Source organism: Talpa occidentalis, unplaced genomic scaffold (genome assembly GCF_014898055.3).
Source record: "Talpa occidentalis isolate TD23 unplaced genomic scaffold, MPIMG_talOcc4v2.1 talOcc4.2, whole genome shotgun sequence".
Lineage (NCBI taxonomy): Eukaryota > Metazoa > Chordata > Mammalia > Eulipotyphla > Talpidae > Talpa > Talpa occidentalis.
Window position 1 is genome coordinate 64,733,538 of NW_023602073.1, and position 65,082 is coordinate 64,798,619.

Below are 65,082 nucleotides of genomic sequence, written 5' to 3' on the forward strand. Positions count from 1 at the left end.
GCTTCATAGGTTGTGTCTTAGCTCATTGTGCCACCAGGGAGGCCCCAATAAATAAATCCTTTAAAAAATTAAATAAATTTTTTTCCTTGTAGTTTTAACTATCTTTACTTTGTCTTCTGTGATTGTTTATAGGTGAGTACATGCTTAGGATTGTTATAAGCTCTCTGGCACACTTTTTATGTTTATCATGTGACCCCTCCCCCTCTTTTTCCATAATAAATTTTTTGGGACTTACACATTTATACGTCTTTAGTTTCAACCTTTCTCTAGTCTAAATATATCTCTAGTAAGTAGCTTATGTCTATGTTTTAAAAAAGCCTATGCTCTGTTAGTTCTATGAATTTTATCAATTTATATTTATTGTGGTTACTGACATATTTGGATATTTTCCTACTATCATCTTTTGTGCTCTATATTTATCATAAACTTTCTTCATTTCAATTTTTATTTTTTATGCTTTGTTTCATGGATTTAAAAAATTGAGGTACAATTACATATTAACATTGTAAACATTTTAGGTACACACAGTGATTTATGTATATATTACAAAATTACTACCACAATGTTTAGTTACTATCTATCAGTGAACATAGTTACAAAAACTTTTAAAGTTATAAGAACTTTTTTTTAAAGATTTATTTATTTATGTATACAAGAACTGGGGTGTAGGCCAGAGGTGCGGGGGGTGAGAGGATTCACCAGAGACAGAGTGGGGAACAGAACAGGCAGACTGACTGAAGTACACTGCTGAGGGGAGCAGCGGGCGAGACAGGAGACTGTGCCATGCAGGTCAGCTCCCCGGCTCGGGATCGGACTAGTGCTGCCATGGCTGCGGATGGCCTCCTAGTGCTGCATCACAACCCCTTCTGCCACCAGGGAGGCCCCAAAGTTATAAGAACTTTTAAAATCCACTCTTTTAGCAACTTTGAACTGTACAATATAATAAGTATAATATTAGTGTACTATATTATAAACTATAGTCACGATACTGTACGTTACATCCCCAGAACTTCCTTATCTTATATCTGGTGGTTTGCACCTTTTGACCACTTTCTCCCATTTTGCCACTCCCTACCCCTTGCCTCTGGCAACCACCAACCTGTTCTTTGCATCTATGAGTTTGTGTTTCTTTATTTTATTTTACATTCCACATATAGGCAATATGCAGCATTTGTCTTTCTCTTTCTGACTTATTTCCCTTAGCATAATGCCCTCAAGGTCCATCCATGTTGTGACAAGTGGGAGGATCGCCTTTTTTTGGTGGCAAAATAATATTCATATTCACACAACACATATATCACATCTTCTTTATCCATTCATCTATCAATTGATACTTAGGTTATTACCATGTCTTGACTACTATAAATAATACTGCAACAAACATGGGAGTGAAGTTATCTTTTCAAGATTGTGCTTTCATTTCTTTCTGGTAAATACAGAAATAGAATTGCTGGATCATATGTTAATTCTGTTTTTAATTTTTTGATACAAAAAAATTAGTCTGACTAGCAGTTGCTCAGTTTCCACTTAACAAAACTTTAAAAAGTAAGGCTTGATTGTATCAAACTGTTTCTAAGTAAGTGAATTACATCCCAGAACAAAGCTCAAGAATATTTACTAAATACAGAAATAGCTCCTTCCTCCCCAGCTTCTCCCCTGGTGACTGCGCTGAAGGGAGGAAGAGATGGCAGATGAAATCTCCAAGGCGCAGGCCAATTGGCCTGGAGGAGACATGATCTTTGGGAAGATCATCTGCAAGGAAATCCCAGCCAAAATAATTTATGAGAATGACCATAAATTTCCACGATATTTCCCCTCAAGCACCAATACATTTTCTGATGCTACCCAAGAAACACATACCCCAGCTTTCTGTAGCAGAAGAAGATAATGAAGGTCTTCTTGGATATTTAATGACCATTGGCAAGAAATGTGCTGCTGGTCTGGGCCTGAAGAAGGGTTATCATTTGGTGGTGAATGAAGGTTCAGATGGGGACAGCCTGTCTGCCATATTCATCTCCATGTTCTTGAAGGTCAGCAGATGAACTGGCCTCCTGGTTAAGCATGTTTTAGGGAGGGTTTTCTCTTCTCTAGGCTATGATTAAGTTCAAAATTCCAAGTGTATTGTTGAACAATACACTTACTTTTATCTATATATGAATTGAGGAGATAATGTTAAGTGCCCATACATAATAAAAGATAATGTTGCATGGTTTACAAAAAAGTGAAAAATAAAATAAAATAAAATAAAATAAAAATAAAATAAAAGTGAAAAATAAAATAAAATAAAATAGGGCCTCCCTGGTGGCCTAAAGTTTATGTCTCAGCGTTATTACTGCTACGGCCTAACTTCGATCCCTGCCCAGGGAGATAACCCACATGGCACAGCAGGCCTCTCCTGTCTTGCCTGCTGCTCCCCTCAGAAGTGTGTTTCAGTCAGTCCACCTGTTCTGCTCCCCATTCTGTCTCTGGTGAATCCTCTCACCCCCCACCACCTGCACCGTTGGCCTATACCCCAGTTCATCTATGCAAAATTAATTAATTAATTAATTAAAAGTGGCCAGAGGAATAAGATACATGACATACAGATAAACAAAGATAAGGGTAATTGCAGATTTCTCATCAGAAAAAATGCAAGCCAGAAGACATAGAACATTTTTAAAGTACTCAGATCAGACTGTGTTTTATCTGTGCTAAACATTTTTCAGTGTTTTCGTGTCACACTCACCTGGATGCTGAGTGCAAGACAGAGAACATCATGCAGTGGGCTTATTGGGAAGTCCTCTAAGGATTAACATCTGTAGAGGAGTGAAGAAAGCAGGATTGGGCAGGGGAGGGGAGCTTTGATGCAATCTCGAAAGAAGTCTCAGCGGCAGTTTTGTCCCAGCACATTTATTGCTGTCCCAAGTTGGGGTGAGGGGGTCAAGCCTTTGTGCTTACAAGTTGGTCATCATTTGGATATGGGATGCCCCAGGAAGGGATCATGGTCTTGGGTGAGGAAGCACCTTAGGCCAAGGACAATTCACAGATAGGAAGTCAGCTGAGAGCAGTCAGCCTTCAGCACCCCCTTGCAAGCATCAGGGGGAATGAAGATCTAGAGTTTGTACGGGGGTTTGGGTGCCGCACCTCACTATCCATTACACTTCCAAAACCAAAATGCAGACAAACCAGTCTTCTTAGTATGCTGTGCAAGGTCCTTGGTGGTCTTGCAGATGCCCATCCCAGCTCACCTCATGCTGCTTTCTCAGCCTGGAAGCCTCTCCCACTCTCTGCCTTGGCCCCATTTGTCTGTTGGAACTCCTATGGATCCTTCAAATTACAGTTGAATGCATCTCTATTGAGAAGCCTCCTCTGACTACTCTTGCAGACTCAGTGATCCTTCCTCCCAGGATAGTGATCACAAGCATGGACTCTGCAGCCAGGGCTTGAATCCCAGCTCTGCCATTCGCAGGCTGTGTCACAAAGGCAAACTACTCAGCCTCTCTGTATCTTAGTTTCCTCATCTATAAAATGGTTCTGATGACAGTACCATTTTCCAGAGTTGTTATGAAGATTAAATGAGTTACTACATGAAATTAAAATAGTGTCTGACAGGAGTAAATATTTGCTGCTACCATTATTGCTGCTGTGATTGAAGATGCTCAGTCTTGAAAGCATGAAAGATGGGAGGAAGGGCCTGAGTGGGACAAGGCATCTTCAAAGAACGTTGAGTAATCATGTCAGGAAGATAATGGCTTTTATGGGCCCATGTTGTAAAGAACTTTTATTTTATTTTTTTAAAGTGATTTTTTTTTAAAAGATTTATTTATTTATTTATACAAGCACTGGGTACAGTCAGAAGTGCGGGAGGGTGAGAGAATTCACCAGAGACAGAGCTGAGAGCAGAACAGGCAAATTGAGAAATGCACTGCTGAGGGGCCCAGCGGGCGGCAGGAGAGGTCTGCGCCATGTGGCACCCTCGCCCGCAGCCGGGGATCGAACCGGCGCTGCAGAGGCTGCAGGCAGCTTCGCCACCCAGCGCTCAACTGCTGCGCCACCGGGGAGGCCCTAAAGAACTTTTAATGTCACAGTAAGAAGGGAAAGCAACCCATATGGTGCAGCAGACTGCTCCTCCCCTCAGCAGTATATTTCAATAGATCTGCCTGTTCTGCTCCCCACTCTCTCTGGTGAATTCTCTCACTCCCCCCGCACCTCTGGTCTACACCCCAGTTCTTGTATTCATAAATAAATTTTTTTTAAAGTATGCATCTTATTTGGTAGGCAGTAAGCAGGATGGAGTTTGTCAACAGGTGGGAAAAATGCCCAAAGAAAGAGACTGACAGGTTGGGCCAGGAGGTAAGTCATGTATACTTGGTGAGATGAGTTACAGGTGAGGATGGCGCAATGAACAATGGGGGGGGGGTGAGGGCACACGGGAGGATGGTACCCTGAGGGGAAATGAATTTAGAGGAAAGGTAATAGGAACATCTGGGGGACAGAGTGGGGAAATCAAGTGAGGCGGATGGGGACACACAGGGAATGATAGGGACATGCAGGCAGTGGGGACGATATCGGGTGGAGACAGGTACGGCGTTTGGGGACAGGTAAGAAGTGATGTGGCCCTGCTCAGCGGGAAGGGGCCTCAACTGAGTAGCGAGAGACCAGCAGGGAGCACCTAGGAGCTGGAGCAGGACCGTCTGAGAGAGTCCTTGGAGCGGAGAGAGGAGCGGAGTGGAATGTGATGTCAGAGAAAGGGCGGTGATGTAAGAGCCGGGCGGTGGGGCGGTGATGTCAGGGCTGGTGCTGATGCTGGCGGCGCAGTGCATTGTGGGCAGCTCCCCGCTCTGCCGCTGCTGCCGCCGCCGTCGCCCGAGGAGGATCGGGGCCGGGCCGGGCCGGGCCGGGATGGTCCGGGTCGGGAGGCCGCCGCCGCTGCCGGAGGGAGCGGGCCGCCCCGCGCCGCACTGAGCCGCCCCCGCCCCGCCCCGGCCCCGGGGGATGCGCCGCCCCGAGCCGCTGCCTCCGCCGCCCCAGCCGCAGCCGCAGCGGGCACAGAGCAGGTGAGGCGGGGCGGGGCCGGCCGGCGGGCCGGGCGGGGGTCGGGGTGGGGGCTCCTTCTGGGGGCTCGGCGCCTGGGCCTCCGGCCCCGCTCACCTCTCGGCGCAGCCTTCCCAGCTCCCCCTCCCTGCTGCCATCGCCGCCGGCGCTGGGACGCTGGCCTACACTGCCTGGGCCGCATCCCGAGGCCTGGAGCCGCTCCCGGCGCCCAGCAGATGCCCACCCTCTCCAGCCTGTCCTCCAGGGCGTTCGCTCCTCACTTCTCATCTCTGCCCACCGTCCCTTTGGATTCGCTCTCTTGTCACCCCTGACAAGTCCTTCCCCGCTGTCTCCATAACCTCACCCCTGTCCTCAGTTCCTCTACTCCTCCGACTGTCTTCCCTACCTGCTTCCTCATCCCCTTAACTGTGCCCAGAAACCCTTCTTGTGCTTCTTCACCGCCTCTTCATTTCCTCTCACCTGTCTCTCTATCTTACCCAACCCCCTCCTCTGATCTGGTCACCCCTTGTCCCTTCCATTCCCTTCTGCTGCTTTCCACCTGTTCCCATTACTCCTCACTGGTTTCCTTCACCCCTCTTTACCTGGGCTCCTAGATTCTTTCACACACCTGGCTCACACCTTGCATAATACACATCAGAATCTACAGTCACATACCAGGAGTTCCCAACCAATTAGATCTCTCTCTCTCTCTCTCTCTCTCTCTCTCTCTCTCTCTCTCTCTCTCACACACACACACACACACACACACACACACACACGCACATACAGGCCCCACATTCTCATAATGCACACTCTGAAAGATAGTCATTAAAAACCTCCTTCACAAGCCCTCTCTCACTACACACCCATGCCCAAAAGGTCCTGAAGGGGCAGTAACGGGACAGCCAAGTTAAGTTCCTCGTGGTCCAGTGCTAGCTGAGCCCCGTATAGTCCTTTGAGGCAGAGTGGGAGGACGGTGGATGGGGAGAGGCAAGGAACCCTCATTTATCTTCCCACCTATACTATCCCTTTGCCCATCTCACCTGTTCCTTCTAGGCTTGCCCATGTATGACATGGGAGCAAGACACAAATTTTCCTCATCAACCCAGAGATTCCACCGTCACAGGACTGGATGGTTTGTGGATGTTACCCAGTTCAGCTCCTTAAGACTCCCTGTCTACTAGCTCAATTGCTTCTTTAGTCTTGTCCTCACCTGTCTCCTCCACCTTTATTCAGAACCCCCATTCTTAACTCTCACTTCAATCTGCCCTTGTCCTCCCTGCCCTCCAAATCCCTAATGCCTCATTATGCCATTCTGGTAGAAAGAGGGCAGAGACCTATCTGCTGTCCCCACAGTTCTGATCATCTGCAGCTGTGTAGATTGGCAGAAAAAGTCATTTGGAGAAGGAAAAAGAGTGACATCTCCCCCTCCCAGAAAGATCCCTGCTCCATATGTCCCTTGATGCACACCACGACCTGTCAAAACTGTTTTCACTCTTTCCTCGCCCCACCCTGGCTAGATAGACATAGGAACCTGGGGAATTGTCCTATCCCAAGGAAGCAGGTTTATGGTGGCCTCCCCTATCCTTAGACACCCTATGGACTCTTCAGGTCACTGTGAGGGCACAGCAGTGTGCCTATAAAAAGTGTAGGGGAGAGAGAAGAAAAGATCCTGGTTCGAATCTTGTACTAGGTTGATGTCAGAAAGTCACCTCTGCTGGCTCTCTGCCTATGTACATGCCTGCAGAAACAAACCAACAGACATGTAAACACACAAAGATATATATACACACACACAATCTCACACACACACGCAAAAAGACATGCTAAGACACATGCACCTATGTACACAGATACAAAGACAGACTCACACGTTCCCTCACAGGTGGGACACACGCTGATACCCAGCTGCCCTAACGCCAGAGCCGTATTCCTTCTTAGTTCTTGAGCAGACACAGAAAGGTGTGGTCAGAGGCTCTCTCACCCATGCTCATCCAGACCTGCTGCTCCCTGTCACTCCTGCCTTCTTGTAGGCTGCTCCCTGCTGTCCCCGACTCTCCACCATTTCAGCCTGTCTCCTTCAGAGTGGCCGCAGGGCTGTCATCTCTATAAAATTCATGTCTTGAGTGCATTGCCTTAATTCCACCCCATCCATCAGGTCCTCACTTCCCAACCCATGGCTATGGCGGTGCGTGTGGCTCTTGGAGCTGTAGTGGTTCAAGGGGCTGTAGTGTGTTTCCTCCTTTCACTGTTGATTAGCAGTTCCCTGACACTGGTGTGACTCTCCCATGGGTCACCCCTCACTTAGCAGGTCTCCTCTTTCAAATAAGCCTCAGGTACACAGCTCCAGGAGCATTTTGTGGCATAGTGAAGGAGTGGGGGCCATAGATGTGGTCCTTCATACTGGCCCTTCTTGGCCCAGATCTCCCCTACACAAGCATGGGTCCCCCCCTCTATCCCCACCTTAGTTAGCTAGCCCCCCCCATTAGTTAGCATATGTTTCTTTAGGAACTGCTTTCCCCACTGGCAGTTCACGCATCATTTTCTTCTTTTCCCATCAACGTGTGTGTCCCACTGCAGGTTTTCACATCTCTAGTTTGTAGTTTTGTATCTCCCCTTCCGTGGATCGTATTTTTGTCTTCTCTGACTTCCACCCAGTGTTTACACAATGCTTCCCCCAGTTGCCCCTGGTGCATCTGCCCAGTGGGTCCCGAGAAGGATGCCTGCCTGGAGAATGGAGCTCCCCTCCTCCATATCTGCAGGGTGGTCTAGGGTCCATAGCCAGAACCACTCACCGCCCTTCCCCACTCCCCCAGGTAGATGGCCCCCCAGGGCAGGCCCTGCGGACACCCCTCCCTCCGGCCGGCGGATGCAGTGCCTAGCGGCAGCTCTTAAGGACGAAACCAACATGAGTGGGGGAGGGGAGCAGGCCGACATCCTGCCGGCCAACTACGTGGTCAAGGATCGCTGGAAGGTGGTGAGTGAGACTCTCCGTGCGGCAGAGGGAAAGGTGGGGGTGGACGGGGGAGGAGAAGGGGCCGGCAACTTGGTAGAACAGGTGCCCTCCGCGCCCCCACCCTGAGAGGGAGGTGCCCCTGAGCTCATTTGCATACTGCTGGCTGGTCTTTTTTTTTTTTTTTTTTTTTTTGCCTACACTTGTGGACAGTCGCTTTCCCCAGTGCCCTCTCTGCAACCCTGCCCTCTCTCACCTCTTTCCCCCCACTAGGTCACGTTGGTCGGGCCCAGCCTGGAACAACTCCTGGTTGGATGTGGGAACCGGAGCTGCAGAGCTCGGTGGGGGAGGAGGGAGAGGGTGGGGGGAGGGGGCTCTTTCTCCGCCGGCCCTTGGAGAAGGGCAGTGAGTGCGCTTGTGTCCCTGCGCTTCCGAGAAGGACGGAAAAGCTTGGGCTCGGGGAAAATGCCCTGCAGGATACTCCCACCGCATCCGCACTCCATCTTCCCCATTCACCCGCCTCCCTCACTGGTTCCTGCGGCAGGTGCAACACGCAGAGACTCCATCTCCCGGCGTGCCTTGCCCCTCCAGCCCAGGACTGCAGGCTGCTCGGCCTGCTGGGAGTTGTAGTGCAAGCCTCCTCGGGGGCTTGGGCCCGGATGGGAGGGGGACACGTGGGTGGGTTGGGAGAAAGGCAGTGTCTGGGGAGCGAGAGCTACTGTAAATCAATCTCTGTTCCACCTTCCTTTCTTGCCGTTGCTTAAGAGCGCTCTGCAGTCCTCATTATTATGGGGGCAGGATGATATGGGGAAGATTGTGGGGTGATAAGTGTGCGAGCTTACGGATCTGTACCGGGGTGGGGAGCTAGGAGGAAGGGAGGGAGGAAGAACATGGTGGGGGAGGGGGCCTGGGGGGAATGCTCAGCTCTCCAGGTGTGAGGGGGTGAGAGGAGAGTGGGACCTGGGTGCAGGCCGGTCTCCATGGCAACAACCACCAGCCGGCAGGTCCCTTGGTGGCCCAGGGGAAGGGCTAATGTGCTGTAGTCATTCATCTGGCTGGGGCTGGAGCGGGGGTAGCTGGAGGGGGCAGAGAGCTGAGGGAAGGTGATGTCTATGTTCCAGAGGGGGACTTCCCAAGAGAGCGAGAGTACAGGAAGAGAAATTGGAGGAAGAGAACCTCGGACAATAATCAAAGGAATGAGGGTCTGGCAAAGTGACAAGTGTTTCTCCAGGAAACCCCTCTCCCCGCCCCCCCCCTTCCTGGGGCAAGAATTTAGTGTCTGACAGATTGGAGGCAGAAGGACATTGGAACCAAAGAGGAAAAAATGATGTTCACATACATCACATTTTCTTTTTACCAGAAAGTCCATTTTCCCTGCTGATTTTAAAAGAAATTAAGTTTGAGTCTGAGCTCGAATTTTCTTGTGTTTTTGAGGGAAGTGAGTGGGGAGAGAAGTGGTCAATGGAGAGTTGTGGGAAGCAGACAAGCATGCAATCTTTGCCAGGCTTGCTGCCCTCTAAGGTCAGGGCCTCTGGAGAACCAGAGAGGATGGGGTCCCAGATGCTTCCCCTCAGCTAGCTCCTTTGAGGGATAGGACAGAGACAGGAGGCAGAAGAAGCTGCCCAGAGATAGACTGTGGCCAAGAACAGGACAGCCAGTGGCACTAGGTGGAGTATTTAAAGATAATAATATTCTTCTTGAAGGATGCTTCTCAGGTGGAATAAGAAAACAATAAGAAAGAAAAAAAATCTAGCGTTTGTTTGAGACTCGTACTCTTGCCAGGTGCTATGCAAAATGCCTTCCATGCATTACATCAGCAACCCTTGGAGCAGGTACTCTTATTGTGTGGCGATTGAGGCACAGAGTTAGCTAACTTGCCAAGTTCTCGTGACTGGCAGGTGGAAACAAGCTGTCTGTGTCTGACAGCTGCGTCAACAGTCACCCAACAATGCTGCTTCCCAAGAAGTAGCCCCGCTAAGAATCGGAAGCATAGATCTGTAGGAATCTCTGTGACCCATACAGTCCACTAATTTTACAGGGGAAGAAAATTTGAAGCTTAGAATAATTAAGAAACGGGCCTCCCCTGAAGGCACAGGCGCTTGAACGCTGCGCTGTGAAACTGTCCGCAGCCTCTGCAGCACTGGTTCCATCCCGGCCGGCCTGCGAGGATCCCACATGATGCGCAGACCTCTCCTGCCTTGCCCGCTGCTCCCCACAGCAGTGTATTTCGTCAGTCTGCTTGTTCTGTTCCCTGCTCTGTCTTTGGTGAATTCTCTCACCCTCCCGCGCATCTGGCCTGTACCCTGGTTCTCGTACAAATAAATAAATAAATATTAAAAAAAAAAAGGATAATTAAGAAACCCATCTAGTTCACCCAAGAACTGGGCCAAGAAACCAGAATTCCGTTTTCCTAGCTGAGTGTTAGTCTTATTGTGTCATATTACTCTCCCAGTTTAGGGAAGGCTTGGAGAGGTGTGGGGGAAGGATCTTGAAACATTTTTAAGATGGAAGGAGCAGGGTATTTGGAAGGGCTGAGGGGATATTTACATTACTGGCCTGTGGCCAGGGCTGTGCTATGGCTTTTGTGGACCCCAGACTCTTGCCTTTATGGGTCCTTTCCTCCATCACAGAGTACTAAAAAGTATATTATATGACTTATGCAAGATGTAAATATCACATTGATAATCAATTTGAATTTTATAGTAAAATTTTATTTTTGACTTAAAATTTCATTTTTTCCTTCTGAGTTAAAAAAAATAAAACATTTTCGTGACCCCCTAAAAGTATATTATTATAGGCTTAGTCACTGTGTGCCCCATAGATAAGGTGGCCAGGGAGGAGGGATGTTGGGTAAGTGGGTAGGTGCAGAGTGGGGGATACCCCAACCCCCACCCAGGTTCTGTAATGGTGGGTCGGGGTAAGGAGGGGATAACAGAAGAAGTGGCTCTGTTTGGAACTGAAGGGGATAGAGAAATAACCTTGGACACCCTGGGAAATTGGGGAGTAGGGTCATAAATGTCTCAGCTTTCCAGAGCCCTCCTTACCATCTCTAGCAAGAATTTTGGAGCCTGGCAGATCTGGGCTTGAATCTCAGTACTCATACTTTTAATCCCGATGTGGGCAATAGTTCCTGTGCCATCTCAATTGAGAGTGTGGGTTCTGCATCAGACAGCCTGGCTTTATATATATATATATATATATATATATATTTTTTTTTTTTTAAAGATTTTATTTATTTATTTATTTATTTATACAAGCATTGGGTACAGTCAGAAGCACGGAGGGTGAGAGAATTCACCAGAGCCAGAGCGGGGAACAGAACAGGCAAAGTGACAAAGTACACTGCTGAGGGGAGCAGCAGGGCGGCAGGAGAGGTCTGCGCGCCATGTGGGACCCTCACTGGTGGCTCGGGATCGAACCAGTGCTGCAGAGGCAGCTTTGCAGCCCAGAACTCAACCACTGCACCACCAGGGGAGGCCCACTTTATATATATTTTTTAAGATTTATTTATTTATGCATACAAGAACTGGGGTACAGGCCAGAGGTGTGGGGGTGAGAGGATTCACCAGAGAAAGAGTGGGGAACAGATAAGGCAGAGTGACTGAAATACACTGCTGAGGGGAATAGCGGGTGAGTCAGAAGAGATCTGCTGAACCATGTGGGTAGCTCCCTGGCTTGCCATGGATTGAACTTGTGCTGCAGAGGCTGCGCATAGTTTCATAGTACTGTGCTTAACCGCTTGCACCACCAGGGAATCCCTGGACATCTTTTTCTTTTCTTTTTTTTTTAAAGATATATTGTATTTATGCATACAAGAACTGGGACACAGACCAGAGGTGTTGGGGGGTGAGAGGATTCACCAGAGACAGAGTGGGGAGCAGAACAGGTAGACTGACTGAAACACACTGCTGAGGGGAGCAGCGGGCAAGTCAGGAGAGGTCTGCTGCGCATGTGGGTTGCTCCCTGGCTGGGGATTGAACGTGTGCTGCAGTGGCTGTGGACAGCTTCATAGGTTGTGTCTTAACCCTTTGTGCCCCCAGGGAAGCCCCTGGACATCTTTCTTAAGCCAAAGAAGTCCCAAGTGAAAACTCTGCACCTTCTCTCTGCCCCACCCCCATCCTTGCCACAGCACCCTCTCTGTTAAAGACCCTTGGGCCTCTGACTTGAAGTGATTTATAACCACACCCCCCCCCCCCTCCAACTTGCCCATTTGATTCTTTCTCTGTCACAGTTGTCTCCGCTGCCTTTTCTCATTGTGCCAGAAGAGGAGGGCCTCAGGGTCACATCTTCATTGCACCCCTGCAGGGAGTAGCGGATTCTTCTCAGATTGCTATTCCCACCCTGCTCCCCCAGGCCCCCTGCCCTTAGGCGGAGGTGCACCTTAGTTTTGGGCATCTCACCAGGGATCTAGAGAGCGATTTGAGCTTTAGCAGGGTATGTGGACAGTGAACCCCCTCTGCTTAGTTCCCTCCCCACCAAAACTTCCTCAAAGGACAGCTTTCAGGATGCTGTCAACCCCAGGAAGGGCCTGCTTCTCTGAGGGATCCACCCTGAAGGTGGGAGTTTCTGGAGGGAAGTTGCTCAGTGTAGGTAAGAGGTAGGGAGATTGTGATATTTATTGTCCTTCCAGAAAAGAAGCTCCAAAGCACCCCATTATCTCTTCAGAATCCTACATAGACTTGTCTCCATGCCTTTGTGGCTCACAGATCTCATCCCTTTCCCCATTGCCTACTCTGACTTCTGGCTCTGTGTGTGTGTGTGTGTGTGTGTGAGTGTGTGTGTGTCTGTGTGTCTGTGTCTGTGTCTCCACCCATGGGCTGAACTGTCTCCTGCACTAGAATAAAAGGTGGGGAAGGTGGGTGGGCAAGGAAGGGGACCGTGGGTCCTGCCCCTCAAGGGCAGCCCGTCAATGGAAGATGCGACCCCGCAATGGTGAGAAATGGAGCTGCTCAGCCTAATTATTTTTTTTAAGACTTATTTATTTGTTTGTTTGTTTGTTTATACAAGCACTAGGTACAGTCAGAAGCACGGGAGGGTGAGAGAATTCACCAGAGCCAGAGCGGGGAGCAGAGCAGGCAGAAGGACTGAAGTACACTGCTGAGGGGAGCAGCGGGCGGCAGGAGAGGTCTGCGCGCCATGTGGGACCCTCCTCCAGTGGCCGGGGAGCAGCCCGGGATCAAACCGGTGTTGCAGAGGCTGCGGGCAGCTTCGCAACCCAGTGTTCAACAGCTGCGCCACTGGGGAGGCCCTGCTCAGCCTAATTTCTGTCCCCTCTTCCCTCCACCCAATCTCTGTAGCTGAAAAAGATCGGGGGCGGAGGCTTTGGAGAGATCTATGAGGCCATGGACCTGCTGACCAGAGAGAATGTGGCCCTCAAGGTGGAGTCAGCCCAGCAGCCCAAACAGGTCCTCAAGATGGAGGTGGCTGTGCTCAAAAAGCTGCAAGGTGTGCACCTAGGGCATGGGAAGGAGGGGTGGTGGAGCCAGGAGCTAGGAGGGCAGCTGGGAGCAGAGTCTAAGGGAACATGGGGCAGAGGGCAGAGGGAGGTGGTGGGAGAAATGTCTCGGAGGGGGGCACGAGAAGTGCGCGGGAGCCCACCTCAGGCTTGGAAGTGAGGAGGAAGGAGGGGGAGGTGGCAGTTCCCTGTCTCTGCCCCACAGGGAAGGACCACGTGTGCAGGTTCATCGGCTGTGGCCGGAATGAGAAGTTTAACTACGTAGTGATGCAGCTCCAGGTGAGTCCTGGTGGCTCATCCTCCCTTCACTCTCCGCCAAGAGCTTGGCCTTGTTCCTGGGGGGCGGGGTGGGGAAGGAAAGGGAGAGAGGGTGGACCCCTGAGGCATGGGCAGTGGGCGTGAGCCTTTGGGAGAGTCTGGGCAGGGTGTCACCGTGGTGGTGGGTGGGCTGGCAAGCTGAGGCAGCTCCCACCCCCATGCCCACCTTCCAGGGGCGGAACCTGGCCGACCTGCGCCGCAGTCAGCCACGAGGAACCTTCACGCTGAGCACCACGCTGCGGCTGGGCAAGCAGATCCTGGAGTCCATCGAGGCCATCCACTCTGTGGGCTTCCTGCACCGCGACATCAAGCCGGTGAGCGCTGCCCGCCTGCCGCTGCTCTGAAGCCCAAACCCCTTCTTCTCACTCTCTGGGTCCCCTGGCTTCTTCTTCAGATTAGTGGTTAGGCAGGGACAGCCTCTCTGTGTCCTCCTCCAGCCCCCTTCCCAAGCCCCATCTCCTCTCCCCTGCTCCCAGGAGCACACCCCGCTCCCCCCACCACGGGCCCTTGCTCTCTCCTCGGTTCTAGTCTCTTCCTCTCCCACGCCCCTGACCTGAATAGTCCTTGAACCTAGAAAAGTAAAGAGGCCAGCAAATGAATGGGGGATGGAGGGAATGAGATTAAGGGATTTAGGGCTTTGTTAGGAATTCCTGTTTGTTTTTTTTTATGATTTATTTATTTATGTATACAAGAGCTGGGGTGCAGGCCAGAGAAGTGGGGGGTGAGAAGATTCACCAGAGACAGAGTGAGGAACAGAACAGGCAGACTGACTGAAATACACTGCTGAGGGGAGCAGCAGGCGAGACAGAAGAGGTCTGCTGCGCCATGTGGGTAGTTCCCTGGCCGGGGATCGACCTCATGCTGCAGTGGCTGTGGATAGCTTCACAGTGCTGAGTCTTAACCCCTTGCGCCACCGGGGAGGCCCCTGGTTAGGAATTCTAAGTAGCTAATTTTGTAGTATCTTGGCTCATGGTGCTGGAAAAAAGCCTCCAAATTAAGGAGGTGAAAACTGAGGCCCAGAAACCATCAACACAGAAAAAAATATATTCCATAATGCTCACAGCAGCATTATTGACAATACCTAGGAATGGAAGCTTACATGTCCATTGATGGACTATTGGATCAAGAAGATGTGGGTCTGTCTGTCCTTCCGTGACATGCTATTCAGCCATAGGAAAGATGAAGGGCAGCCATTTTCAGCAAAATGGAGGGATTTGAGAGAACTGTGTGTGGTAAAGAAAGTCAGAACAATAAAAACAAATATTGAACATTTTCATAGTGGACCATTCAAAAATATAAAATAATTACAGGGGGCCTCCCTGGTGGTGCAGGGGTTAAAGTCTCAGCATTATCAAGCTATCACCAGCCACTACAGCATGAGTTCGATCCCCAGTGCCAGAGAGCTGCCCACATGGCACAGCAGACCTCTCCTGTCTCGCCCACTGCTCCCCTCAGCAGTATTTCAGTAGGTCCTCCTGTTCTGTTCCCCACTCTGTCTCTGGTGAATCCTCTCACACACCCGCATCCTGTACCCCGGTTCTTCTATGCATAAATAAAAATAAATCTTTTAAAAAAAAAATATATATATATATATAATACTTACAAAAAAAACAGCAGACACGAGAGAGCTCTGACATTAAGAAAGCAGGGGAAAGGGATATAAGGGATGGTGGTGGGGAAAAAATTAAATTTAAAGAAATGAGAAATATAAAGTGAGGAGAGTCACACCTTCCCCACAGTTGAAGCACCATTGAACTGCAGCACACGTTGAGGCTTTACTCTTCTGTATGTAGGACTGAGGGGCCCTCAGCAGAGCTGTTTCTTGGTACCCCTTGAAGAGGGCCCAGTGGGGTTGAAGCCCCCACCACTCATACCTACTGTTTGCCCGCAGTCAAATTTTGCCATGGGCAGGCTGCCCTCCACCTACAGAAAGTGCTACATGTTGGACTTCGGGCTGGCGCGGCAGTACACCAACACCACGGGGGACGTTCGGCCTGTGAGTACCCCGTCCTGCCCGCCCCTGACCTGGGAACCCCTTACCAGTTTTTCTTTCAGCTGCCTAAGCAGGCCTAGCCTTGTGCTCAGGATCCATACCACCCGGCCCCGGGTCCCCACTCAGCCTGCCCCCTCTCTCCCTTAGCCTGGGCTCTTGGTAGGTGCAACAGCCCCACTCTGGTCAAGGGCCAATGTGGGCGGGGGAGGCCTGACTAGCCCAGTTGTGGGGGTGAGTGGGGGCTGTGACCTGGGGATGGAGGGGAGAGCTGGGTCAGGGTTAAAGCAGGTAGCTTCAGGCTGGGTCTGCAGGGCAGGGATTGGGCCAGGTGGGGACAGGGACGAGCTTCTGGTGCTGTTCTCTCCTCTGCAGCCTCGGAATGTGGCCGGGTTTCGAGGGACTGTTCGCTATGCCTCGGTCAATGCCCACAAGAACCGGGTGAGTGGCAGAGTCCAGTCAGAGGATAGAATAGGCACAGGAACAGAGTATACTGCTGAGGGAGAGAGTCAGGCAGGCAGCTGGTGTCGAGGTAGGGGGAGAAGCAGGGCAGGTGCTGGAAGCTGCCTCTAGACATCCTGGCTGGAAAACTTTGCTATGGTCTCTCCTTGACTTCACTGTCTTCCCTATTTTGGGGGGACTCCCCTCCTTTCTGTTCCCATCACAGACTTCTGTGAAGTGAGAAAACACAAACAGAAGTTGACTGTGGCCTTAGAACCCACCTCTGCCAATAAGTCCTGGGTGTCAGGCCTCCCTGACTCATGTCCCTCAGTGAGGGGTCAGTCCCCCACTCCCAGGCAAGGACCTAGAGCTTCGGTTGACCGCCTCCTCCACCCCTTCCCTCCCCAGGAGATGGGTCGCCACGATGATCTATGGTCCCTCTTCTACATGCTGGTGGAGTTTGCAGTGGGTCAGCTGCCCTGGAGGAAGATCAAGGACAAGGTGAGCTCTGTTAGCTAGGTCTGAGGGGGCGGAGGGGGCAGGGGGGCAGCTGGGGCTCCATCTCCCCGTGGCCTCTTGCCTCCAGGAGCAGGTAGGGATGATCAAAGAGAAGTACGAACACCGGATGCTGCTGAAGCACATGCCCTCCGAGTTCCACCTCTTCCTGGATCACATTGCCAGCCTCGACTACTTCACCAAGCCTGATTACCAGGTGGGGGCCTGCCACCCTGCTCCTTCATGGGTGACCATCTCCAGCAGCCAAGCACTCATCCTGCCAACGCCCTGCACGCCCACCGGCTTGGCTCTGAGCACCTGCCCCCCACCCCCAACTTCCAGTTGCAGGAAACCACATTTTGCCCTCTTGTAAACAGTAATCACAGCTAAGCTTTACCATGCCCTTACCCTCTTCTCAGTGCTCTTTAATCATTAACTCATGTAAGCTTCAAAACAAACTTGGTGATAATGAGTCTTCCTTATGTTGCTATTTTAGTGGTTAACAATCAATGAAGCCGAGTGCTTTCAAGTACTTTACACCAGACTCTGCAGGAGGCCAAGTGGGGTGATTGTCCCTGTTCCATAGACACCCAGGCCAAGGAGCATGGTTGGGAGCAGAGCAGGCACGTCTCCGAGTTCAGTGCCCCTTCCAAGCCACCATCACCACCCCTGTGGGCCCCACTGACATCAGAGATGGGGGAGACGACAATGGGTGTCAGCAGTGTTCTGCCCAGGAGCCACTGTATGCCAGGCACAGTGCCACGCACCATGGGGAGAAAAGACCATGCTGGGCACACAACGGGCTCTTGGTGAAGTGGGTCCTGCTAGGAGAGAGGACTCACCCTGCTTTCCGGGGACAGCTGCGCCAGAACTGGAACTGTCTGGGGACCTCAGAAGGTCTACAACTGCCTGCCACCTCCTGAGCCTAGCGCGCTGGTTGCTGGCAGAACTCAGACAGTAGGAGGCCATGCTCCCCAATCCTATCTCAGTCCTGTGGGGTCCCCCAGCCACATAGCTGTGAACACAGTCTGTGCTAGAGATGCAGAATTAGCAGATAGGTAAGTGAACATTTCAGACCAATGCACTGTGCTCAACTTTGGGAGCTGTGTGGTGGGGGTCAGGGAAGGCTTCAGAGAGGAGAGGACCAGCAGGAATGTCATTACAGGTAGACATTAGTGACGTGCAGAGGCGTGACCCCAGGTGGTGGTTTTGAGAAACTGCCAGTTCAGGGCTGCCAGTGTTTCAGCTAAGATTGTGAAAATGGCAGATAGTGAAATGGCAGTCCCTAGGAGGATGGGATTTTGAAATCAGAGAATCAATCTCAAAGGACCTGTATCCAGCCAGTGGGGCTTAAACCAAGGTGATAATTTGCATACTTATTTGCATATCACTTGCATGTTTTCACGTAAAATCAATATGCCCTTCTCCTTCCAATGCCCCCTCTTGGCCCAACCCTGTTCCCCGTCTTCTGCCTGCAATCCCAGCAACTGCTCGCTCCTCCTGACTAGACCCCGGGTCACCTCTCTGTCCTCCTGCCACCCTACCCCCTGCAGTTGATCATGTCAGTGTTTGAGAACAGCATGAAGGAGCGGGGCATTGCGGAGAATGAGGCCTTCGACTGGGAGAAGGCAGGCACTGATGCCCTTCTGTCCACAAGCACGTCCACGCCGCCCCAGCAGAACACCCGGCAGACGGCAGCCATGTTTGGGTGAGTGGGGTGGTGGCGGGTGAGGGGTCAGACAGCTCCAGCCTGGAACTGTCACCACAAAGCTAGTGCTCTTCTCTCCTGTTCTTGGCGTTCAACATGGGGTTCTCCAGCTTCAGAAAATTTGATTATGTCTCCACCTTTGACCTGGGCCCAGAAGCAGCGGAACCGCCTAAATAAAGAGGGCCCGGTGTTGGTGTGCCATCCTGGGCAGCCATGTCTCCTGGCAGCCCTCTAGGATGGTCTGGTCTCTGAGGCTTGCGAGTCAGGGATGGTGACAGACCTAGGGACACTCCCACAGGTGGTAGGTGGTCTCCAGAGGCTATGCTGATAGGAGGGGGTCTTGAGAAGAGAGGCCACCCCTGCCAGCCTTGCCTATGGTCCCCTCCTGGTCCCTCCAGGGTTGTCAATGTGACGCCAGTGCCCGGGGACCTGCTCCGGGAGAACACCGAGGATGTGCTGCAGGGCGAGCACCTGAGTGACCAGGAGAATGCACCCCCAATCCTGCCCAGCCGGCCTCCTGAGGGGCTGGGCCCTGGCCCCCACCTGGCCCCCCACACCGGGGGTCCCGAGGCTGAAGTCTGGGAGGAGACGGATGTCAACCGGAACAAACTCCGGATCAACATTGGCAAAGTAACTACAACCAGGGAGACGGCTGTGGGGGGCCTTACCCTCCTCTGCCCACTTCCCAGCCCTTGGGCCTCCTCCACATCCTACCTGAGCCCCCTGTCCCCATGTGTCCGCATGCCTGTCTCCTGGTCCCTCCACCACCCTGGCCTCACCCCGTCGGGGATCACTGCTTCCCTGTGCTTTGGCTCCCTCTGTCCCCTTCCCCCTGAGTAAGCTGCCTGACTCGCAGCCCCTTGTCGCCCCGGCTCATGGAAGTCCCCCTCTTCTGCAGACCCCCTGTGTGGTGGAAGAGGAGCAGAACCGAGGTGTGGGGGTCCCCAGCTCCCCGGTCCGTGCCCCCCCAGACTCCCCAACAACCCCAGTTCGTTCTCTGCGCTACCGGAGGGTCAACAGCCCTGAGTCGGAGAGGCTCTCCACAGCAGATGGCCGAGTGGAGCTGCATGAGAGGAGGTGGGTCTGGGGGTGGGCGTGGGGGGCTGACCATCACGTGGCTGATCTGGAGGAAAGGTCAGATGTGAGGTGGAGGTGGGGGGACCCTGAAGTATTGAGAGGATCATATCTGGGCCTGGGGTCGGATTTGGCTAGTCAGTGACAGGGCCTGTGGAGAGGATAAGGGACACAGAGTCCTGCTCCTCCCAACAAGGGGTGGGGGGTGAGGGCAGGCTGCAGGAGGGGTCTCCGGCTGGGCCTCCAGCCCAGAGGAGGGGAGGGATGAGTTGAATGTGGGCATGCTTCCAGAACCTCTTTCCTGAGACTGGTTACAGATGCTTCAGAGCAGCTGACCAGGCTCCTTTCGTTTTGAGAGAGGGGCCTAGGAGATAAGTTCAGGGAACTAACTGCTCAGCTCAAGAAGGGGGCCAAATTTGGGGTTTAGAGCCAATGGATCTGAATGTTAAGCAGGTGAAAGGGAGGTTGATTTGTGGGAGGGGGAAAGTTTAAAGTCTTTGGGATGAGACGGTGGCCTGTTGACCTTGGGTGGTAGATAGCTGACAGGGACCAGGGCCGGAGTGGGACACCCTTGGGTGGGAGAGGACCCTGAGAGATTCCCTGCCTCGTTCTGGGTGGTGCTTCACCCCACAGCAGACAAGAGACCTTCTCTGCCCCAGAAAAGGGTCTCTTTCTGAGAACCAGTCCTGGGGGAGGGGTCCTTTTCCACACCCATTCAGGAGATCCTTATGCCCCGCCTCAGCCACAGTCCCTCAAGTGTCTTCTGTCCCAGTGTGCACTCCACCCTGGGACACACATAATGCTGCTTTGGGGTGTGGAGACACCTGAGATGGGGGAGCCCAACACCAGGCCCTGCAGCCACCCCAGGACAGTGGGGTGTGGGCCCTGTCCTCGGGAAGCTGACAGTCCTCACACACACTCACACAGGCTGGGACTGCAGACCACATTTTCATTCATGGCAGCCTGGTGGGTTTTGGAAATGGGGTTTTGGAAATGGGGATGGAAAGGATATGAGTGGAGGAGAGAGGGAGGAAATTCCCTGGACAAAGATAGTCCTGAAAAGCAGACTAGTTTGGCTCAGAGTAAATCCTTGATACAGTGATGGTGAGGAAAGGGGAGATTTTTCTGGAAGGGAAGATTCAGGATCTCATAGGCAAAACGCAAGGATTTGGGCACTGATGCGCTCGATCCCATCAGACAGTATGAAGCAGAAGAGATTAGGATTGCCCACTTCCCCTCTCTGTAATTCACACTCTCCCCCACCTGGACTTCAAGCTCTTCCTCTGGCACCCTCTCTCCTCCTCATCCATCAAAACAAAGGAAGTGACATAGCCACTCAGGTGGGAGTATAAATGTAAGACCCTGGGGTGACCTCCTGCATGGCTGTTTTTATTTTAAACCTTATTAACAAATCAATAAAAATGCCATATAGAGTCGAGTCAGCAGGCGCCAAGCAGGCGGGCAGGAGAGTGCCTCACAGGAGACGCTGCTCTGCAGCCCCTCAGACATGAATCTGGGGGACAATGAAAGCTGACCCGGCCTTAGCAGGTGGGTGAGGATATGCACAGGCCTGGAGCTCAGCCGCTGCTCTTCTCCCTGGGGACATCCCGGCTTTGGGGGGAGGACAGCTCTTCCTGTGTCACATTCTAAAGCCAGGCCCCTCACCTGGGGGCTGGTACCCTGACCCCCTCTGTTAAAAGCCTCTGGAAGGAATGCAAGATTCACAGCAGTTTGATAACAACAAAGGAGATGTCCCAAGGTAGGATCAGTGCCTCAGAGGTAAAAAGTCAGATGGGACCCAGCCTGGCAGAGCTCACTGCAGCCTGTGGAGGCAGATATGTAAACAGACCGGAGCTTGGGAGTGCTGAGAAGGAGTACAAACTGGGAAAGGCTCCCTACAGGTGGTGGTGACACCTGAACTGGTCTGACAGCAAAGGGCAGAAGGGAAGGGCTGTGAGCTCCTAGGCAATTTGGAGAAAAGTGAATCTGAGATGGGTCTTTTTCTTTTTTTTTTTAATTTTTTTTTTTAAATTTGTTTATTTATTTATACAAGCACTGGAGACAGTCAGAAGAAGTGTGGGAGGGTGAGAGAATTCACCAGAGCCAGAGCAGGGAACAGAACAGGCAGACTGATGAAATACACTGCTGAGGGGAGCAGTGGGCATGGCAGGAGAGGTCTGCGTGCCATGTGGGACCCTCCCCGGCGGCCGGCCGGGGATCGAACCGGTGCTGCAGAGGCTGCAGGCAGCTTTGCAGCCCAGCGCTCAACCTCTGCACCACCAGGGGAGGCCCTCTGAGATGGGTCTTTTAAGGGGGAATGGGGAAACAGGGGTTCAGCCTGGCACCCCAGGGTCCTCCAGTGGCAAACTAAGGAATGTGGACTTTGTCTTGGGGATGGGGAGCCACTTGAGTTTGTTGGGGGTGGTGAAACCATCCAGGCTGGCCTTGGTGGGGTGAGGAGGCCAGAAAAACCATGTGCACACTCAAGGACCGATGGTGTGGTTGCCTGCATGAAGCGGGGGGAGGGGGAGGGGGCCTCTGAGGGGTGTGAGCTCTGGATGGGCAGCATCAAGTTGGCTTTAGGAAAATTAAGTTCCCCTTAATCTTTGTCCAGACAAGAGCGTTCCTTGGTCCTAGAAGCCAGATTTTAGTTTCTGCATGCTCGTATTCCTGGAACATGGTAAGCACTCAAAAAATGGGTGTTGAAAAGAACAAAGAAAAAGTAAGTCGTCTTTTAAGGACAATAATGAGAAATTTGCCTTGAGGTATAGCAAGACATATTTTAAATCAATAGTAATAAAAACTCTGTGCGTGTGTGCGTGCACATACGTGCAGAAAGTATAGGCCACTCACTAAAGGATGCTGGGCGAATTGACTTGCCATGAAAAGACTAAAGGTTAATGCCGCCTGGGTAAGTCTAGCTGGGGAAGGGTTTGGGCTGGGTTATAGACTTTCAACTCTGTTATATTTTAGTTCTTTAAAATAACATCTGAAGTTATGTAAGAAAATATGACAAAATGGTAATCATTGTTAAAAAAAAAAACAACACAAATAGCCCAGTATTCTTTATAAACCTTAGGAGGAAAAAAAAACTGTTGAATGAATGAATGAGTCTTCACAGGGCATGGGGCAGGAGGGTGACAGCCGGGAGGCAACAGCTGGGAGGGGCCTGACCCATGGGGCCAGAGCGGAAGGCATGTTGTGTTCAGGAGGTTCCAGGCATCACAAACAGCACCCCTGTCACTTGCTGGGAGCCTCCGGGGTCCAGAGAGGCTGGGCACTAAGTCCCATGTGGGCTGGCTTTGCAGGTCGCGAATGGATCTGCCCGGCTCACCTTCGCGCCAGGCCTGCTCCTCGCAGCCAGCTCAGATGCTGTCAGTGGACACAGGCCACGCTGACCGGCAGGCCAGCGGCCGCATGGACGTGTCAGCCTCCGTGGAGCAGGAGGCTCTGAGCAACGCCTTCCGCTCGGTGCCACTGGCTGAGGAGGAAGACTTTGACAGCAAGGAGTGGGTCATCATTGACAAGGAGACGGAGCTTAAGGACTTCCCCCCGGGGGCCGAGCCCAGCACGTCGGGCACCACAGATGAGGAGCCTGAGGAACTTCGGCCGCTGCCTGAGGAGGGCGAGGAGCGGCGGCGGCCAGGGCCAGAGCACTCCGTCCGGCCCCGGGGACGCAGCATGCAGACCCTGGCCGAGGAGGACCTGAGGCAGATGCCATCCCAGCCCCCGCCACCCCAGCTGAGCCAGGCTGAGGGCAGGTCAGAGACATCGCAGCCCCCTACGCCCGGCAGCCCTTCCCACTCGCCCCTGCACTCGGGACCCCGCCCTCGACGGAGAGAGTCAGATCCCACAGGCCCGCAGAGACAGGTAAGGCTGGGCTTGCACCCCACTCCCCACCCTTGGATGCCCACAGTCCTGGCATGTAGGCCTGCAGTGCTCCCCAAGTGCTCCACAGGACCACCGACAAGCCACCCCACAGTTGTAGGGCTGTGATGGAGGGCGGGAGGTCTGGGGGTCTGAAACTATGCTTGGGGGCAGGCAAGGCTTCCCAGAGGAAGTGCACTCCAAGTTCTGGGGTGAGCCTTGCATTATGGGCATGTTAGCCAGATGACAAAGCAGGGGAAAGGCCTTCCAGGCCATGGGGACAGAGCTTGCAAGGGCTGAGAGGCGGCAGTCAGCCGCCTGTACTGCTTGCACATTGTCGCAGGGGAGGCCGTGGGGTGGGTCCAAGAGCTTTGAAATGGGTGCAATGTGATTACCATAGTATTTCTGAATGATTATCTTGGGCTGCTATGTTGAAATGGACGGAAGGGGCACAAAACTAGAAGTAGGAGGGCCACATGGCAGGTGCCACGGGAGAGTGCTCGGCTGGCTTGGACCCCAGGGGGATGTGGAAAGGGGGCATGGTGGATGGAACCAAGAGGTGTTGGGACAAGGCCTGAGGGGGCTGTGACAGTAGAGGGCAGTCTCGACTGTACTCGGCATTCTGGGTAGATGGCAGTGCTGTCACTGAGTGGTTTTGAAGGGACTTAGATTTGGACACGACAATCTTACTGCATCTGTGGGATGTCCATATGGAGAAAGATCTTGGCTGAGGATATGGATTTGGGGGTCTTGGAAGCTACAGGAGGAGGTGATGTGTGGGGATGGGGAGAGCCAAGGGTGAGGGCGAGCTGGGACATCCGCACATCCATCCGAAGGATGAGAGGGAAGAGGGCCCTCCAGGAAGACTAGGGAAGAGAGTAGAACATGGGAGGAGCATCTAAGGAGAGGGAGAGAAGCGGCTAAGTGGGTGAGGGCGGCACGGAGGGGGTGGTTCCTGAGATCCGGGCAGGCTCCATGCAGGAGGTGCGCCCGTGCCAAGATAGACAACCCAAAAGGGAGAGAAATAGGGCCAGGGTGGGAGGGAGCCTAGATTGGGCACAAAAGTGGGTGTCAAGGGCTCTGGGAGGACCCGGTCGGGCTGCAGTGCCACCTTCTCATATGAGAGGACTGAGGGACAAGGCTGGAGGGCAGCCAGATGGTGGCTGAATGGTGAATACTGGGCTGAGAGTCTGCAGCATTGTATTATAGTATTTTGATTATTTTCTTCGGATAAGTTTGGGGTATTTGAATAGGCAGAAGGCCACTGGACTGGCTGGCTTCTCTGTGGGGGACAGAGAGTAAGTGGGTGCCAGCTCTTGCCCTGGGTGCTCAGAGGGGTCCACATTCCCTCAGAGGGACTGAGGTGAGTCAGAGAGGCAATGCTGGGGAGCTCAGAGGCTGTGTGGCATTCCCCTTGGTTCCCTGCTGGGGCAGCCACCCATGTAGCTTTGGGAACTGCTGAGGCCAGTCCTGCTGTGTGCTCAGATTGGGACACCCAACCCAGGAGCTTGTGGGCACCCTGGAGGATGGCTTTGAGCGGAGATCTGGCCTTGCCCTGGACTCTGGAAAATTGGGGATTAAAAAGTAGGGACCCTGATCCCCCACCAAGAAGTCAGAGGCTCCACTGTGGCAGGGTGTGGGCTAGTCTGGACATCGTTCCCCCAGGACCAGCAACCTGGTAAAAAACAGAAGGAGCATGACTGTTTGGGGCTCCCTCACCCCCCTCTCATGCACTCATTCACACCCACCATTCATACTTCCTGAGGATGCCAGGGACCAGAGCACCAGAGATCTTCCATTCCGAGGCTGTGCCCACAGGGAGTGCTGTCTGGCAAAGGAGATGGACGGCGCTGCTCTGGGGTGGAGAAAGCCCAGACCAGAATGAAGGTCAGGAGGCCCAGGTTCCTTCCCTGTGAGCGTGGGCCATTCGGGGCTCGGAGTGAGGGGGCAGAGCTGTCTGAGATGTATTTCTTACTTCACGTTCCCGCCATGTCCTGGGAGTCTTCCTCACATTGGGGAATTCTGGCCAAGCAGATGAGGGGAGAAATTTGAGGGAGTGGGCACCTGTTCTAGTCAGCCTTGGACTCAGGTCCTGTTTTTTTTTTTTGGGGGGGGGGTTAAGATTTATTAATTTATGCATACAAGAACTGGGGTGTATGTACACCAGAGGTGGGGGTGGTGAGAGGATTCACCAGATAGAGTGGAGAGCAGAAGAGGAAAATGTACTGAAATACACTGCTGAGGGGGGCAGCGGGTGAGACAGGAGAGGTCTGCTGCGCCATGTGGGTAGCTCCCTGGCCGGCTGGGGATCGAACTCGTACTATAGTGGCTGGCAGTAGCTTGATAGCGCTGTCTTTAACCCCTGCGCCACCAGGGAGACCCCCTCAAGTCCTATTTGTAATGAAGGTGGGCACTGCCCATCCCAGCGAGCTGTAAGTTGCGTGTGTTTCCTAGCCGGAGGAGGGGCTGGTAGGTGTACGTGGGCCTTGGTTTCCCCACAGCACACAGAGGTGGGGCTGCTTAGCATTCTGTGACTGCGTGTGCACGTTTCTATGTCAGCTTAGCTCAAGAGCACACATTGTTGTGTGGCGTGTGCACACATGTGCACGTGCCTGTGAGTGCACATGGTGGGTGTCTGTGTCTTGTATGTAGCGGGTCCCTGAGAATCACCGAAGCTGGAAGGATAACTATCCTTGTAATAATTCTAATGACAAGAGTCATGCCTGTGTATTCCTCATAACAAACAGCACTGTGAACACGCAGCTCCCATCTTACAGGTGAGCAAGTCTTTAGCCCTGGGTAACCAGCTGCTAACCGGTAGTCAGGATTTGAATCCAGGCAGCTGGCTGCAAGGTCATGCTCGGAGCCACTCAGTCTGAGGTCTATGTATTTAGGAGATGCGCAAATACAGGCCAGAGAGCAAATGGTTTGTGTGGGGTCAAATTGAGCTGGAGAGTGTGTGTGCGCCTGTGTGTTGTGTGTGTGCTTGTGTGTTGTGTGTGTATGTGTTTTGCGGGGCACGCACAGGTGAGCCCGTGAGCATGTCAGCACGCGTGGCAACCTGTGGTGTGTCTGTGTGAACACTTGCTGTGTGGAGTATTTCAGCGCAGCCAGGGAAGCAGAGTCCGTCCTCCACTGAGGGCAGCAGAGATGGGACAAATGAGCAGGCATCATTTTTTCTTCTTTCTTTGGTCTGGAGGGAGTCCTGAGCCCAGCTCGGGGCTAAGTGGAGGCTCCTGAATCTGGTTACCCATGGTGATCAGTTTGTGGAGCCCCCCCCCACCCCAACTCCTCACCTCTCCGAACTAGGAGGCTCAAGGTGGGCAGGAAGTCTCCATAGTGATGCCTGCCCCACCACCTTTCTGCAAGGATCCCCTCCTAGACCCAGTCAAGTCGCCTCAGTGTCTGACGCGTGAACCTAACTGCCATCATTACAGATATGAGCGCCTGCTCCTCTGTCGCCTGTCCCCATGGGGAGCAGGGGTGAAGATCATGTACAACCAGGCACAATTTGAGAGTATCTATTGTTTCGTTGGTGTGCATGACACGATACTTTTTTTTTTTCTTTATACCACCTCACTTTCACCTGAAGGGAATTTAAGGTTCAAGTTAGAAGTGGCCAGAGAAGCTGGGGCAGAGGGAAAGCAGCAGACAGAGTGTGTGATTTGGGGGAGGGTTGTTTGCCATCCTCACTGGTTGTGTCTGGCTGATAACACAGCAGGTCATCATTCTTGAGTGTGTGGACATTTGCTTGGCAGCCACTAGAGCATTTCCCTGCCACGTGCCAGACAGGATGCAAAGGCAGGGACAAAGATGAATAAGGCCTCACAGGAGAGGCGGGTGGGGATGCAAAGGTGTGAACTGGATGTTTGTATTCGAGGGAGGGAGATAACAGAACTCTTCTCTGCCAGGAGCAATGATCCTGCCTGGGAAGCTGGGGGTGGTCTCACAGCGCTGGTTCTGTATCAGGCACTGAGGACCCGTGGATGACCACAGAGGAGCCTGGCCTGAAGGGGATTAAATGCCCTAGCAATGGACCCAGCTCTGTTGGGATGTTAAACTGGAACCCCCACGTGGGCCGTGAGAGGGGCTGGGGCAGCCATGGGTGCCACCCATCACGGGCCACCCACCGCGTGGGGTACCTGGGGTACCTCCAGGTGGGCCTTAGGCCTCCTAACCCCCAGTACAGTGGGGACCAGCTCAGAAGGATCTGGACTTGCCAAGAAGTCAGTATGGAAAGAAGGGTGGGGGCAAAGATGGCGCTCTTTGAATAGCCTCTCTCCCCCCTTCTCTGCTAGAGGTCCCATGCCGGGTGCTTGTGTCTCCATCTGACATCTCAAGGGGACACTACAACTGAGTGTCCTGGGCACCTCCTCCTTCGGCCCCCTAGCAGCTGGCCCAGCCAGTCCTCAGTCCCAGGAAGAACGAGAGGTCAGGACAGGAACGGCTACCGTTTGCACCCCCACATACCTGGGGCACTCAGACCCCCTTCTCCCTCTGAGGGCACGAAGCAGGATTCTTCCTGTGGCAGGCCCAGCCCATGCCACAGCTGCTGGCGGCTCAGCCCTGGAGAGGACAGGGAACACCAGGGAAATGATCTCTATTTGCCCTTCCTCCCACCTCTTTCCTCATTTTCCAGAGTGATTGAAAAGATAATAAAACAGCTCACACAAGCACAGCCTTCACTCCCTGGCAGGGACTCTTCTGAGCACACTGCATGCTGTGGCAGCTAATCCTCATAACAACCCCATGATGGGTACCATCACCACCCCCCATTTTACAGCTAAGGAAGCTGAGGCATGGAGACGTGAAATAACTTGCTTGAGGTGGTCCAGGTAGGAGGTGTTGGGGTTCAAACATGAGCAGGGGGACTCCAGAGTCTGTCCCTTATGCTACATGGGCATTGAGAGCCTGATGCCCCCTGGATGGGGGAGGGGTGCCCACGATAGAGGGTGTACAGGGAATGTCCTCCAGGCCTCGGGAGGAGTCTGGAGTCCCGCTGGGGAGACACATGCTCAGCTGCCCACACATGGCAGGAAACAGTCCCAGAGCTGCCTCCCTGAGGGGAAGACTCCCCAGCCCACGGGGAACCCTGAGTCAGGTAGGGCTAAGCCAGGAAGGCTTTCTGGTGGAGGTGAGTGACCAAGGTCTCTGTCGAGAGACCAAGGTGTGACAAGGGCCAGAGAGGAGGAGGAGGGGGTGGCGAGAGCCTAGATCCTGAGGCAGGATGGGGCTGGTCTGCGCCCACCTCACCCTGCCCCACCTGCCCACCTGCCCGGGACGCCGGCGCTGCAGGGGCTGTGAGCGGTGGGGGGCCCGCGAGAAGGAGCTGTCCAGTCTGTGCCTGACGCCTCTTTTCCCTCCACTCTCTTGGTCTCTTTCAGTTGGAGGAGGACAGACTCTCGGGGCACTCCCTCCCGCGGTACAGCCCCCTGCGACGACTGGCGTCCTCCGTGTTCTCCTCCTCCACGCTGGAGACGGAGCACTACCCTCACCCCAGCGGCGGCGGCTCCTCGGGCTCCTCCGGTTCCCTCATTCAGCGCAGCCGCTCGGCGGAGAGCAGCCCCGTGCGGGCGCCCCACCGGCGCCACGCGCCCCTGGCCGCCGGCAACCACAGACTCGTGCCCTCGGTGCTCCGCATCTCGCGGTCCCAGCTGCAGCAGGTGTGGGCCCGCTTCACCCACAAGACCTAGGCTGGGCTCCCCCCCCTCCTGGAGGGGGCAGGTGGGGGGGGCGGGGAGCAGGTAGAGACCATGGTTCCTTCCCAGGACGCAATAATCACCCACTCACAAGCCCCATCCCACCCCATCATGCAATACAGCCCCCATAACGTTGGCCCAAGGTACTGTAATATCCCCTGCCCCCATCATCTCCCTTCGCTGGGTGCCAGCCAAATGGTGCAGAGAGGGGTGGGGCTGTTGGTGCAGTTTCAGGGACAGGACAGGGGCACGGGGCTGGAGCCGCCCGCGGGTCCAGAGTCCGATGGAAACCAAGGTGTCGGGAAGGCAGGCTGGGCCAGAGGCAGTCTGGCATGGGCTTTATTCTGTTTAATCTGTGATTTCTTGGCATGGCTGGGCCTGGCCCACCCCTGAGGGGGATGTCCGGTGTTCTGTGCGCATCTGTCTTGGTGGGGAAGGTAGGAGGCAGCCAGCTCTGGGGCTTGGGAGGAGAGTGCCTTTCCTCTCCGTGACACTGAGCCTTTCCCATGCCGTTGTCCCTGAGGAAAGACCCTGCTTTTCGTCCCAGGAGGCCCAGACCCCACACCGTAGGCTGCCCCTCCCCTAAGGTGTAGGTGCCATCAGCCACCCGTGGCATTGGTTGCTGGCCCAGCTCCTCAGGAGCTGAGGATGGATAAACAGCGGCCTGGAATCTGCCCCTCCAAGAAAGATGGAACCCAGAGGCGAGGGGCCCAGTCTGGAAGCAGTGGCAGAGAGGGTGGCTGTTAACGCCAGGGTGAGGCCTGGGAACTCAGGACAGATCCGAGACAGCAGCTCCACACCTGTCCCTCTCGGGATCCACTCCTTTCCACAGGTGCTCAGGAGAGCCCGTTGGCCCCCAGGGGCCACGGTAGAAACTGAGCTCAGGGCGGGGAGGTCAGATGGGGATCTAGAGTTGGGAGCAGGATGCCAGATTGCTTCTGCCCCGTCTGCCCATTTCTCATCCCCCAACCTGCCACTGCAGGCACCCCCAAGTTTCCCTTTCTTTGTTTTTGCCCATGTCAGCCAGCATCTCTATTCCCCTGGGTAATGGGGTAGTAGTGAAGCCGGTGCCAGGAAGGGCAGTGCCTGTAGAGGGAGGGGAGGAGGTCTGAAGGTGTGCATCATATTTATTGCAGTGAGACTGTGTCTGTGTGCATGCCCGTGTGCATGCATGTTGAGTATGAGCGTCAGTGCACATGGCAGGACTGTCGTGGATGAATGCTCAGGCTGTGCACTGCACAATCCCAGGGAGCGCCATTTATAGAGACCCCAGTATGAATGGCATCCACCGAAGTTGCACAGTGCTACAGCCCTGTGTGTGGGTAGGTGTGTGAGTATGCGTGTGGATGTTAGGAGGTTAGAAAGATATCTGTGTAGTCCTTCATAGTTTCTTATGTATCTACTCTCACCCTGGCGCCTCTCTCTACCCCCTTCTTCCCGTGAATTCTGCTTTCTTCCTTCCCAACTCATCACCCTTTAGCTCCTCAGCTGTCTCTGGTTGGAGTAGAGGCCTCAGGGTTCCTGCTCCAGCGTGGGGTTGCCACAGAGGGTAGGCAGTGCCCAGAAGCCAAACTGTCCTCGGGCCAGCTGGCATTGTGGTCTGGCTTATCCACATGAGCTACCCCCATCCCAACCTGCACTCCTCTCTCCAAAATCTGTATCTTTTTGAGGATGCCTGGACCCAGAGCACCTTCTCCAGATAGCAATGAACGTCAGACTCGGGTCCTAGTATTCTTAATCCCTGCCCCCACCCCACCGCCCCACAACTCAGCTCCAAGCCTCTGTTCTTTGGAGCTGTTTTAAGTGTTTACCTGCCTTGGTAGAAGGCAGAGGAAGGGGTCAGGACAGACCTTGGAGAAGGGACAGAAAACACAAAGCACAAAGGTGAGGTGGTGGGATGAACAGTAGCCCTACTCCCCACCTTCAGGCATTGCTCCCCTTCCTCTCCGCCATCTTCCCTTTACCTTCTGACCCTCTTCCTCTCTCCCCCAGCTAAGTGACAGGGGTGTTATGAAAGGGAGTCTGTCCACCACCTGCTCCAAAAGTCAGTAGCAGTGAGGGCGAGGCCCCTGCTACCTGGGGTTAGATGAAATCAAGCACTCTGTTATCCGGCATTTCCTTCCAGAGGATTCCACTACCCGGCCCTGAGCACAGCTCACACTAAGTGACCAGAACCCTGAGGTACTCTAAGATCCCCAAGTGCCTTGTGACTTATCAAAGATGATGGCATGAGCTTCAACTTTGTTTTAGCATTAAATATATATTACCGCTTCCTTTGGAGGTGGGGGGAAGTCCTGTTATGCATTCCAAAGGTAGCTGAATTTACACACACACACACACACACACACACACACACTCTCTCTCTCTCTCTCTCTCTCTATCTATCTATCTATCTCTCTCTCTCCTCCAAGAACTGCTACCCGTGGGAGAGTATCCTTTAAAGTAGGATCAGGATTCAAAATGTTTTGTCCTTGGGGTACATCAGTTTCATGCCCTCTGTGGTGGAAGAGAAGGTGTCTTGTAAGCTGTTAAGCTAAGAGGAGGTGATCTTAATAATGTTATCTTTTGAGGGCAGCTTTGACTTCTGGGAACAGCTAAGGCCATTCGGAAGCCAAGCGTGCTGGGAGCGCCCCGCTGGTCTGGAGTTGTCGCCTGTCTCTAGGTCTGTTTACTGTCCTTTCTGGTTGGCGCTTCCTTGCTGTATCTGTGAGCAGACCTCCCCGGGTAGAGTGCTGTGAGCCCACAGGACTGTCAGGCTCTTTTTTTTCTGAAGGGTTTCCCAAAGAGGAGGCCAAGCTTTCAAAAATTATAGCTTGTTTGGGGAAGGTGCCTCCCGCAGGTTAGCTTTAAAGAGGCAGCACTCTTGGTTGTGCTTTGAAAATGGTGTTTTATACTCTCTCGTCCCACTCTGCAGGTAGCGGTGGCTTCCCATGATTTCTTTCTTATTTTATTTAATAGTCCCTGGGACCTGGCTCCTTTTTATGTCAGGCAGTGATCTAAGCACTTTATAAAATTAACTCATTTAATCCTATGAGTAGGTTCCAGTATTAGCTGCATTCAATGCATTGATTGGAATATTTAATCTACAAAAACTTATATAATTCCCCCCAATGCCGCATAACAGGTCTTGTTTGAGAGGCGTTTTAAAGTGTTATAGTCTGAGTATCTATTTACTGTCCTTTCTGGTTGGCACCTCCTCGTTCTGCCTGTTTATGAGCATACCTCCGTCCTTCTCGTTCCCGCTTTGGCGTGGCATGGTGGCCAGGTGGGGTCACACCTGAGTAATGGTTGAAATGACTGAATCCCATCTCTCCCGAACACCCAACCTCTCAATCCCACATGACCCCAAGCATCCCATAATAAGCCCTGGACATTAGGCAGATGGAGGAAGAGTAACCGGAGAAAGCAGGTGCCCAAAACCCTGACCTCAATGGTACTGGCGGGGGTCTCGGTTCTCAGGCCTGCAGCAGGCAGAAACTGGCACGGGTGAGCACTAGCCAGTGGAATCTGAGCTGAGTGTCACACGTCAGTGTCAAGGAGTGGCTAGATTCTGGGACCTTCTCCTCAGCTCAGTCAATGGTTGCCACTATCTCCCAATTTTTAGGTGAAACTCCCATTTTTTAATTATTGGCATCTAAATTTTAAAAACAACCCATTTTTTAAAGAAGAAATCACTGTGTGAGCCAAACAAAACCGGTTTAGAGGTACAGACTAGAATAGTGCCTGCCACCTCTGCAAGCCTGAGGACCCCCCCACCCCACCTTCTAGCCAAGATGACAGCACTCAAAGGGGCCCAAGTGTTCCTCCCCAGGAACTGAAATCAGGTGGGCTTCTTAGAGGAAAGAGCTCACGGCCAGGGGATGTGTGCTGTGTGCTGTGTGTGTGTCGGGAAGTGCATGGTGTGTGTGCCTGAATGTGTGTGTGGGCCAGTGGACTTGTTAGTGGTGAGTAGGGTCCTCCTTGCAGGACCAGTATTTTCTCTGTGGGGCTGGACCTTGGGTCAGTGAAAAACGCTCTTTTAAATTCTCAGTAATGCATAGACACCCCTAAACACTCGAGGCAGCTTGGGTCACAGCAATAACCACTTAACCTTCATCCCAACCACTAACATCGTGAACTCAGCAATCTCCCCTTGCATTTTCGGTTTGGAAATAGCCCTGCCCAGCACCGGAGGGAACAGAGGCCCCTCTGAGCCATGCTGGCACATAACTCTGCTTCTCCAGCCAAGGGGGGCAGTTTCCTCCAGTCCCAGGAAAAGCCAGGTATCCTCTCTGTAGAATCCCAGGGCCCTCCTTGACTGTTTCTCTCCTCTGCCTGGCTTGGGTCTCTTCTTCTGGGGAGAGTGGTGCTGTCTGCAGTGGTGTGGGGAGCCTGGGCCACTGTGGTAGCAGAAGGAGCTGAGTCAGTTTATCTGTGTTGGGGGCCAGGGGAGGCAATCATGCTTAGGGGGTGTGGGTGACCCTGGCTCTGGTAGCGTGGAAAACGCTGCATCCTCTACTGTCCTTGGGTTGGTTTGGCACCTGAGGATGCAAGCACAGCCCCTAAGGAGAGCCTGACCACCCAAGGGTGGCCTGACCCCCACCCCACCCAAGCCATTGCGGTCCCACCCCAAAGGCAGGAGCCAGCCCATGGGCAGTCCTTGGTAACAAGAGCTGGCAAATTGCACTCCTTAAATTGGGCTCACCCCCCTCCAAAATTCCCATTATTCCTATTAGGGACAGAGGTGCCCCCAGGACTAGTGGGGTCAGCCTCAGAAAAATGTAAAGCCCCCTTCACCTCAAGGGAAAGGTTTCCAACCTGAGGACCACATCCCTCAAACATGGGTCCCCACACTACCCAGGCCCTTCCCAGCCCCGGGAGCCCCAGAGTCTGAGTGGCCTCTTGCCCACAAATTAGAGTGGGGAAGGCGGGAGGGGCGGGAAGCCCCAAGGACTGTGGGAACCGCCCTGGCCCTCTCCTTGCGCACGGTTCCGCCTTCAGTTCCACTATCTGCCGAGGCTGTGGGGTGCGGGGGTAAGGGGGGTGTCGGGGTTCACCCACGCCTAGCCCCCCGCCCCTCCCACCTCCCTGTCCCCCCTCCTTCGCGCTCCAGCACACTTCGCTCACTCTCCGGACGCATTAGCACCCCGGGCCTGGGCCGCGGTTCTCACCGGAACGGGACCCCAACACCACTTTCCGCTCTGTCCGGGCCCCGGGCCCCCCACCCCCGGCCCCGCGGCCCCGGCCCACGAATGTACGCTGGGTCGGGTCTTCTTAACGAGCTGCTACGCGGCCTGACCCGGGCACCGCCGGCCTCCCGCCCCGGCCCCCGCGGCGCCCGAGGGACTCGACCCCCGCCCCGCCCCGCCCCGCCCCGCCCCGCCCCGCCCCGCCGGCCGCGCCGCTGAGGTGCTGACCCTCGGTGCGCACGACCCGCCGCCCCGCCGTCGCGCGCAGTTCTGTGTCTGCTTCCCCCTCCCTGCCGGCTCGGGGGCCGGGTCCCGGGCAGGGGCGGGGGCCGACGCTGGAGTGGGGCTCACCCCCTTGTGATTCCAGGGCAGGGGTGCAGACGAGGGCCGGAGTCGGGGTCGCCAGCCAGTGCACCAGGCTAGAGGGCCCCTGTCGCCCCACCCCTGATTCCCTGTTACCTCACCGCTCACAGGGCTGCTCCCCTGCCCCCGCGCCCCCCCAGCCCCAAATAATTGGCCTTGCAATTGGATGCCAAAGAGCCCGGAGTAGAGGGGAGCCGAGCTTTGAGCCTCGGTTTCTCAGAGCCACCTGACATCCCCCTTTCTGACCACGCCCCAGCTTTCATGTCCCCTGCCCCAACCCACTGCACCACTGAGGGTCCTGGGGGTCCCCAAACTTTCCCCCACTTCCAGCTCTTCTCCTTTCCCACCCCCCGAAAATAAAACTCAGGGACCAACATCTGCTTCCTTTGCACTTGCTCCGTCGACCCCTCCCCCTCACTTGGAGGGGCTTCCGCAGGGGAGGAGGCGCGGGGTTCGGGGCCCTTAGAGCTGACAGTATTGAGCTTGGAGAGGGGCTGGCCCCTGCCCCCTGAGAAGCGGGACTAGTGGCATGGGGGAAGCTCAGCCCGGGGCCCAGCTGAACCCCTTCCCTCCAGGAACCCTAGGACCCCCCTCCCAGCGACGGGAGACGCTTCCTAATCTCGGCGGGGAGGAGAGCCAGGGACGGGAAGAGGGCTAGGGAGAGGGTTGGCCAGAGGACCCTCCCCGGAGGTCCCGAACCCCAGCCGGTTTAGTCCTGAGCCTGCCCCTCCCATCATACCCCCCCTTTTTTTTGTACTGCAATAATACTGTATTATAAGCTTGCACTATCCTCCTACCCCGGCCAGCGTAAGCATGCACGAAAAACTCAGACCCACGCGCGCACGCACACACACAGACACACACACAGACACACACACACACACACACCGAGATGGGACGCTTTTTTTTTTTCCTTCTCTCTCCGGGGTGCGTCCTCAGTGTACATAGCGGCGTCGGGGGCCCCGGGCCCGGTAGAAAAGCATGCCCTGAGCCCTGCCCCTAGACTGCGAGTACTGTACAAATCCAACACTTGAAACCGACACGCACACGCGCGGCGCCGCCACGGGGGTGGGACACGGACACGCACCCACGCGCACACAGTCGCGCACGGCCGGGGTTGGGGGGCGCCCCGCCGTCGCGTCGCTGTGCGAGGGATCTTGTGCCTTTTTCAGTCCCTGTATGTTAATGCAGACAATCCGGAGAGCTTGTGTACTACCAAATCCTGATTAAAGACGCCTTCCAGGAACCTGCGCCTCTGCCTGCTTTCTTTCCTGCTCCCGCTCCCCGGCCCACCCCTGATGGCAGACCCCGGCTCCGAGGTGTCCTGGTCGCGCAGGGAGTTGGGGCTAGTTCCTTGATGGTGTGGGGGGCCAAGTTCCAGATCAATGGATCCAGCCCCACCTCCACCTCAGCCTGCAGCTAAGACCAGGCAGATGGGGAGGAGGAGGGAACAGAGGTTTGAGTGTGGCGGACTTGAGCAACCCTCACCCCGCTGACCCGCTCCTTTCTTGGGGAGGAGAGGTTTAGGCGAGGACTCTGGCCGCTGGGGTCTCAATGCAAATTGCCAACTTGCCCTGGGGGTGGGGGCACTTAGCTGTTCTTTGTGGATCTATGGCAGCCCTGTGAGGAGCCAATAGGACCCTTCCCCTGCCCTCGCAGATGAGGGGAGCAGAGACGCCCACATGGGGGAGCTGAGGAAGGCCTGGCCTCTAACTCCCCTACCTCCTGGGGTAGTGGTCTGTGGAGGGGCATCCGTGAGTGTGCAATGTGCAGAGCCCAGGGGGGGGGAAGGGAGACAGAGATGGAGTAGGGGTTGAGGGAACATCAGGTCAGTGAGGGAGGGGTGGGGAGAAGGTTGCAGACCTCTGAGACTGCAGGGAGGGCTAGTGGAGAGGAAAGAGGGCTCTCCCGCTCTCCTCCCTGTCCCCCACCCCACTCCTGCAGGCCTTCTGCCACAGAGTCAAAAGAAAAAGGTTCTTTTTTCCTTGGGGGCTAATGCAAGTGCGGGGGCAGAAGGGCAAACTACAGTTGCATTTTTTTTTTTTTTTTTTTAAGATTTATTTTTATTTATTTATACAAGCACTGGGTACAGTCAGAAGCGCGGGAGGGTGAGAGAATTCACCAGAGCCAGAGCGGGGAGCAGAGCAGGCAGAAGGACCGAAGTACACTGCTGAGGGGAGCAGCGGGCTGGAGAAGAGGTCTGCGCGCCATGTGGGACCCTCCTCTGGTGGCCGGGGAGCAGCCGGGGATCGAACCGGCGCTGCACAGGCTGCGGGCAGCTTCGCAACCCAGCGCTCAACCGCTGCGCCACCGGGGAGGCCCTACAGTTGCATTTCTTGACCCCCAGAGCATTTTGAAGGCCCCCATGCTGTCAGCTCCGAGCACCGACAGACTGGAGGTGAAGGGTGTGAGGGTCTGTATACACCTGAGGGGGGCAGTCACCTTCTCCCGCTGCCCCACCTCTTCTACCTAGATGAGGCTTGGGCGGGAGAGCAGAGGTGGTGGCACTCTGGGTATGGGGCGGGCTTTTGGCTTGGCAGAGGCGGTGTGAGAGTGGAGACCTGGAGAGACAGCTGAAGAATCTGCACAGGTAGTGGCGGGTGGAGGAGGCGACGCTGTGGCCTTCTCATCTCGGGTCCTCAGGCTGGGCGGTGACGGTGTGAGGGAGGTTGGAGAGGAGGTGCTCACTGAAAGACTCCTGGAGGGGGGAGCCTGCCGGGAGAGGCACAAAGCTCCCCCCACCCTCCTTTGGTCACTCAGCAGACCCCTTCTTTGACCTTGGGACTGTGGGCTGATGTGCAGGGCCCAGTGGCTGGGCTTGGCCAGGGGCCAGGCCAGAGGGTTGCTCTATGCTCTGGGTGGGGAGTGAGTGATGTGTCCCCGGTGGCAGTGTCACCCAAGTCAAGGCTGAGGAGAGCCCAGTTTTGTTGATAGTGGGGGGAGCCAGTATCTGGTCCATCCACCTCCCTTCACTGTTTCTGCTGACTGGGTAAATATGGACTTGGGCTGGGCTGGGAGCTGGTGAGAGGGTGCGAGCACACCCCTGTTCCCTGGCTATAGGCTCGGTGGAGGAAGGGGGAGAGCTCTCTCTGAAGGTCATTCTCTCTGAAGGTCACAGCTCCAGGGCCTGCCTCTGCTTTAGCCACGAAGTAACCCTCGCCTTATCTGCTATCTGCCAGACTCCATTAGAATCAAATTAAAACAGATTTCTGCGTCTCATCTTTGACCTACAGAATCTGGAGACCAGAACTCGGGGCTCTGTCTTTAATAAGCACCCCCAGATCATGCAGGGGAGAGTCAGGGTGGAGAAGCACAAACACCCCTCGGGATGGCAAGGGTCACTGCCCTGGCAAAGGAGTAGGAAGTGTGAACTTCCCAGACCCCCACTTCACTTCTCTGACTCCCAGCACAGCTGCTTCCCTCTCAGCTGGGATGGGGATGGTCACCCCCTCCACGTGGCCTCAGGCCCCTAGGGCACACAGCGGCTGCCTATGACAGCTGGCGAGCACACGGCTGTGTGGGTGAAGGACGGACACTCATGGCACTCAGGCATCTATAGGAGGGAGAGGAGGAGAGAGGACTTTCCACTCTCTGAGGAGGAAGGAACTTGAGCCCAGGTCTGGCCTCCTGGACTTGGATCGGGAGCGGCAGAGGGACTTGGGACAGAAAAGCAGAGTGCAGTGGCCTTGGCAGTGGTCTTTAGGCAGAACTGTCCCCACTCTGAGATTCACAGACCTGCCTACCAAAGGGCAAACTCCCTGGTTTCGCCACAGGAGAGGTGGGAGGCCAGTCAGACTATGGGAAGAGCTCTAGGTTCTGGAACATCCTGGTCGATGTGCTTTTCAGCTTGATTGTGTCAATGCTTCTCTCCAGCCTTGGCTTCCCAGTCTGATTCTGTAACGGGTACCTGGTTTTTCTGCCCTCGTTCCCGCCCCCCTTCCAACAGAAAGGGAGGCTTTGAGAAGGAAGGGTCCCCACTATGAGCCTCTGCTGTGGGGACTGCCAACAGAGGGCCCATCCTCTGTAGAGGACGTTTCCAGAGACAGGTGGCAGAGGAAGAGGTGGTTCTAACAGAGATGGCCAAAATGTCAGAGATACCGAAGAAGGATGGCCTGATGGGGTGGAAGTTACCCCCGCTAGGTGCAGCGTGTCTGGTGCTGGGTGGTGAGGTCTGAGTTGGGCGGGAAGGAGACATGGTCAGTGCTCTGGGTCCGTGTGCCTGTCCCTGGCTTTCAGTGCCAGCTCCATGCCATGGTCCCCACTCACCAGGAGCTCCAGGTATGCCCCTCCCTTGCCTGCCCAGTCATCACCCTGGCCTTGAACATGGTAAAGGGTCCCAGCACAAGGCAGATGTTTGCCAAGTGAATGAACAAATAAATGAAGGATGAAAATATAGAAAAACAAAACAATTGCTGGGAACCCAACCTGGATGCAGAGGGGACAGAACCCTAAGCTTCCTGCCTACTCAATCGGGGGTGCTGGAGTCTTCTGTGGGTTCTGATGCTACCTTGTCTTGCATTATCCCGACTCCCCAATCAGGTCTCCACCAGAAAAGCAGAGTGGGAAATGATGGGGAAATGCTGGCAGCGGGGACTCTCAGTCCTGGAGAGTTCCCCACTCCGCTGGCCTGTGGATGGCTCTCTGCAGAGACCTCAGCTGGCAGAGCCTCTCCTTTTCCTACCACCACGTCCCTCATAGGTGGGGCATTCGGTTTTCCTGGGGTGGGGAGGGAGGTGATGACCTCCAAACTAGAGCGAGCAGGGCAGGGCCTGGGTGTGGGATGGGAAGGAGCTGATAGGAATTCCATTTATCCAAAAATTGCTCAATGTCAGGCCTGTCACTTAAGTCAGGATGACAGACTTTGTGGGACTTCCTCGTGAATGAATGAACAAACGAATGAATGAAAAGCCTTCCAGAGGCTCAGTGTTTATCTGGAACCCGTGAACAGTGCATGTGGAAAGGGTGGAGAGGCAACTTGTGGGAAGATGTGGAAAACAAGTAGAAAGGAGAGGAAGTCTGCTCGGTGGGGAAACGGGAAGGCTCCTTGGAAGAGGAGCTGTTGGAGCTGGGTTGTGGAGAAAGAACAGGACTTCTCACATGAATAAAGAGGGGTGAGAGGGATCCCCAGGCAGAGGAAACTGCCCAGGGAGAGACCTGGAAGAGTGAGGTGCCTGGTCATCTAGTGTCCTGCTGGTAATCAGAATGAAGGGAGTGCAGCGGGGATCAGAGGGCACCACTAGAAGTGAGGCTGGAGCAGGGGTAGGAGCCGGACCCTGGTGCTGAAGGTTGCTCATGTACCAACCCAAGCAATCCACAGCCTCCTGAGATGGGGGGGGCCATTAAAGTTTTCCAAAGGTTTCAAGCAGAGACAGGTGGGATCGGGAAGCTGCAAGAGGATGGAGGGACAGCGGGGCAGGGAGAGAAGAAGCTGGGGACTGGAAAACCACCTGCAGCACAGGCCTGTGCTGTGGAACCGGGGCCACAGACACAGATGTTTAAGAGGGATATTTGGCAGGCTGCCCTGAGAGCCGGGGGCACCTGAAGGTGTCGGAGGAGCAGGCTGTCTCTGGGGCTTCTGGTCCGGACAGGCTATGCTCAGGAAGACAGAGGCCCAGCGTGCTCAAAAGGCTGACAAGCGACTGGACACCATCAGCACCATCCTGCCCAGTGGGCCCTGTGCATCGCGGCCACCTAGGGATGTGTGGATCGATGAGGGGCAGTAGAAGGAGACAAGGCAACTGAGGCCCTGATTTGGCAGTCAGGCCTTTCTAGTCTGGAAGGAGGGAGGTTGAGGGGGGCAGGGGGAAGGAGTCTAGAAATCCAAGACCCGCCACCGCACTGCTGAGAACTCTGCACAAAGCTTCAATGGGGAAAATTTAACGGGGTAAAAAGAAATTGCCCTTCACTGCTGGTTGTGAATTCCTGGAAACTATGTGGACGCAAAACACACCTGTAGAAAATTCCTGGCAAATAGGCCAGGAAGGGGCAGGAGGGACAGGCACTGGGGTTCAGGGGCTCAGCCTGCACTTGGAAGAGTGGGCAGCCAGGAGGCCCAGGAGGGACAGTGTCTTGCAGTTGTCACTTCTTCATTGATTGACCTCAAGTTGGCTCTGGGTTGCGAGATGAGTGTAGCAAGGAGGGGAGGAGGGGAGCAGGAGGAAGGGAGCCAGAAAAGTTGCCAGGGTCAGAGATCCCAAGGGAACTGGAGCGCAGACGTAATCATTTGTCAGCCACTTCCTGAGCACCGACCAGTGCTAGGTCCTGGGGCTAGAGCAGTGCACGAAACAGCAGCGCCGACCCTCACGGAGCCCACACCTTGGCATGTGGGGCTCCCAGCCTGTGGGTGCAGTGGAGGCCTTCTGGGCCTGGGAGGGCGGGTGACCTCAGTGGGTCCCTGTGTGTGCCCCTTGCAGGTGTTCTCCATGGTGTCTCCGTTCGAGGTGAACGGTCTCCCTCGAGCTGTGCCCCTGAGCCTGCCCTACCAGGACTTCAAGAAAGACCTCTCCGACTACCGGGAGCGGGCTCGCTTGCTCAACAGGGTCCGGAGGGTGGGCTTCTCGCACATGCTGCTCACCACCCCCCAGGTCCCGCTGGCCCCTGTTCAGCCTCAAGCCAATGGGAAGGAGGAAGAAGAGGAGGAAGAGGAAGAAGAGGAGGAAGAGGAAGAAGAGGAGGAGGAGGAAGAGGAAGAGGAGGAGGAGGAGGAGGAGGAGGAAGAGGAGGAGGAGGAGGAGGAAGAGGCGGTGGCTCTGGGGGACATGTTGGGGCCGCGCAGTGGTTCCAGCAGTGAGGGGAGCGAGAGGAGCACGGACCGGAGCCAAGAGGGGGCCCCATCCACGCTGCTGGCGGATGATCAGAAGGAGTCCAGGGGTCGGGCCTCCATGGCTGACGGGGACCTGGAGCCCGAGGAGGGCTCCAAAACGCTGGTGCTCGTCTCCCCTGGTGACATGAAGAAGTCGCCCGTCACTGCTGAGCTGGCCCCGGACCCCGACCTGGGCACCCTGGCTGCCCTCACGCCTCAGCACGAGCGGCCCCAGCCCGCCGGCAGCCAGCTGGACGTGTCTGAGCCAGGCACCCTCTCCTCTGTCCTCAAGTCTGAGCCCAAGCCCCCCGGGGTGGGAACGGGGCCAGCGGCCGGCGCCGGGGCAGCGGCCGCAGGAGCAGGGGGAGTGGCAGTCACCTCCTCGCCCTTCACCAAAGTCGAGAGGACCTTTGTGCATATTGCTGAAAAAACCCACCTCAACGTGATGTCTTCCGGTGGACAAGGCTCTCGGCCCGAGGAACTGGGTGCTGGGGGCGAGCTGGGCCTGGAGGTGCCTTCTGATGGGAGAGCTATGGAAGAAGGGGCCTCTATCCCCCTGGAGAATGGCATTGCCCAGTCAGGGCTGGATGTGGCTGAGATGGAGAGCCACACCCCGCCCGGGCCCCCCTCGGACACCCCCTCGGAGGTGCCCACGGACTCACTGCCCAATGGCCCAGCCCTTGCCGACGGGCCGGCCCCAGCATCCCCACTGGGGCCAGGCTCTGAGAAACTGACCACCAATTCCCCCAGCCACCAGGCCAGGCCAGGCCCTCGCCTCAGGAGCCGTATACCTGTCTTGTTGTCTGAGGAGGACACGGGCTCAGAGCCCTCAGGCTCACTGTCGGCCAAAGAGCGGTGGGGCAAGCGGGCCCGGCCACAGCAGGACCTGGCCCGGCTGGTGATGGAGAAGAGGCAGGGCCGCCTGCTGTTGCGACTGGCCTCTGGGGCTTCGTCCTCCTCCAGTGAGGAGCAGCGTCGAGCCTCTGAGACCCTCTCAGGCACAGGCTCCGAGGAGGACATACCTGCCTCCGAGCCTGCGATGCCCAGGAGAGCTGGACAGGCAGCGTTCACCCGGAGCCGGATCCCCCGCCCCATCAGCGTTCGCATGCCCACGCAGGCGCAGCCCGCAGCCCAACAGCCCCCCGGAGGACCCCACGGCACGGCCCTGGCATCTGACACAGCCATCACCAGCAGGTGAGAATCCGCAGCCAGTCCCAGGGTGGGCAAAGGGTGACCACAGAAGGCCTCCACCAGCAGGGGCTTCCCCAGGGCCAAAGTAAGGGCCATGGACCACTCAGGAAGGACCCTCACCTACACTTCTGTCTACCAGCTCCCCAACTAAGTCTTTCTTCTGATTCAGGCCCAGGAATGGCGACAGTGAGCATATGTTGAGGAGCGCCGGGGAGGTCAGGCTTGAGAAAGGTTGAAGGGGCCGCTGAGGCCTGCACACACAGCCTCTGGTGCGCCATGGGGCATCTGAAGCAAATATTTATATTCAAATAAACCATGGCATATTGTAGAGTACAAGGCAAAATCTATGTGATGGCACAGAGCTGCAAAAGCCCTTCAGGCAGCAGCCCAGAAGGGCGGGGGCCCTGCCGGAGAGCATGAAGCAACCGGGCTCAGTTTCTCCATCTGTGCCACGGTCTCCTCGTTGTCACAGAGCTCTTGGGAGGCAGGGCTCGGTCTCTAGCGAGATTCTCAAAATGTCTCTCTTGTTCCTTTTGCTCTTCTCTGGCTTCTGTCCTCCGCTCCCGCCGCAGGCTCCAGCTGCAGAAGCCGCCAGGGTCAGCCGCTCCCGCGGACCTCCGCCCCAAACAGCCCGCCGGCCGCGGCCCGGGCCCAGGGCGCGCCCCCGCCGGCCCCAGGCCCGCCGCCCCGCGCAGCCCCGGCCTCCCCGCCTCCGCCGCGCGCCAGCCCAGCGCGTCCCCCCGGAGCCAGTCCCTGTCCCGCAAAGAGAGCCCCTCCCCCTCGCACCAGGCCCGGCTTGGGGCTCCCCCTCCCGGGGCGCCCCGCCGGCCCGGGCGCAGCCTGACGGCACCCCCTCCCCGGGGGCCCCCAAGAAAGGACCCAGAGGGAAACTCCAGACTCAGCGCACAGCAACCAAAGGCCGGGCGGGGGGCGCGGAGGGCCGGGCCGGGGGCAGATAATGACGCGGGCGGCTCTTGGCGCCCCCCACCCTCACCCCGGCCCCCCGCCCGCAGCCGGCCACACTGGAACAACTCCCAGCACAGCCTTACGCGCCCGACGCGCGCCGCCCGCGGCCCCAGCTTCCCGCCTGCACCCGCGAGGACGCGCGGCCCGCGCAGAGCCGCCTGCCCGCCGCCCGCCCGCCCCCAGCCGACCGGGGCGCCGCGCCGCGGGGGAGCGCCCGCCTCCCTCCCCCTCCGCTCTCCCCCCTCCCCTGTGCCCCAGCAGGCCGGGCAGGCCCCACCCGTCCCTCCACCCCGGGAAGGCTCAGCCACTTTCACCGAGGACTCCACAGTGGGGACTTGCGCTCATCTGCCGGGCCTCAGCTGCTCTATGTGCTCCCCCAGGGACTTCAGCTTGCACCTCCTGCGGCGCCTTCCCCCACCCCTTCTTCCAGCCAAAGCCCCTCCTTTTCAGAAAGGCAGCCTCAAATTTTAGAAGAGGAGGCTGGCGCCAGCCTCTCCTTGGGGCCCGACCCTCCCCTCTCCTGGAAGCTGCCGTGGCTGAGAGGCCTTTTCTCTGCTGCCAGGCTGGGGCTGGGAAGGTGGGAGCCAGAGGCCATTGATCTTCTCAGGTGTGAGGGGGCAGGGCTGACCAGCCCCACAGTCAGCTCCATCCTGGACACCCTGTGGGAGGCCGTGGACGATGGTTCTTAGGGAGGGGCCGTGCCCCTGTACCTCTAGGGTGCAAAGGCCCCTTCCCCTAAATTTGGGTGGGACCTCAGCGGGAAGCAGAGTGTGTGTGGGCACCTTCCTGGGCAAGTATTTCCCAATGGGAAGTTGGAGGGGGACTTTAGAAGAGGTTTAACCCCCTCCCTTGGCCCCTGATCTAGTGCTCAGGACCCTCACCATCAGGAATTCCTTCTTGCCATCTAACCTCAATCCTGCCTACTGCAATTTCAGCCAACTTCCCTCTCTCCTGAGTCATTGGAGGTAAATGGCTGGTTATTATCTTCTCTGCGCTGGCCCTTTGGAGATTCAGGGACTCAGTTCTGGTCAGGTCACCTTCCCTGTCCTCCTGGCTGTGGGGAGTGGGCTGGATCAGACCATCATCTCCCCCAGTGGCAGAGAGACCAGTAACAGGTAGACAGACAGACAGACAGACAGACGGCTGGTCCCTGGACTCGAGGCAGAAAGGCCCTTCTAACTTCCAGATTATATGATGTACGATGTCCAGTCCCAGACCTCTCCTCCCCCGCCCCACCTGCCCCACCCATCAGCCCTTCCTCTCTTGCTAACCCTGACCCATGCAGTACAGCTGTCCATCCCTGCAGAGGGTGAGGGCCCTGCGCAACAACTGGGTCTGGCTTCTGCCTCCCCTTATCATGAGCCTCAACTGCCTAAGTCTGGGCCAAACAACACACTGGCTGCAGAAGGGACAGCCCACCCTGCTGGCTGGGACAGGCCCCCTGCAGGCCTTCACCATCCTTGGCACCCACAGGCCCTGTTCCTTGGCCTTGCCCCCTGTTCTTCCCTGGATCACGGAGAGCAAAGGGAAGAGGAGGAAAGGCCCCAGCATGCCCCAGCAGCCTGGCAGCATCCAGTCACCATTGCCCAAACACAGCCACAAGGAAGCTGGCCCCGGCAGCTGCCTGGTGGCGCCAGCTGAAGCCCCTAGTGGAGAATGAGCAGGCTTGGGCAGCTGCCTCCATGCCAATGTGGTGGCTTCTCTGCAGACCAGCCCAGGGGAGGACTCCAGGGTGGATGGTCTTCTAGGTCCACCAGTGTTGACGCTGAAGCTCCCAGAACACTCAGGAAACCTCTCTGGACAGAGCCCTTCTTGTCAACCGGAGGCCCTCCACCTGAGGCCCTCTCCTGCCCTCTGGGTCCAGCAGAGGGGGTAGAGGAGGGGCCACTCCCAGCCACCCAGAGCTTCTCTGAATGACAATCAGCTCGTGCCAGGTGGGGACCAGGGCATGACCCCTGGTGCCCAGGTCCTGGGCCTGTTCCTTGCCACCAACCGAACCGTGAATGTAGGGCCCCCAGCCTCACCCCTGTCCCAGGACCAACAACACCCTGGTTTGGTATTGGGAGGAAAGGCTCCCCCATGCCCACCCCACCGTCCCCCAGCTTCACCTAACACTGGAGCTGGGCAGAGACGCAAAACTCTGTCTGGCCTTGGGACTCCAGGCCTCCCTGGGCCTCCCAACTGACCTCAGGCCACTGCGTCTTTGAATGTCACCAAGACAGGGGTGGAGGGAGGAGGGTGAGCAGGAGAAGGCTGGGAAACTAACTCTGCCTCTCTCCCCAGGAAGGGTCCAGGGCAGAGGAAACCACATTTCCAGTGCCCTGCCCCCAGCTTCAGCCTCTTCCCCCCTTGAACACCTAGCCCCCCACCAGGCCCTCCTGGTCCCAAGTACTCCACTTGAAGAGTGTCACACCACCACCACCACCTCCACCACGGCACCCCTCTGGCACTTCCCATCATGGCAGCCTGTGTCACTGGCTCAGATGCGGTTCTGCTCACCCCAGAACCTGCCTTCCCTCCCAGCCGCACTGTGCATGAAGGGGTGCAGGAGGAGGCCATGCTCCTGGACTGTGGGCTCCCCCCTTCCCAGCTCCTCACAGGGAGCCTGGTTCGCTCAGTCTTCTCAGCTCCAGGCCCAGCCCTGGTGGGCCTGGGGTGGGGGGCAGGGAGTTGCCCTTCCCCTCCCCCTGGAAGCCGCTGAAGAATGTTTACATGCCAAACAGAATGTAACACCCTCCCCCCCCACCCCTTCCCAGTCACTGCATGGCCTCTGCCCTTCCTGCACCTGCCCATCCCCACCCCCACCCCAACACCCTGGAAGCCGCTGTCATGATTAGATTGGGTCTCGAAGGGAAGTAGCCATCACACCATTAAAAAGCCTGTGGACCTTTCTGTTGGCCTGGACTCGTCTTCCTTTGGGAGAGAGGGCAAAACTCAAACTTGGGTTTGGGGCGAGGGTGGGTAGGAGAGAAGCCCACAGGTTGGCTGCCAAGTGGGGTGGGACTATCAGGGAGCAGAGAGTGGACAAAAGCAGGAAGCTCACGCTGGAGGCAGGTAACTGCTGGGGTCACACAGGTGGAGGGGCTGCCTGCTGTCTCTGAGAACAAAGCTGTGTTTCCTCAACTTCCCTGGGGCCATTCCTGAGCCCAAACACTAAATCTGGCTTTGGGCAGAGAGGGAGGGAGGAAGAATTTTCATTGCCCCAAGTTAACAAACAAAAGTCAGAGTGTTTGGAAAAACCATAAAGAGCTGCCACATGCAGGGAAGAATGATGGTCATTATTCTAGCAAAATCTATGAAAGTCACAAATGAACATCACCTATCAACCAGCATCTCCACTTCTGGAAGGATATTCTATAGCTATACATGTAAACTCTCAAAATTACATGTGTCCAGTTATTCATTTTTTTTAAAGATTGATTGATTGATTGATTGATGCATACAAGAACTGGGGCACAGGCCAGAGTTGTGGGGGGGTGAGAGGATTCACCAGAGACAGAGTGGGGAACAGAACAGGTAAACTGACTGAAATACACTGCTGAGGGGAGCAGCTGGGGAGGCAGGAGAGGTCTGCTGTGCCATGTGGTCAGCTCCCTGGCTGGGGATCGAACTCGCGCTGCAGTGGCCGCGGATAGCTTCATAGGTTGCATCTTAACCCCTTGCACTACCAGTGAAGTCTAGTTATTCATTTTTGTTATAGCATTCTTTGCATAGTTCCACACAGTCTCTTCTGCAATTCTGACACCCGAAAGTTCTGGAAACTGGGAGTTTTTTCATTCGGTGGCAACCAATTTCATTTGGTCTCAAAACTGGACCAGATCATTTAAAGTCTTTATTCCACTTTATTAGCAGAACATTAATTAATGTGTTTGGTTATGGGGCACTGTCCTAGAGCCTACTATGGTGTTTCATATGTGGAATACGCAGTGGAATACGAGTGTATGTGTGTGCGTGTGTGTGTGTGTGTGTGTGTGTGTGTGTCTGAATTCCAAAAACAGCTGATCACAATGGTTTGGAGGAGACTCTGAACCTGTAAAAGCAAAAATTCAGAAGCAATCTAGATGTCTATTGGGGCTGACCATTGGAGCACGGTCCACCCATATGAGGGGGTGCTGTGAAGCTCTTCAATGAAGGAGGTGGCTCTTTCTACACATTTATGGACCTGTCTCCAAGATTAAGACTAAGTGAAAGAACCAAGTGTATCAAGTTCACCTATTTGCACAGAAAAGGCAAGTTAGACCAGTTGGAGGTCTCTGGTTGCTTCACAGAGGCAAGTTGCGGGAAGGGAGGCTTTACTGTAGTGCACTTGCTGTACCTTTTGTATTTTTTTTTTTTTACCTTTTGTATTTTGGACCCTAGGTTCACTAGTGTGAATCTTTCACCTCGGCAATACATAAACAATTTCTGTCCCAGGGCCGGCTCCTGACCCTGCCAGGATTGGAGGTAAAAGGGCCCAGGCTCCAAAGTCCTGTTCTCCCTCTGAGAATACCAGTTGATCACAGCTCTGACATCCCGGTAGCTGTGTCACCATCTCCCGCCCCCCACCCTGGCCTCCTGGGACTCTCCTTCCTCCCATGTGGATGCAGGGCGGCTCTCAAGCCTGATTCACCATATCTTTAGTAAGCCCCCACATACTTTCCCTGGCCTCTTTGTTTAAAAATGTCAAAAGCAGACCTGCCTGGTAGTGCAGGGGTTAAAGACACAGCTCTATCAAGCTGTCACCAGCCACTGCAAGATGAGTTCAATCCAGGCAGGGAGCTACCCACATGGCGCAGCAGACCTCTCCTGTCTCACCCGCTGCTCCCCTCAGCAGTGTATTTCAGTAGATCCGCCTGTTCTGCTCCCCGCTCTGTCTCTGGTGAATCCTCTCACCTCCGCACCCCTGTACCTCAGGCCTACACCTCAGTTCTTTATGCATACATAATTAAATCTTTAAAAATAAATAAATAATAAATAAAAATGTCAAAAGCAGGTCACATTTGTAGTAAAAAGGCAAATGCTAAGAGCATATAAAACATGAAAACTCCCATTCACAAATCTAACTACCTAGAAGTAACCCCTGTGAACAGCTTATTGTGTGTCATTTCAGATTTCTTTTTTGTGTTTATAATAATCGCCATATAATAATTGGGTATAGACCTAGAACTGCTGAGCCAGAGGAGAATGCTATGTTTTGGAGGAATAGCAAACTCTATATATGTATTTCTTATCAAGACACATTATAGCAACTATTCTGAAACATGATTTTTATGCCCAACAATGTCTTAAAATACAGATTTTTCTCATTTTTAGCAGAGTTTTTGCAACCATCACCATAATTTTAGAACATTTCTATCACCCCAAAAAGAAACTCCATAGTTGTTAACACTCCATTTCTTCCCAGCCCCTCCAGGCCTAGCAACCACAAATCCACTTCTGTCTCTGTGTAGACTGGCCTATTTTGTACATGTCATACAACTGGAATCATCCAATATGTGGTCCTTTGTGATTTCTTCTTTTTCCTTAGCATAATGTTTTCAAGCTCCATACGAATTGTAGTCTTTATCACTACTTCATTCCTTTTTATGACAATAATACTCCACCATAAGGGTAGATCACATTTTATTTATCATTTATCAGTTGAGGGACACTAGATTGCTTCCACCTTTTTCCCATCATGAATAATGCTGCTATAAATGTTCATTTAAAAGTGCTTCTGGGAACATATGTTTTCCTTTGTTTTGGATAGAGACCTAGAAGTAGGATTACTGGCTCATATGAGAATTCTATGTTTGACATTTTGAAGAATTATCAAACTTTTCCACAGTGATTCCCACCAATAATGTATGATGATCATCAAGTTCTTTTTAACGGCTACATAGTATTCCATGGCATGACTGTGCCACCATTTATTTTACCAACTCTACATTGATTTTTCATAAGATTTTTTCCAACTTTTCACTATTTCAAATAGTGCCAAAGTTAACATCCTGGCTCTAATCTCTTATTTACTTCTGCAAGTCTAATTCTAAGAAAGATCTCAAGAATAATCAGAGATAAAAACCAGCTTCTTCTATTTTAAATTTCTTTTATTGTTGTTGAGATTAAATGAAAGAAAGCCACAAATTATTCATTCATGATTTAGCATTCCTTCAGTTATTCATGCATGCTTAATTCTTCAGACTAGTGCTGAACATGTCCCAGAGGTCCAGCTAGACACTGGGCACTGTGCAGGAACTCAAAGCGTGCCCTCAAGGGGTGGTTATAGATTAACTTTCATTTTATGTGGGCCATGTGAGAGCTTTGTGTGAGCTGATACAAGAGGCTCAGACAGGGACTCCCAGCCCAGAGTGGGAGCTTCAGGGATGGCACTCAGGTGGATATGACTCTCAGACTGAACTTTCAAGGACAAACAGGAGTTGGCCAGATGAAGAGGAGAGGACATTCCTGATGGAGGGAGCAGTGTGGGTGAGGTGTGGAGGTGTCATTCAGTGTGATGGTCATAGGTGTAAATTAGGGAGCAGAGAAAGAAGTGAAGGAGTGGGGGACCAGGTCTGGGGCAGGAGTAGATTATACCAAGAGGACAACTTGAGGGAGTCGCCCCCTCTCCCAGGAGCCTGATAGCTGACAGCCATACCCACCTCCTGAGGCCCAGTTTGGTTGTCAGGCCTACCTTATGCTCTATAGCTGAAGACCTGCCTAGCCTCCGGTGGACCTTCTCCCCATTCTCCCCCAGAAAAATATTTCTCTTTTCTGTCCTGTGGCCAAGAGAAGACGATGGCACAGAGAAATAAGTGACTTGAAAAATCAGGGTGCTCAGTCAGAATCTAAGTGGGGCCTCAAGACCAGGGACATTGGCGGGGCTTCATTAGTAGAGATGGGCCCCTGAGGACATTTGGGAGAAAAGAGAGTAGGGTCGGGTTGTGGAGGGCGTTGTATCACCATAAGGTGCTGATGAAAATCTCAGGAGTCCAGGCCATGAATAGAACAGAGACCAAGTCAATACAGGGGATGGTCACCGTGACCTTTAGAGTCCTCAGCAGCTCAGGAGCCTGTCCTCAGCAACCTCAGTGGCCCAAGATGAGGCGATGGGGAAGAGAGTCTACACGGTAATGTGGATTTGGTCATGGGTCAGAGGGGAACATGATGCGAGTTCATGGTCATCGGCTCCAGGTGGCATCTCTTCTGCATTCCATGTGCTGCTAAGCCCACAGGTGTGACATCACCCACCACCATCACCGGCAATTTTATCACAATCACAACCTCTATCTCCATTACTCACTCCGACTCCACTACCCAACATGACCAGCGCCTCACCTGTCAGATCACAGTCACTCTCCTTCCAAACCATTACCGTCACCACCACTAGGCTCTGATAACAGGAGAGACATGATTCACTTACACGTCTTCATCGTGACCATCATTTCCTCCACCATCAGCACCGGCATCACGAACCCTTACCCCCACCCACGCCAGCATCTGTATCCTCTACTACATAATCCACTGCCCTCCTAACCACATCCCTAGTCCCAAAGCCCTCATCCCATCACCACATTAGCTTCTCTTCAACCATTGCTAGACCCGCCCCATCGCCACTGCACCATCCTATCACCAAACTCACCTCCAGTCAATCCCCTCACTACCACCATCATCAGTGCAGTGATGTTTAAGAGTCAGTGAAAGCCCAACTAAAATGGGAAGGATCTTGGCCACTGAATGGAGTTAAAAGTCCTAAAGTAGGGCCTCCCTGGTGGCGCAGGGGCTAAAGTCTCAGTGCTATCAAGCTATCGCCAGCCTCTGCATCATGAGTTCGATCCCTGGCCAATGGCACAGCAGACCTCTCCTGTCTCGCCCGCTGCTCCCCTTGGCAGTGTATTTCGGTCAACCTGCCTGTTCTGCTCCCCACTCTGTCTCTGGTGAATCCTCTCACCCCCTAGCACCTCTGGCCTGTACCCCAGCTCTTGTATGCATAAATAAATCAAATAGAGCTTAAAAAAAAAAGTCCTAAAGTATAAGAAGTCCTTTTGCAAGCAACACACAGAGGGAATCCTCAGCAGTTCTAAGAGTCATTTCAACTAAGGAGTAATTCTGCCAGTGCACAAGGCTCCTTCCTCTAGCCCTAGACTCAGACGACTTTGGCTACTGAACTCAAGTTTGAATTTGCAGTTTGGAGGCGGATGGGAATGGCTAAAAATGTAATCAGAAGCAGCAGCCCTTAAGTGGTGATTCAGAGCTGATCTGTCCTCTGTGGTTGGACACTCGGTGTTTCCTACCTTTCCTGTCCACCATCTGCCTCCAGACATCGTGGTCATCTCACCACCACTGCTGATGCCATCAAGAGAGCTGCCATCTGGAGTGGAGGCGGGGATGAGAGGGAGCCAGGGGACTATTAATGCCAACTTACTCCCTGTGGAAAGGGGCTGCTGATTTAGATTTGAGTTTCCTAGGAGCCAATGCCAAGAGGGAGAAGGGACCACTATATCACGTTATTTCTCACGCTCTCTCTGAGAGAGGGAATCTGCTCTCATGGTATTCCCATGGATGGGCCATGGAGCTGATGCGGTGGCTGCAAAACTTACCCCACGGGAGATGCGAAGTGCTGTGGTATTTTATATGTTTATGTAAGCAACAGGATTATATAGTAGTAAACGAGGAAGGAACAAACATGTGGGGGTCGCAGGTGGGTGAGTGCTGGAGGACAAGGAGGTTTCTCACCCTTGAGTGGGTCTCCAGATGGCTTGGACACTCACCAGGTGAATAAAAGGGACGCCAGTGCTGCACAAGGGGCTGCATTGAGGTGGGGAGTGACCAGAGACAACCTGGGGGGAGGAGCCAGTCTTGGGGGTGTCCTATAGCCAGACTGAGAAGCTGAATTTTCACCTTCCAGCAGTGGGAGCTGGTGGAGGGTTTTAAACCAAGTCAGATTTGGTTTAAAATTTTCCTTGAGGGCCTCCCCTGGTGGCGCAGGCGGTTGAGCACCGCACTGTGAAGCTGTCCACAGCGTCTGCAGCGCAGGTTTGACCCCAGCCAGCCAGCGAGAATCCCACAGGGTGCAGCAGCCCTCTCCTGTCTCGCCCGCTGCTCCCCTCAGCAGTGTATTTCAGTCAGTCTGCCTGTTCTGTTCCCCGCTCTGTCTCTGGTGAATCCTCTCACTCCCGTGTGTCTGACCTGTACCCCGGTTCTTGTATGTATAACTAAATAAATCTTTTTAAAAAAATGTTTAAAACAATAAAAAAATTTTTTTTTTCCCTTGGGGCAGCCGTGTGAAATTGGTTGGGGGGGTGAGATTGAAGGCAGGACGAAGGTGTCACTTGTTTTAGCCCTCCTGCGCGACTGTAAGCCCGCTGAGGACAGGGTCTACGTGAGAGGCATGTTTCCCCGGAAGGAAGTCTTGTGATGCACTGGAGACTCAACAGGTCTCTTCCCTTAATGGCCGTTGCTACCACCGCCAGATCACTGCCTCCGCCGCCACGCCTATTAGCACCACCTAAGCTCACGCCGGATCCCAGAGCTTCCTGGGGCACCAGCCCGCTGCCCCCTGGAAGAGCTCCAGCTCAGCGGTGTGGGTCCAAGGCCTGTGCCCAAGTGAGGGGCCCGGGTTCTCTCTTCAACTCTGCTGCTGAGTCACTGTGGGTCTCCCCACCCCCTTCTCCCCACCCTCTGCTCCCATTTCCTTATTTGTTCTAAGTGGGGGCTAGATTAAATTAGTATTCTTCAAACACTTTCAACTTGGTCTTTTCTCAAAGAACACCTTTAGAAGTCCATTAGCTTAGAAATCTGAAGTCCTTGGAACACAATTTGACAACCTCTCCGCTCTGGCAGCCCGGCGTTTGGAGAATCAGCAGAATAAAGCCGGTGGTGCTGGCGGCCAGTGCGGTGACTGCAGGGGCTATGATGCGGGGTGAGTGGGAAGGCCAGACAAATCTTGAGTGTCAGGCGGTGCAGGTACTATGGCAGGACCTTGGCATGGCCCCTCCTCCTCTGGCCCCTGTCCAGCCCCCCAGGATAATCCAGGTAGCAAAGCAGGAGCAGAGGGCAGATGGGGGGGACTGTGTATAGGGAAAGAGCACCTGTGTGTGGAAGAGGGAGGTGCCTGGGCATGGGAAATCCCCCTCCATCCCCCCAGCCACCCCACTCCCCCCACCCCCCGCCCCAGAGGCCAGGCCAGGCCATCTGTGTAATCCCAGGTATCTCCGAACAGGGCGTAAGCTACAGGGAGGCTTCGCGGCTCATCAGAAAGAACCCTCTTCCCGGTCAGGACCTGGCCCTCAGTCTTCTTCCTGGGCTGCCAGCCAGGCAAGGCTGACCAAAGACTTGGTAAGACAAAGGGCATCCAGGGAGAGCCGGTACCGTGCCCCAGAAGCCTCCTCCTCTTAGGGTGCTTGGTGCTCTACTGACCAAGGGGCTCTGGCTCACCTCCCACATGCTCAGCTGCCTTCATCGTGGCCCAAGGCTGCCCCACTTGGTCCCGAGCCCTAAGAGATCTAAGTCCCAGACCACAGAGTCGGTGACCTCGAAATGGATGACAGCTCCTCCCCCAGCACTGGCCTTTCAGGCAGGGATCCCTGGAGACTGGCTGGCTGGGGAGGGCCCAGTCCTGGGCCAGCCCCTGAGGGCTGGATTCTGCCTGCAGGCTCTCCATTCATCAGTCTATCCACTCCCCCCTCCAGAGTCCAAGGGTCTAGGTGGTGGGTGGGCTGAGCAGTGCTGGGCACTGCAGAGGCAGCAGGAGGCCTTGGGGACGGCTGGTGGGCGGGCAGCATGGGATTCGAGGAGCTGCTGGACCAGGTGGGCGGCTTTGGACCCTTCCAGCTGTGGAACGTGGCCCTGCTGGCTCTGCCCCGCGTGCTGCTGCCCATGCACTTCCTCCTGCCCATTTTCCTGGCGGCCGTGCCTGCCCACCGCTGTGTCCTGCCTGGGAGCCCGGCCAACATCAGCCACCAGGAAGCATGGCTAGAGGCCCACCTGCCCCGGGAGCCTGACGGCACCCTCAGCTCCTGCCTGCGCTTCTCCCACCCCAGGGCCCTCCCCAACACCACGTTGTGGGGAGGGGAGCAGAGTCCTGGGGAGCTGGAGGGTGAGCCCTCCACAGAGCCCTGCCCTCAGGGCTGGGAGTACAACAGCTCGGAGTTCTCCTCCACCATTGTGACTGAGGTACCCAGCCAGGAGTTTGGGGGACACGTGAGTGGGACGGGTCCGTCATTGCCTTGGGTGATTGCTATGTGGGCATTAGACACACTGCCTCTTAAGAGTCTCAGCTTACCTCCGTTGATGGCGGCCTGTGGCTTTAAAGCTCTGAGCTAAATTCCTGGTTTGTGGTAAGGAACCCCTACTTGGAGCTGCTGTTGTTAATTGGGAGGTGATTCAGGCAGGGAAGGGCTGAGAAGGGTCCAGGGAGTTGGGGCACACAGTTGAGAAGGGCATTTCTGCAGTAGAGGTGGGGGTGGGACAGGTGGCCTTCATCTGGAGGCTAGTGCAGGGGGGCAAGTTTCTCAGGGACAGAGTGGGACTCCTGTTGCCATGGCAAAGGCCCTCCTCGGGGAGAAGATGAGGCTGCAGGTTCAGGAGGGGCAAAGTCTCCCACCCACGAGCTGGGGTGAATAGTTAGGGGTTTATTATCTGGCATGGAGGTACCAGGGTGGCACCACTGACCTCAGGAGGTCCCAGGGTATGGAGAAGCAGGGTTGGTGCCCCTGGAGAAGGGCCTGTGCCCACGGAAGGCCCCTCCCTGCCTGTCCCTGCAGTGGGACCTGGTGTGTGAGCGGAAAGGCCTGAACAGAGCCACTTCCACCTTCTTCTTCGCTGGTGTGCTGGTGGGGGCTGTGGCCTTCGGATACCTCGCGGACAGGTGGGGTGAGGTGTGGGGGCTAATAAGGGAGTGGGTGGGAGCCCTCCTCTCCCCCTACCTGTGGTGTGGGCCTAGTCCTCATTTTGGGGCCATAGGGAGCTAAGCCTGCACCATCCCTTTGCAGGTATGGGCGGCGCCGTCTGCTGCTGGTAGCCTATGTGAGTGCCCTGGTGCTGGGCCTGGCATCTGCGGCCTCAGTTAGCTACACCATGTTCGCCATCACCCGCACCCTCACTGGCACAGCCTTGGCTGGCTTCACCATCATCGTGATGCCCCTGGGTGAGGCAGGCAAAGAATGGGCGGGACCTAGAGGGCTGGAGGGAGGCAGTGGTCAAGGGTGAGGCTGAGCCCTTCTGGCCCTTGCTAACTGTCTTCCTGTCTCCGGCCCTGCCCTGGGCCCAGAACTGGAGTGGCTGGACGTGGGACACCGCACCGTGGCAGGTGTCCTGAGCAGCACCTTCTGGACAGGGGGTGTGATGCTGCTGGCACTGGTCGGGTACCTGATACGGGACTGGCGATGGCTTCTGCTGGCTGTCACCCTGCCTTGTGCCCCAGGCATCCTCAGCCTCTGGTGAGGCCTGTGGGCAGCTGGGAAATGGGAGAGATAGGAAGCCAGAGACAGAATTAACCAGATATTGAGATTACTAGAGAGAGAGACTGAGAGATGAAAAGAAATGGTCCATGACCAAGAAACCGAAAGAGACAGAGAGAGAAAGAGTCAGACCAACAGAAAGAAGATGGCACCAGACATGAGCAGCAGAGGAACAGAGAACAAAATATTGAGAGGCAGAGATGGAGAGGCAGAACCGGTCAGAATAGTGACAGGCCCAGACTAAAAGGCAGATTCAGAGGGACAGATGGAAATGGACACATGAGTGACACGAGGGACCGATGGAGAGACAAACCAAGAGCAAACTGAGGAGGGTCCCTTGGAAGGGTGGGGGCGGGGCAGGGCCCCTATGGGTGCAGTGTGGCGGGGTGGGGGGTGGGGGGGTGGTGTTCCCAGCAGGAGGCGGGAGACCAGGTGGGGTGGACATCTCATTGCCTCCCCAAAATGAACTGGCTTTGAATGACGCCTCTCGATGTGTCTCTGGACATCAATCTCTCCTTCCTTTTACGTCTTCCTGCCACCCGTGGAACCAGTGGATGGCTGGTGCTAGAGGCTGTCTTAGGGGTGAGGCCTGTTCAGTTGAGCAGGGAAGGGAATCCAGGCTGTGGAGACCTAAGCCTGAGCAAGGAAATGTGGCAAGAGGTGGCTTTTAAATGGGTTTCAAAGACTGAATGGCAGTCCATCAGAGGAGCGGGGCCTGGAAAGGTGCTCCAGGTTGAGGGGACTGTGAGCAAGAGCCTGGGGCTGACGGCTGGTGCCGAGGAGGGAGACATGACTTAGGGTCCTGACTCTGACTGAAGGGCCTCCTGCCGTCCCCCAGGTGGGTGCCTGAGTCAGCGCGCTGGCTTCTGACCCAGGGCCGCGTGGAAGAGGCCCATAGGTACCTGCTCCGCTGTGCCAGGCTCAATAGGCGCTCCGTTGGTGAACATGGCCTAAGCCGGGAGGTGAGGATGAGTATGTGTTTTTGTGGCCTGTATCAAGCACCCCATCCTGGGCCTACTATGTGTGCCGGAAAAACTCCCTGTGACCAGTGGATCGTTCTAAACTTTAGGGTGTCCCACCTGGCTCTGGTGGTCTACAACCCTCCATCCTACTCAACCCTGAGTGCAGCCCCACCCCTGCTACAGCAGAAGGGAGAACAGAGACACAGAGAGCAATATGCCTTAGTATGGACATGCAGACAACTCTGATGTCACAAACTGTCCTCTTACCCCAACAGGCTCTGAGCAAAGTGGCAGCTGGGGAACGCGTGGTTCGAAGACCCTCGTACCTAGACTTGTTCCGGACTCCACGGCTCCGACACATCTCATTGTGCTGCATGGTGGTGTGGTGAGGAGGGGGACCGGGAGAGGGTGTGGGCAAGATGATGGGGGCTGGAGGAGATCAGGCTGGGGAAGGTCAAGATACAGCAGGCGGGCCTCCCTGGTGGCTCAGGGGTTAAAGTCTCAGCGATTTCAAGCTATTGCTAGCCACTGCAGCATGAGTTCTATCCATGGCCAAGGAGGTGACCCACATGGCGCAGCAGACCGCTCCTGTCTCACCCGCTGCTCCCCTCAGCAGTGTATTTCAGTCAGTCCGCCTGTTCTGTTCCCTACTCTGTCTCTGGTGAATCCTCTCAGCCCCCCACACCTCTGGCCTGTACCCCAGTTCTTGTATAAATAAACAAACAAATAAATAAATAAATCTTTTTTTAAAAAAAAAAGCAGCACTTGCTAGTGGCCAAAGCCCCTTTAAACTTCATAGCAGTCCGATGAGATCTGAACTCAGTGCCCCATTACAGCAGGGGCCCGAGGTTCCAAGTATTAAGTGACCTGTCCACAGAGGTCTCACAGGAAGGAGGCCAGGGCCTCCTTTTTAAAAAAAAAAAAAAAAAAAGAATTTATTTTATTTACTTAAGCATACAAGAACCGGGGTACATGCCAGAGGTGTGGTAGGTAAGAGGATTCACCAGAGACAGAGCAGGGAGCAGAACAGGCAGACTGATTGAAATACACTGCTGAGGGGAGCAGCGGGTGAGACAGGAGAGGTCTGCTGCACCATGTGGGTACCTCCCAGGGATTGAACTCGTGCTGCAGTGGCTGCGGACAGCTTCATAGGTTGCGTCTTAACCCCTTGTGCAACCTATTTTATTTGGGAGGCCCAGATAAAATAAATATTTAAAAAAAAAAAAAAGGCAGCAGGCATCAGAGACAGGTCAGTTCAAATCTAGACACTGCCGCCTCCTTCCTGTGAGACCTCTGTGGACAGGCCACTTAGTACTTGGAACCTGGGGCCCCTGCTGTAATGGGGCACTGAGTTCAGATCGCATCAGACTGCTACGAAGTTTAAAGGGGCTGTGGCCACTAGCAAGTGCTGCATACTCAGGGGCATTATGGGACAGGGCAGGTCCCAGGGAGTAGGCTCTGAAGGTGAGGAAGGCGGTCCCTCTAAAAGGCCAGGGCTCCCTGAGCCACCCTGTGAGCCCCATGCGTCCTCAGGTTTGGCGTAAACTTCTCCTATTATGGCCTGAGCCTGGATGTGTCAGGCCTGGGACTGAACGTGTACCAGACGCAGCTGCTGTTCGGGGCCGTGGAGCTGCCCTCCAAGCTGCTGGTCTACCTGTCGGTGCGCCACGTGGGACGCCGCCTCACCCAGGCGGGAACGCTGCTGGGCACTGCCCTGGCCTTGGGCATCAGAATGCTGCTTCCCTCTGGTGAGCCCCGTCAGAGGCCCCTCCTCCTGGCCAAGAAGTCCACCTCCACCCCCCTCCCTGTCCCGGAAGCCTTGCTCAAAGAGTTAGTTTCTGCCCACTGAGAGGCTACACCACCCATCCCAGGAGCCCTGGGCCCTGCACAAAGGCCCACTCACTGCCTGGCCCCTTTACCTCCAGAAATGGGGTCCTGGAGCACCGCCCTGGCGGTGATGGGGAAAGGTTTTTCTGAAGCTGCCTTCACTACTGCCTACCTGTTCACTTCGGAGTTGTACCCTACTGTGCTCAGGTGAGGGGGCGCCTGGGTCCTGGCAACCCGCCTAAGGGGAGGGCTTGCTAGTCACATCTCTTAAGAACACCCCCACATACAGGCACTGCCCCCGAGTCCCTCTCACCCATTTCTTACCCTAGCTGGGAAATTCAGAGCTAATCAGAGCCATCCCTGTTGGCCTAAGTCTGGAGAAGGTGGAGGTTTTTGTTTACTAAATGACCTGAGCAGGGTCAGACCCCCCTTTTGGGAACTCCTTAACAAGAAAACAGTCAGAAAAAGCCCTGTCCTGCCTGTCCCATCTCATTCACCACAGCCCAGGCAGAGCTGTCCGGGGGGTTTTCTCTGGGTGTAAGACCTGGGGTCCTTTCAGATAACTTGTCAGGTGGGACAGGCCTGTGGGCAACTTACTGCTTCTCAAAGCCTTGTGCCTTTTCTAACAGCGCAGGGCCTCAAGGAGCTGCTGACCCTCTTCCTTCTATACTACCCTTCTTTCATCCCCATTCTTTGCTGAACAGAGAATTCTTCTCTTTCAGTGGCACCTCACTGTCCTCTCCCAGAAGGGGGACCCCATCCTCTGGTGGGGGCTGGCTTGGAGATCCCTGGCCTGGGGATGGATGGGAAGACCATCTGAGAGAGGACTCAGGTTTCTAAGCTGTCTAGGTAGAAGGGGCTCTGTCCAGCCTAGGATAAGAACCCCATGAAGCATGACTTCAAGTAGGGGGAGCATGACCCCTCTCCCCCTTTCTCTCTCTGAACAGGCAGACAGGAATGGGGCTGACTGCACTGGTAGGCCGGCTGGGGGGCTCTTTAGCCCCCCTGGCGGCCTTGCTGGATGGTGTGTGGCTATCGCTGCCCCAGCTAGCTTACGGGGGAATCACCCTGCTGGCTGCCTGCACTGCCCTCCTGCTGCCAGAGACAAGGCAGGCGCAGCTGCCAGAAACCATCCAGGATGTGGAAAAGAAGAGGTGTGTACACAGGTGTCTGTTTAAGCACATACATTTGGGTATAGGGGCTCAGGTACCCAACACCTCAGGTGTGATTCAGAGAAGACATGTCTGCATGCGTGTATTGGGGTATGTATGCAAGTATGCAGACCTGGGGTATGTAAACTGTGTATGTAAAAGTGTACATGAGTCCATATGTGTGTTGCCTGACGGGGCAGGCTGGGGCGGTAGTTTGGAGGGCTACCTCACCCCCACATTCTCCCGCTATTTCTCATGATTCCTTCCTCTCCACTGCCCCATCCAGCCTTCAGGAGGAGGAGATGTCCATGAAGCAGGTCCATGACTGAGTAGGACCAGGGGCAGGCCCTCCACAGAAGCGCTGCAGCAGGAGCTGGGAGAGCAGAGGGCAGGCCCTGTGACCAGGGCTGGGGGTACTGAGCCCCTGCCCAGGGCTGGAGTTGTCACCAATGGCCCCCTCTCTGTGCTCTCCAGCCTTAATTATTTGGCCTCCAACAACAGAGTGATTTCCCAGGATGAAGTGGGCTGCTGGAGAATTCTGGCATTCCTCTCATGGCTGGGGTAATTTTGTAAATAAAGCTGCCCCTTGTGTTGGGGCAATGGTGAGCAGCTGTGGGAAGAGCCATAGATGGAAAGCCATTGAGTCTGGCCCTGGACTCTGATCTCAGCTTTGCCACTAATTTACTGTGTGACCTTAAGCCAGTGGCTTTCCCTCTCTGGATCTCAGTCTATTCATCTCTCAAATGGATAATGAAGCAGACCTCACCACAGGATCTATCTGCTGTCACACTCGAATGAGATTCTGAACAAGATCCTTCTCTGGAGATGGTGTCAAAGAAGGGACTTGTCCTCTGATGATTTCTGGTACCAACAGGGCTCGTGGGCATGCTGTCTACTGTGTGGTGCTAGGGGCTGCCCGATGCCAGGACCAGGGGACTAGGAGTATCGAGCTTTTTGTGGCCATGAATGGTCCTGCTACCTCCTAGGCACTAGGCAGGGTAATGCATCCCTTCACCCCCACACTCCCCACCCTCCAACCCACTGTCTAGGACTTCTGTCCAAAGAAGAGTCAAATGAATGGGAGCCAATATTTTATTGGAGAAGCCAGAGAAGCTGAGAATAAACACAAACTTTTACATACCCTGAAGTTCCAGAATTTGCTGGGGAAAGGGATTAGGGAGGCCAGGAGGCCAGCCTTCAGAATGGGGTGGACTGTGTCCCCAGATAAGAATGGGAAAGGAGTTGGCAGAGAAAATCTAGATTCTGGTCTACCATGGGCTTAGGCCCAGGCCACCAGAATCCCACCTTCCCCCATCCTCACGGGACTGGAGAATTCTGTAGCTCCTCCTGGACCACGGAGGGGATGGTGGAAGGCCGAGTTAGGGTGACCTCTCCTGTGAGCATCTCATTTGGATTTTATCTCCACAGGGTCATAGATGTAGCAGCCTACGTTACCAATGTTCACACCTGAGGGAGAGAGCCCCATCACCAAGGACCTTAGGACTAGAGGGTGCTGGGCTGGGGGCTGCAGGGAATTGGGAAGGGCTCAGGGTATGTTTGGCCACAGGGGAAGTTGTCCACACATCCCCCACAGACCATGTACATGCCATACTTTAGGCCTGGTGTCTGGGATGGGACTGCCCACCTTTGGGGCCAAACAGGTAGCCGTAGCAGGGGATGTGGCAGTAGGGGGCGCCGTCATGCTGGGACACACAGAGAGAAAGAAAGCTGCCTTAGCTTGGCTCTCTTCCCAGCTCCAGCCTCCCTCCTCTCCACTTAAGCACCCATCCTGCCCTGCTCACCTCAGCATGACTCCCGGCGGTCAACGTCTTCCGGCAGCGCTGGCACCTCAGGCAGGGTCGGTGCCAATTTTTGCCCAAAGACATCACCTTCTCAGCTGGTGGTGGAGAGAGGTGGTTCTAGGGGAGGGGCAGGGCAGGAGGACCCACCTGCCTTGCTCCACCCTCCCTGCCCTTTGATGCCCATCCTATGTACCTCCCCCCAAGTTTTCCATTGTCACTTACCAAAATAGACAGGTTCCTCGCAGCCAGGGCACATGGAGGTCTCCCCAGTGAAAGTCTTCATGTGGGGAGGATCTTTAAGGGGGAGAGGCCCTAGCTAGGGCTGACGTGGGGGTCAGACCTAAACAAGGCCCACCAGCACTGCCCACCTTCCTCCAGGAGCCCGTTACTCTGCAACCATGAGTCTGACTTCCTTTTGATGCCACCTTCTATTCCATCCCTATTTACCCGAGGGATCCCTGACTCCTCCTGTCCCTCCAGAGGGTCAGGTGCCCATCAGCCCAACCCCATCCGCAACTCAATCCTCAGGAAACCTGAGCTGACATGGGAGCTGGTGGGGACAGGGGTAGGGTGTCAGGTGTTGGGGAGCACAGTATCAGTGCTCACTCCAGAGCACTGGAGGAAGGAATGGGGAGAGAGAAGAGGTGAAGAATGTGAGGGGCTGGCTGGCCCCACCCCAGTGGCCCTGTCACTCCTAGGTCATTCATTCCATCGTTCTGGAGTTCTGGCCTGAGAGCCCTGAGTTCTAGGCTAGCTGCCGCTGACCAGCTGTGTGATCACACAAGGTCATTTGGCCTCTCTGGATCTCAGTCTCCTCACCAGTAAAATGGGGGTGATAATGTCATAAGCCCAATTAACCTCAAGTCAGGAGCTGACATGAAGGAACATCAGAAAAAGGGGCGCGGCAGGTTGAGCGCAGCGCTGTGAAGCTGCCCACAGCCTCTGCAGCATAGGTTCCATCCCAGCTGGCTGTCGAGATACACACATGGCGCAGCAGACCTCTCCTGGCTCGCCCGCTGCTCCCCTCAGCAGTGTATTTCATCAGTCTGCCTGTTCTGCTCCCCACTCTGTCTCTGGTGAATCCTCTCACCCTCCCGCACATCTGGCCTGTACCCCAGTTCTTATATGCATGAATAAACAAATCTCAAAAAAAAAGAAAAAGAAAAAGAAAAGAAAAAGGGGCAGTGGAGAAAACTTTGTGAAGCACAAAGGTCTGTGACGCAGAGGACTGTGTGGGAGACTGACACCCTCCAGCCCTCCCAGTTCCAGCCTAGATAAGGGTCAAGAGAAGTAGATGGGACCATCTTACTTACTTTTCTTGCCCTGGGGGAGGCCAGTCCTGGGTCTGGGGGGGCTAAAGCTGCTGGGGGTGAGGGGAATGGTCCTGGCAGGGGTGGGAGGGGGGTATTGTAGAGGTAGGAGCCCACACCACCAATGTTCACCCCTGTTGAGAGAAAAGGGCAGGTCAAGCTTGAATTTTCATCTCCTACTCACAGGGAGGGTTCTGCTGCTCCCTGGCCACCTTCCAAACTTGTACTTACCCCTGGGTCCGAAGAGAGCCCCATAGCATGGCCTGTGGCAATATGGCCTCCCATTGTGCTAGGCACAAGCAGAGGGAAGAGGGTTGATCAGGGCCCAGGGGCTTCTGTGCCCCACAAACCTTTCCCTAAGATAAAGCTGCCAGTTGTGTATGTCCAGGGACCTGGTCTGGTGAGGCTGGGAGAGGTGGGAGAGGGATAGCACCCCCAAATGGCCACTGCTGTCAGGGGGCAAGGGCAAGAGCAGGTGAGGAAGTGGTGCTGCTTCCCTCTGTCCCCACACCCCAAATCATGGACCCTATAGCAGCACTCATGCTCCCCAAGTCTTGGCCAGGCTGTGGAGCACACAAGGTAAGTGCTCTTGGGAGCAGACTCCTGAGGGCCTGCGGGCTGGAAACTGGGTCTGGTGCCTGGGCAACCGTGACAGACGCAGGGTGGCCGGGCCTCACCTCTGCATGCCCCCCGGGAGACAGGACGCTGCGGCAGCGCTCACATTTCAGGCAGAAACGGTGCCAGTTCTTGCCCAGGGCGCTCACCTTCTCTGCTGCGGGGGGGGGGGGGGGGGGCGGCGGGGGGCGTGGGGGGGAAGGCGGAACCGGGCTGCAGGGAATCGGCCAAGCAATGCCAGTGGTACTTCCCCCCCTCAGCCCCTCCTGCACGGCTTCCCAGAGGAGATGGGAGTGTCTCCCGGAGGCCGGCACCATTCCCCGTGAACGCTACTCCCCCGGTGGAACCGGGGTCTGGGGCCACACCTTCAGCAGCCCCTCTCGTCCTCAGGGAACCAAGCATTTCCTACCCACCTTCCACCCTCCCTAGCCCGGCCTCACCAAAGAAAACGGGTTGCTGGCATCCCGGGCAGGTCCAGCTCATGGCTCCCTCTGGCAGCCGCGGCACACAGTAGGCACCGCTGTTCTGCCCTGTCTGCTGGCTCCACCTAAGCTCGGTTTTCAGCCTCATCGGGCAGAATTCTCTATTCATCGTGGCCATTGGCCACCAGAAGTTTAGAGCCACTCCACCTCTAGGGGACGCCGGCGACCTGGCAGTTAACCCGTCTTCCACCTTGGGGAGGAGAGTGTGTTCTGAAGCCAGCCGGGAGGGGCGCGGGCCCTGAGGATGCCTGGGAGGGTGGCATTAATTTCAGGTTTGGAAAGAAACCAGAAGAGAGGAAAAATATCTCCCAAAGAGAGGGGAGAGGCATTATTTGAAACGGTTCCATTCCATTTTGGTTGTCTTACAGGTGGTGGAGAGCAACAGTATTCGGAGCTCGTTTCTCTTACTTATCCTTGGCTTCTAAGCAAATTACTTAACCTTGGTTTGCCTCCTTTTTCTTATCTGCACGCTAAGTATGATGACAAGTCTCCACCTCATGATTGTTGTGAGAATTAGATAAGTTATTATGTGTAAAGTAGATAAGTGATTATGTGTAAAGTACCCAACAAAACCTGGCACATAAATAGTATGTAAGCAGTAGTCATCACAATGACGGATCACATCATGAACTCGAGGCTCTTAGTCTGGAAGTCTCAAAACCTGGTCTGCATACAGTGCTTTGCTTGCAAAATAACAACGCTTACTCAATTTTAAAGTATAGACACCAATGAAATATTCCCAGGTTAAAGATGTTTTAGTATTTGTTAAAAGTAGTTCAGCAGTGCTTCAAAGGACACTTCAAGAAATTTAAACACACAGAATGGGAGAAAATATTTACAAACATTTATCTGATAAAGGTCTAGTAACCAGAATCAATAAAGGACTCTTACAACTCAACAACAAAAAGATAACCCATTTAAAAAATGGCCAAAGAGGGCTTGCAGGGGTTAAGATGCAACCTATGAAGCTATCTGCAGCCACTGCAGCATGAGTTTGATCCCTGGCCAGGG

At 54.8% G+C, this 65,082-nt stretch overlaps 3 protein-coding genes across 4 annotated transcripts; 2 read left to right on the forward strand and 1 right to left on the reverse strand.

The window, feature by feature from the left end:
- Positions 1 to 7,869: 7,869 nt before the first annotated feature.
- Positions 7,870 to 43,496, forward strand: TTBK1 (tau tubulin kinase 1). The gene is given in 15 exon segments (XM_037519757.2): positions 7,870 to 7,990; positions 13,264 to 13,411; positions 13,627 to 13,700; positions 13,913 to 14,053; positions 15,631 to 15,735; positions 16,105 to 16,170; positions 16,579 to 16,671; positions 16,757 to 16,882; positions 18,219 to 18,373; positions 18,772 to 19,003; positions 19,272 to 19,450; positions 22,756 to 23,317; positions 40,958 to 42,540; positions 43,110 to 43,348; positions 43,351 to 43,496. Coding segments are annotated over 15 exon segments (3,957 nt in total). The 5' UTR covers positions 7,870 to 7,882.
- Positions 43,497 to 54,222: 10,726 nt separating this feature from the next.
- Positions 54,223 to 61,162, forward strand: SLC22A7 (solute carrier family 22 member 7). 2 transcript variants are annotated; one of them, XM_037519758.1, is made up of 10 exons: positions 54,223 to 54,636; positions 55,227 to 55,330; positions 55,455 to 55,609; positions 55,733 to 55,901; positions 56,761 to 56,884; positions 57,160 to 57,269; positions 58,418 to 58,632; positions 58,810 to 58,918; positions 59,659 to 59,865; positions 60,149 to 61,162. In XM_037519758.1, the coding sequence occupies exons 1-10, from the start codon at positions 54,244 to 54,246 to the stop codon at positions 60,189 to 60,191; spliced, it is 1,629 nt and encodes a 542-aa protein (XP_037375655.1). In that variant the 5' UTR covers positions 54,223 to 54,243; the 3' UTR covers positions 60,192 to 61,162. The 2 variants fall into 2 exon arrangements, with proteins under 2 accessions (XP_037375655.1, XP_054554793.1); XM_054698818.1 differs by having other exon boundaries at positions 55,799 to 55,901.
- On the reverse strand, positions 60,949 to 64,273 carry CRIP3 (cysteine rich protein 3). Its single transcript, XM_037519759.2, is given in 9 exon segments — positions 60,949 to 61,329; positions 61,508 to 61,565; positions 61,665 to 61,759; positions 61,887 to 61,958; positions 62,978 to 63,070; positions 63,073 to 63,108; positions 63,206 to 63,263; positions 63,652 to 63,746; positions 64,030 to 64,273. Coding segments are annotated over 9 exon segments (729 nt in total). The 5' UTR covers positions 64,190 to 64,273; the 3' UTR covers positions 60,949 to 61,267.
- Positions 64,274 to 65,082: the final 809 nt, after the last annotated feature.

What these genes read in the sequence shown, in the direction of transcription:
- SLC22A7 (XM_037519758.1), top strand. Translation starts at nt 54,244, where the DNA reads ATGGGATTCGAGGAGCTGCTGGACCAGGTGGGCGGCTTTGGACCCTTC. An exon ending in CCTCCACCATTGTGACTGAG is followed by an intron (nt 54,637 to 55,226) that starts GTACCCAGCCAG and finishes CTGTCCCTGCAG; the next exon opens with TGGGACCTGGTGTGTGAGCG. An exon ending in CATCATCGTGATGCCCCTGG is followed by an intron (nt 55,610 to 55,732) that starts GTGAGGCAGGCA and finishes CCCTGGGCCCAG; the next exon opens with AACTGGAGTGGCTGGACGTG.